The 71,745-nt window shown below is 42.7% G+C and overlaps 1 protein-coding gene across 4 annotated transcripts; it reads left to right on the top strand.

The window, feature by feature from the left end:
• Positions 1-27,865: 27,865 nt before the first annotated feature.
• On the top strand, positions 27,866-53,516 carry MFSD1 (major facilitator superfamily domain containing 1). 4 transcript variants are annotated; one of them, XM_065943409.1, is made up of 16 exons: positions 27,866-28,135; positions 30,482-30,534; positions 31,439-31,551; positions 33,131-33,173; positions 33,484-33,551; positions 35,785-35,893; positions 40,176-40,278; positions 42,322-42,420; positions 42,939-43,050; positions 44,386-44,442; positions 44,774-44,930; positions 46,128-46,225; positions 46,875-46,987; positions 49,351-49,398; positions 50,351-50,408; positions 52,801-53,516. In XM_065943409.1, exons 1-16 carry the CDS (start codon positions 27,964-27,966, stop codon positions 52,802-52,804), a joined length of 1,407 nt encoding a protein of 468 aa, XP_065799481.1. In that variant the 5' UTR covers positions 27,866-27,963; the 3' UTR covers positions 52,805-53,516. The 4 variants fall into 4 exon arrangements, with proteins under 4 accessions (XP_065799481.1, XP_065799483.1, XP_065799482.1 ...); XM_065943411.1 differs by lacking the exon at positions 46,875-46,987; XM_065943410.1 differs by lacking the exon at positions 52,801-53,516 and having other exon boundaries at positions 50,351-50,412.
• The last annotated feature ends 18,229 nt before the right edge of the window (positions 53,517-71,745 follow it).

The following is a 71,745-nucleotide window of genomic DNA, read 5'->3' as shown; positions in this document are numbered from 1 at the left end:
CACATGGAGCATGGCTGGAACAGGGCTTCTGAGGACTTTCTTCCCACGGCTTCTAAGGTGACTTCCCACGCTTTCTGCCGACACAGATTTTCCTCCACCACAAGCCACGCCAGAGAGCCTGTGTGGTTCATGAACAATGGCAGCTGGAACCCTCCCTCCTAGAGCTGGCCTCACAAAGGAGATTATTTGAAAAGAGCCAGAAGAGAGGACTTTTTCCCTGCACTTGAGACATGGAACCACTAGATTAATCAGGATACATGAGCTCCCAGGCCATCCTGAAACAAAATAGATAGAGTCTATGCAAGCTCATGGGATGGATAAGTGGATTTGAACAGAATACAAAATAGAACTCTCTGACACTCTCTCTTGTGGCAGGATCCACTTACGGCCATCAGATACTAGGTTTTTAAATTTTTCATTCATTTAAAAATCTTCATGGAGGGGCTTCGCTATGCCAGGCTCTGTTCTGGACATACATGGTTAGAACTGAACACTCCAACACATACGTACATGGAACCAGATTCCTAGAAGTGACCACCCCAGAGAGTTCAAGAGCCTTTTTAAGATTATACTGCCTGTTGTAGTTGTCTTATTTCCCAAAGTCAGGGATTTTAAATGTCAACGGCATGTCTTTTGCTAAAAAGAAATATTTACAAAACTTAAGGGTAATGCTCCTCCAGATATTTTTCCAGGAGTAAAGTACCTGGAATTAAAGAAATAATGACACTATACCTAGAAGTCTCAACAAGTGGAATGTGAGACCAAGAATTCTCCTTCACTGGGATATTCCTCCTAGAATGAGGACGCGGCTGTTCCGATGTGAACTGGTATGTCTGGCATTGGACCTGGTTTATTCCTGAGGACACAAGAGTGGAGACACAGAATTCCAGAATTAGAAAACACCAAAAGAAGGGGCCTAGACTAGTGAAAGTTCTCTTCGCTACTCCTGGATGATGATTTGATCCTTGTTCCAGTGGGAAGAAATGGGGGGAAGTCCAGATGGGGGAAATCAATGAACCTCTTAAGACAAGGAGTGAGCAGAACAGGCAGTCAGCTTGTAATCTCCCCACTGCCGTCCTGGCAGGAAGGAAAGACTGCAGAGATTTCAGCACCAGAGAAACTGTTATTTCTCTGCCTGAGTGAAAACCTTAAGGTAAACACGAGGATGCTTGTGGGAAGCCGACCAAATTTGCACTGTGTTGACTTTTGTCTTCCTTTCTCTCCATCCTCAGTGTGAACAAATACCTGGGAAAGACTAGGGATCCTGCAGCCGGTGTCGGGAAAGCCCCGCCTCCCTCTGCCACGCCCTCCCTCAGTTTATGGGTTCAAGTCCCACTGCGACTTCTTCCTTTGCACCCACTGCTCAACTGTCTGAGGCCGTAAGTTTCAATGTTCCTCTGTTCACATGTTGCCTCTCCAAACAGCTAGTATTATATTTGAAGGCAGGAGTGTCCCTTGCATATTAGAGATGCCCACTTCATTTATTGTCAGAACACACAATAGGCCATTAAACTGCTGAGTGAGTCAAAGAAGCCCTAGAGCAACAGTGTTGGTTCTAACATTTGTTAAGTGTTTATGATGTATGGAAAATAGTGGGGTTTTCTTTCATTGTTCGTTCATTCATTCTTCCATTCATTCAAACGTGTGCTGAGTGCCTGTATGCCGGGTGACTAGTGAAGACACTCCCGGGTCTCCATGTGAACCAGAGACACAGATGCGAGAGGCTCGGGGAACAGAACCTCTGAGCAGACGCGCCCACCTGCGTGCGGCCCTGGCACCTTCCCTCTTTGTTATGATGCTCTTGGCTTAGAAAAAGAGAGATAAAACCAAGTTCAAATGAAGTTCATTGAGTGTGTTTGTTTGCTTACTTAAGAGTTTACACTTGGCAATCCTCTGGAGGACTTTGGCTGAACCCAGGGAATCAGTGGGGAAAGAATCACAAAGTTTGGGACTTGCTGACCAGAAAATTTCCTGTGGTCTGACAGATCACCGTTTCCCACACAGCCCTCTTCATCAGAGAGATGACCGTCTCACTTTCAACGGGCTCTGCTGCTTCTCCTGGATTTTTCTTCCCTGTGCTTAAATCAGAGGCTTCTGTATTTATTTACTGATTTTTCAGATTTAGCTATAACCTCTTGACTTCCTGCTGTCAAAGATAAGGATGTGGCACTCTTGCTCTGCCCATTCTGCCGATGGAACTGTATCGTAATTTTTTATTAATTCAATAGTCAAGGTAAACACTGTGGTGATTATGGGAAATATTTTTCCCAGCTCAGGCAAACTGATAATGTTTCCTTTGTAATGCAACTTTTCTCCCTGGAGTCCAAAATTATCTTAAGATTTATAACTGTTCCTAATGTTCTTTCAACTCTTTGCCAGAATTGTTAATCTCCACTTAATAGTCAAATGTGTCAGGTAATCCTTTGATTTTTTTTAAATTGGTTTATTTATTAATTTATTTTGGCTGTGTAGCACGTGAGACCTTAGTTCCCTGACCAGGTATTGAACCCGTGCCCCTTGCATTGGAAGCATGGAGTCTTAGCCACTGGACCATCAGGAAAGTCCCTTGATTTTTTTCTTTTAATGTAGCCCATCTGGAGCCTTCTGGCCTCCTGCTCTGATGTGTCATCCAACTCTCCTGGGTTGAATCCATGTCTTGATTCATCTATCTCTTCTCTTTCCCTGGTTTATTCCCGCATTTTGGTGAAGTACATCCTCTAGTAGCTTCCCAATAAGGTCTGCTTCAATTTTACTAAATTTTTGAATATTTTCCCATTTTTTATAGGAACTGATAACTCATTTTATTCTGTAAGTAGCATTTTTTCATTGGTGCAAATCCCTCTGAAGATATTAGTTAAGATTTTCCTGAAAGTTTATGCTGTTCATTGTGCTGCCTTAATTTCCTCTAAATTTTATGTCTGATTAGGATTCCCAACAATCATTGTGGATACGTCTTTTCTTTGAGTTCAGTGACCCTAAAGAGGAACATTCTAGCCTGCTGCCTCAGATGTACAAGCTGGGCCACCAGGATTCGCAGAGGCAGTGGAGAAACAGTCGCTGGTGGTTCTCCCCATTCTTTCAGCATCCTGAGCTGCCCTTAATCTCCTCCAGGGTGTTTTCTGTCAAAGTCGATGCCTGGCGGGTGGGGCAGAGAAGTGATCTAGGGGTCCCCCTGCTTTTAGTAAAGCCTCTTAACTCTCACCCCACCCCCTGAGAGGTCCCTGGTGGCCCCCAGTCCTGTGCCTTTCAGGGGGCTGCCCTGTGGGGCCAATCTGTTCCTGCCTCGCCTCTGCAGCTCACGCCTGGCCTCTAAGTCACTCCTTACTTGCTACCTGCTTTCCAGTTTCCAAAATTGTGCTCACATCTCTCCATCCTTGTTGCCTCTTTCTTTTTAGCTTTGTCCTTGAAGAGTCTGTTGCCTTGAACAAAATCTTTTTACTGTAATGAGGTTTTGAGATGGGACGAAGGCAAAAGAGGGTGTTTAATACACCACGTTGACTTGGATGGTTGCTCCATCTTTCAATGGGGAAAAATTGCTTAAAATATTCTTTGAAAATCCCACCAAGTTTGAGAAAGATGTGAAATCATCACATCTGTAGGTCCAATTCACAACCCTTATTGAGCTGTCTGCCGTGTAGAAGGTAAGGAGTTCCTGCCGGTTGACTATCTGAATGAATAAATGAATCAGGTGTCCACTGGTAGTACTATGGACTCTTTTGGAAGTTAAAGGACTCTGGAAACCCAGAAGGGAGGAGAGCACAGTAGGTTCAAGTGACTTCAGGAATACTGGTTCCACCTGGGAAGCTTCTAGAGTGATAGATCTCTGAAGATTGTTTCAGAACTAACTGAATCCTGTTCTTGGAAACTTGGTCCTGGGGAATCTGCCTTTTAATGAAGAACTGCCCACCTCCAGCCTTCTTGTTACAAGAGAAAAAGAAACCTCTGCTGTCTAAGGCACTGCAAAGCATTTTCTTTTTTGTTGTTTGCAACTGAAAGCATTCCTAACAGATATGTGGGGATTGTGAGAGTCCTGAAACGTGGAAGTGGAAAGGGTGTCCAATCAGGGGAGTGTGGAAAGAGTTCAGCAAACATCTCCAGGGATGTGTAGCTACCAAAAGCCTCCCAGGAGGAAGGGTGCTGATGGGGAGCCCTCTCAGGTGCTCCCCAGGTTCTCAGTGCTGACTCGCTCCTCCTTGCTTCTCCCCTCGCCCCACCAGCAGACCTACTCTGGTCTCCCTGGGAGGCACTGGGCTGCGGTTGTCTGGCCAGTCCTCGAGTCTCTCTCTTGTTTTATGTTTCTGCATGTGTTTCGTGCTCTAAGCCAAAAGCTGTTTTGGAGTCACCAATCTCAACACTGACTATTTTTGGCTGTTTTCAATCACTTTCTATCAACTTTATTCTTCCACGAGATCACTTGGCCACTGTACAAGGAAGCAGGGAAAGAAAAATCCACAGAGTAATATCTCAAGGTAACATCCTGCCATGTTTGTTGATAACAACCTACCCATTGTTGCATTCACCTCCCCAGCCCTACCCTCGGCAAGAGAGGCTGGAGTTACTTCCTGAACCGCTGGAGGCAGATTCTGTGGGAGCCTGCAGAGATGGCAGGGATACAGGGAGTTCTGGGAGGAGGTCAGTGGCTGGAAACCCAGGGAGTTCTCCCAGAACTAAAGAAGAATGAAGGGGGTCCTTTTTCCTGGAGGAAGAGGAAGTGGGTGAACTCCAAGGCCAAAGCCCTATGTCAGGGAGGCAATGAGACAGGTGACACTTCAGAGGAAGGTACACATTCTTTGATGGTTAAATGTAGCAGAGGAATATTCCATTCCTAGAGAAAGGAATTCTACTACAGAGATTGCTACCTCTGACCTGAGATTCTGCCCTAAGTAGACACTGTATGTTATGGTGGCAGGCACCAGGTGACTCTGCAGATCCAGCAGAGAGTTAAATGATCCTCATGAAACAAAAGGTCTCAGGTCAGAAATTAGTGATGATGTGGGGAACTAAACGATGAGCTCCTTGCTGGGGAGGAAACCAGCATTTTAAAATTCTCTCCATGTTTACAATCCTTCAGACCATATTCCTGGAGCACTTCACTGCTCTAAGTGTCTGAGAAGGACTCCTGAGGGACCAGGTACCAAGATGCAGCTGCAGATTATGTTTAGCCTTTGACAACAAGATTAGGAGCTAGAGGATCCCAAGGCAGGCCAGAGTCCTGGTGATCTGCTGACACTGGTTAGAATTCATTTAGAAAAGCACAGATGGAATGCAACAGTCTCACTTGATGATGTAATAAACACATAGTGTTTTACTTGAAGTGCCTGGAGATGTTTTCGAGAGGGCTCACTAAGCAAGTGGCAAGGATGGGGCTCACTCTCCAGCGGTTGCCCCTTCCTGACTGTCCCTACGGCAACTTCAAGGCCAGTCAGTGCTCAGGAAAGTCGGGTGCTTTGCAATAATGAGTTCACAATTGGAAGTGACTTGTTTTTCAGATCAGTTTTCAACTTGATTAGTGACTTTTATCAGTGGATTTCAGAGCTGTAAATTTTTCACCTTTTATACTTTGAAGCTAAGGCTAAGTTACTGTGTGTGTAAGCATTTGAGACTGTGCTGTTTTTCTGTTTGACTGACCCTCTGGTCATTATAAAGTGTCCTGTTTTCTGTTGGGTGGTGCTTCCTGCCTCACGACTTACTGTCTGGTATTAGGACGGCTCCCCCAGCTCCGTGTGGTGGACATCTGCATGATGACTCGTCCTCTCAATTTCAACCTTTCTGTGTTCCTATTTTTAAAGTGATAAGAACAGATACTACACTTGATCTTGGCCAAAGTTCGAGAAGCGATGTGTGTTCCTGTATTTAAAATCTGTTTTTCAAAATCCAGTATTATGGTTGTAGCTTTTTACCTGGATTAGTTAGCCTGCTTGATACAGTTTATATTTCTATTACTTCTTGATATAGTTGGGTTTTCAGTGACTATCTTACTGTTTTCTAATTAACCCACCTGCTTTATGTTCCATTTAAAAATTTTCCCTTCCTTCTTTTGAAAACTAAAACATTTTTTATCATTCCATTTTACCTCTTTATTGCCTTGTCACAGATTTCTTTAGTGTTTTTATGTCTTGAGAAGGTCTTCTCTTGTGGCTCAGATGGTAAAGAATCTGCCTGCAATGCAGGAGACCCAAGTTCAAACCCTGAAACCGGGGTTTCCTGCATTTCAGGCGGATTCTTTACCAGCTAAGCTACCAGGGAAGTCAATATCCAACTGCTATTGGAAATTCATACTTGGTGACCCATGAGTATCTTAAATTCAGTGCATCCTCCTTCAGTGCCCTGGCTCCCTTCTCTGTACTCTATCTCAGCAATAGTGCCACCTCCTACCAGGCTGCCAAGCCTAGAACCTGGGCATCCAGTAAACCATCCAGAAACCCCTTGACTTCCCCCTCTTTCTCATCTCTTTTTATCACCGACTCTGACTGCCTCTACATCCTAAAGGTCCCTCACATCCATTCACATCTCTCTACACTTTTTACCTGGTCTTTTCTATCGCTCAGCTACAGAACACCGCCTAATGACTCAATCTGCTACATGAATGCTCATAGAGGCAAACAGTTTATGACAAACAACACCTAACCTTTTGCCATATCTATCAGCCTCTTTTCAGACAGTAAAGAGCCCACAAAGGGTTGAGGGGGAGGGGGAGACCTGATAGAGCAGGAAGTACTCCTAACAAAGAGCATTACAAAGGATCTGAAGATTTCACTCCCAGTGAGTCCCGTACTAGCCAGTAAGTGCTCTGTCTTCACATTAGGAAACAGAAACGCTCTCCTTGGAGGTCACAGCAACCTAAGTGAGTAAAACTCTGAAAGCCAGTTTTCAATTCCCAAGTGTACTGACTATCTGGAATTTTCAGGGGACTTGATGGATCAGAGTAATGCAAAAAAGCAAGACCTCCAGCCCCAGGGTTTTATGGCATCTATAAAACATGTTTTACAGTTTCTGCTCAATTTTATGCTGTTAAGCTAAACATTTGATATCATATGGCACTTTAAGCACATTGATTTATGGTAAGTCAGCAATTGCATCTGTAATAAAAAACCCAAAGTATGGGTTTTAAAAGTAATCTACTGTATTTATTATTGACATAAACGGTTACCTGCAGTCCATTTGAACATCATCTTAGATTTAACTCGTGCATTAAAGATATTATGTTTCCCACTCAGCAAGGTCATTGCCAAGGTGAAAACTATATATGGTTGGAAATGAAAAAGATCAAATGCGTAATGATAAATATTTTTCAAATAAATGATATATAGGATTTCATCTTTCTACATTCCTGATTAATAATCACATTCTGTTTATTTTTTACACTCACCTCTTTCCCCCAGCCCCCAAGTCCAGCAGCCACTAATCTTTTCTTCATCTCTATAGTTTTTTTATTTCAAGAATGCTGTGTAAAGGAAATCAGGCAGTTTGTAAACTTTTGAGACTGGCTTTTTTCCCCATTCAATATAATTCCCTTGAGGTCTGTTTAGTTTTATGTGGGTTGTCTTGTGCTTATTTTGGCAGCATGGATACAACTAGGGTGGCATAATTCAATTAATTTGAAAACTACTTCAATACAAACCAAAGTAAGAGTGTCTAAGTTCAAAGTAATTTCATAACAGGGAAATAATTTAGTCCATTTTAATGAAGGAAAAATGTTAATTTCTAGACAGTGTTAGAGCAAGTTTGGGCAAAAATGCATTTAGTTTATTTAAGAGGTGGCTGGCAGCATATTAAAAACAAACAAACAAACCTGATAGCCCTAAGGCTAATTTAAGAGCTGTTTTAAACATCACATTGTATACCTGAAATAAATACAATTTCAATTTGTCAGTCATATCACAATGAAGCTGGGGAGAAAAACAAGGAAATTGGACCACAAGGAGGTGAAGTTGACCTTTCCAAGGTGACAGAGAAGTCTGTGGCAGTGTTAGCTGCTCAGTCATGTCCAACTCGGCGACCCCATGGACTGTAGCCCGTCAGGCTCCTCTGTCCCGGGGATTCTCCAGGCAAGTACACTGGAGTGGGTAGCCATTCCCTCCTCCAGGGGGTCTTTCCAACCCGGGTCTCCTTCATTGCAGGCAGATTCTTTTACCATCTGGGCGACCAGGAAAACCCACGTCAGTGGTGGGATTAGGCTAGAAACAGCTTCATCTGTGAGCCAAGCAGGAGTGTCTGACAAGATCCAGCAGGCCCGGGAGTCACAGCTCTTTTGGAGGAAACGATGAATGAGCTGGCTTTCTCCTTATCTCTGTTTATCCTGTGTCATCTTGCCCTGGTAGCCTCTTGAGTATGTTCTTCTTTCTCAAGAGAACTGGGCTGCCATAGCTTGCCTCATCTGGAGAGGGATTGGGGGCTGTGCCCGGCCCCTTCTCTGGGAGGTGACTTGACTTTACACGGGACATTGCTGGTTAGACATCGGCCAGGATTTCAACTGCTCGAAACCATTAGTGCATTATTAGGCATTATTTTACTCCTTTCCAGGTTAGTTGACTGGAATTGAGAAGAACTAAACTTAGCCAGGAGCATCAGTAGTAATAATCCCTTATGTTTTCACAAGGCTTCCCCAGCTATTAAGGTATATTCCTCCGCATAGTATCAACCGGTTATTGCTTAAAACCACTAAATTTGGGGTAATTTATATAACCAGAAAAAAAATAGATAAAACTATTAATTCTGTCCAATAATAAAAAGACAATCCAATTAAAAATGAGCAAAGGATCTTTCTCTAGAGAAGATTTACAAAGTCTAATCAGCACAGGAGAAGATTTCCAATATCATCAGCCATCGGAAAACACAGAGCAAAGAAATGTGACTTCACACACACCCACTAGGATGGCTATCATAAAAAAGACAAGAGACAATAACAAGTATTGGCAAGGATGTGGAGAATGAAATCCCTAGTGAGAACTGAAAACATACGTCCACAAGAACTTGTATAAGAATATTCATAGCAGCTTCATTCATAATCACCAAGAAGTGGAAACAACTCCAGTGTCCATCAAGTGATGAAGAGATTTAAAAAAAAAGTACATTCACACAATGGACTATTGTTTGACATTTACAAGGAATGAAATACTGATACATGCTACAACATAGATGAAACTTGAAAACATTTTATAAAACGGAAGGAGCTAATAATAATATACCACATGTGCAATTCCTTTTAAATGAAATGTTCCAAATAGGCAAATCTACAGAGAAAAATCTTGGGAAAGATTGAAAGCAAAAAGAGAAGGGGGTGACAGAGGATAAGATTGTCAGATAGCATCACTGACTCAATGGACATGAATCTCAGCAAACTCTGGGAGATAATGAAGGACAGGGAAGCCTGGCATGCAACAGTCCATGGGGTCTCAAAGAGTTGGACATGACTAAGTGACTGAACAATAACAAGAGGCTGAAAACATATTAGTGGTTTTTAAGGCTGGGTGGATGGGGGACACGAAGGGGAAATGAAAAGTGAAAGGTGATGGGTATAGGGTTTCCTTCTGGAGTGTGGAAATGTGCTAAAATTAGATGGTGGTGATAGTCACACAACTCTATGAATATACTGGGGTGGCCAAAAAGTCTGGGCTTTTCTGAAAAGCCCTGATGTTACAGAAAAACCTGAACTTTTTGGCCAACCCAATACTGAAATGCATTGAATTTTACATATTAAATGGTTGAATTGATGGCATATGAGTGGTATCTCAATAAAGAAATTACAAATGAAAGCCACAGACTGGGAAACATTGTTTACAAAATATAATCTGATTAAAAATGCAACAATTCGAATATATATTACAACTAAATACTGGGAACACAAACACCTCTATTAAAAAAAAATAGGGCAAAGATCTGAATAGACAGTTCACCAAAGAAGATACATGAATGCTAAATAAACATAAAAAGTTGTTCAATGAACATCATTAGTCATCAGGGAAATGTAGAGTGAAACTAGCCAGAGCTATTACTACATATCCATTAGAATGGCTAAAATCAAACAAAAAAAAATCTGACAATATATAGTGTCCATGAGCATGTGGTAATACTGGATCTTTCATACATTTCTTAAGTATATACTTAAGAAACTTAAGTATATACTTACCATTCTACTGACCAAGCCTACACATAGGTGTTCACTCAAGAGAAATAAACAATTTGTGTTTTTACGAAGATGTATGCATGATTGTCCTTAGCAATTTTATTCATAGTAGCTCAAACTGGAAGGAGCTCAACAAGGTTTCATCAACAAGCAACTGCACAGACAAACCATTCTATATCCCTTCAATGCAAGAAAAGGAATAAACTACCAGTGCGTACAATATGGATGCAGTGCAGATGGTTTATGTTACGTGAAAGAAGAGAGACCATGATGACTATATATTCTCTGATTCCACTTATATAAAAATCTAGAGAAGGCAAACTGTAATGGAAGGAATCAGATCAGGGGATGTCTAGGGATAAGTGTAGAGGAAAGGATGAACTGTAATGGACCAAGAAGGAATTTTTTGGGGTGATGTCTATTTTATGTTTTGATTTGGGTGGTGGTTACATAATATATACATTTCTCATGAATTACTGACTTGTACAATGACAAAGTACACATTTTACTGAATATAAATCATACCTCTATAAAAGTGATTAAATTTTTTAGACAAAAATCAAAGAAATGTGTGGTTTATGCAAGTAGGGAATTACTACAGGCTGAAAAGTTTGTTTTCCCCCTCAAATTCAAGGTTAAAACCTAATCCCCGATGTGATTATTAGAAGGTGGCACCTTTGGGAGGTAGAATTAGTGCCCGTAGAAGCCAGAGAGCTCCCTTACCCCTTCTGCCACCTATGATGCAGGAAGAAGAAAAACACCAGGTACAACCCCAGCTGGCGCCCAGATCCTGGACTGGTCAGCCTCCAGAACTGCGAGAAATACATTTCTGTCACTTATAAACTACTCGGGCTATGGCGCTCCGTTTTAGCAGTCTGGATGGACTAACACAGGAATAACAAGGGATTATTGTTGATAACAAACTGAAATCCACCATGCGAGTCAGTCCTTACGTGAGGCGCTTACAGACAGAAGTCGGGGTTCCTAGTTCCCAGAACAGGGATCGAGCCACTCCACCATGTGCTCAGTTCTCTTTAGTTTGTATAATATCACCCGACATGAACCCAGAGCACTGTGAAAATGAGAGAAACATGAAGGAGTTTTAAAACCAAGTATGCTGACTTTGTGACACAGTTCCTGGATGGCGCCCTCAGAGGAGGGGCATGTTCCAGGATTAGATCGGGTTAAGTGAACCTGAGGCAAGGATCTTGGGGGTGGGGAAAAGCATTAACATGAGGGTCTGAGACTGCTATCCTGGGGCCCTTGGCTGGCATCTGAGAACCTGGATTTGGAGAAGGATCCTAAAACTCTTATGAGAATGCCTCACTGTGCCTAAATTGCAAATAATGTGGGATGTGCTTCCCTTCTGCAATTAGGCCACAGGCCAGGGAAAGAGTATCTCTGTGACCACCTCTCAGGAGAGACACTGGTGAGACTTTCCTGGTGGTTCAGAGGCTAAGACTCTGCACTCCCAATGCAGGGAGCCCAGGCTTGATCCCTGGCTAAGGAACTAGATCCCACATGCCACAACTAAGAGCTAGAATGCCACAACGAAGATCAAAGATCCTGTGTGCTGCAATTAAGACCCAGTGCAACAAAAAGAGAGAGAGAGAGATTGAGAGAGAGAGAGAGAGAGAGAGTCACTGAGCACTGAGTTTCTCAAGAGCTCCCCTGGAAAATGGCATTTCTTACACGCTTTAACAATTTGTTGCTGGGGGAAGGAACAATATCCCGTTTGACTCACTGGGAAAGAATTCTTAGGAGCGTGTTCATGGTTCTCTGGACTTCATCTGACACGCCTCTTCCCTTTGCTGAGTTGGCTGTGTCCTCTAGCTATCATCAGTCATGACCACAGGTACAACTATATGCTGAGTTGGCTGTGTCCTCTAGCTATCATCAGTCATGACCACAGGTACAACTATATGCTGAGTTGTGTGAGTCCTTCTACAGAATCATTGAACCTGGGGGTGATCCTGGAGGCCTCAACACAAGAGGTGATCCCAGGAGATACAAAGAAGGGCAGAAATGATGGCCTTAAAGGCATATACTGTCAAATAAGTTACCTAAGTGCGCAAATGGGGCAAAATTCTTCTGGGGAACTTGGAACAAGTGTAGAACAAGCACGTATGTGGCAAGGGGGATGTGATATTTATCCACCAACTCCTGAGTTGGTATTAATTGTCTGCAACTTCCAGCCTACCCTGTGCATGGGCCCAGTGGGCATTAGGGGGTGGTGCACAGCCAGCCCTGAAGGCAAGAACCGAAGCTGGAAGCCGGGCTTACACGTGCAGAAACGCCATGTGCCTGCAGAGAGTAAGGTGGGCCGCGTCTGCCACAGCCCTTGAAAGGCATTAAATGGAACATGAAACAGGACTATTGCCCAGCCTTTCCCAAGCTGCTCGTCGCCTTCCCTAGGAACACAGGGAAGAGGGATCACTTGTGGCTCATTCCCACCAGGGAGCCCCTGCCTCCTGGGAGAGGCCGCCCCCGGGCACCGTGTGCAGAGGTGTCTTATCTGTTGAAGACAGAGGTGTGGGCCTTGTTCCCTCTCTGCCCTCAAGTCCTGGGCGCAGGAAGCCGTGCTCTGGTTTACTGTTTCATATTTCACCTCTTTACTCCGTCTGATGAATAGGCCAGCAAGAGGCCTCCCCACCCACAGCAGGGGCAGCTCCTCCATCAGGCCACACTGACCGCTTCTCTCTCTGTCTGGGTATTGTGTGCATCCACTGGGGCTGATCCACTCTGCTTGCCCTTGGTGGAGTTGCCACACTCCCCAGAACTCTCTGGCTTACTTAACAGTCTTCACATTCTGTCTTTTTCTACTTAGGCGGCTAGAAATTCATCATCCATAACATGGGGATATTAAGAGTACCTACCTCAGAGAGCTGCTATGAGTATTATGTCAGATATCACAAGTAAAGTGCTTCAAACAGCGCCTGGTACACGGCAAGCACACAGGAGTTCACTATTATTATTAGGTATTTATAACCAGGGGCTTCCAGGTGGTAAAGAACCCGCCTGCCAGTGCAGGAGACCTAAGAGATGCTGGTTCGATCCCTGGGTCAGGAAGATCCTCTGGAGGAGGGCATGGCAGCCCACTCCAGTCTTCTTGCCTGGAGAATCCCACAGACAGAGGAGCCTGGAGGGCTCTAATCCAGAGGGTTGCAAACAGTCGGAAGCGACTGCAGCGACTAAGCACACACATCTATAACTAATTGGCAGATGCATATTTATTGGAAGAAATAAATTTATATTTATTTATAAATAAATCAAATCCAGATTGCCTCAACCTGCTGATTCCAATGCATCAGCAGACTAGCATGATGATGGATTCTTCAGGAGCTCTCAGCCAATTTTCAATTTCAGCTTTCGCATAACTGTCAGAAGTTCTAGGTAAAACACCATTCCTCTCAAACAGCAGTGAGTGATTGACATGCTCAGCCCCTAAAATCAAGGTTGCCAGGCAGACTGAGTGAAACTCCCGCTCAAGGAATGGAAGGTAATACGGTGGGAACTCTCCTAAGTTCACCGTCACCTTCTACCATCCACACAGTTTAATCTTTCCTTAAAAAAAAAAAAAAGTCCAATATTTACAGAACTGATTTGAAAACTCTTTCCATAACCATTTATGGGAAGAACAGAGAGGCCATGGCCAGAAAAGTTAGAATGCTCCAATGAGAAACAAAAGCCACAGGGCCTCACGAGCAGAATGAGACAGACAGCCCCGTGGTCACACGTGATGAACAGCGAACGCTTAGCAAGCACAGTGGAAGGAAGAGGGCGATTCTGAGAACTCCCTCATGAAGACTGCACTTCTGGTGACCTTGGAACAAGAGTGTAAGCAAGAACCCCAGATGGCCCGGCAACTGGAACAAAGGCCCAAGCAGGACGAAGCCAGCAGGTGACAGCGTGTGGCAGGACGTCCCCCGTGCGGAGGGAGAGATTCAGAAGGGGGGAGACCTGTTGGCCACGCCTGGCTAAGGTCTGTCATCCTGAGGGATCTAACTACGGATGCCGGAACTCAGGGTGCATCATCTGTTGTAGTTTTATTAACCGTGATTATGTTTGCTGAATACTGAACTTATACCAGAATGAACAGTTGGGCTGACCCAATGAGCGTTTGTGGTCTTTAAGATTCTCAGAACCTTTAGTGAGGTATCCTAATTTGTGTATGCTACCATTTTTCTGCTGGGATTCTCCTGATAAAATGTCTATTTAAAAATAACAAGTACAGTTAATTAATTTTGATAACAAATATGCCTGATTGATGACGATTAACACAGCTCTAATCTCCGAAGTTAACTTTTTCTTTCTCTTGGATTTGAAAATTACCTGGTTTTCTGAAGTAAACAATGATGAATATTAATGAAATGAAGAATGATAATGAATATTAAAGAGTGACAATAATTAATATTAAAATGCCACAGGCTAGATAAGATTTTTCTTTCCGTTTAATGCAAAAAGTAACCAGTTCAAGGATTTCCCAGTTCTTAAGATAAATCTTAAGTTCAGTCAGTCAGTTCAGTCGCTCAGTCATGTCGGACTCTTTTCGACCCCATGGACTGCAGCACGCCAGGCTTCCCTGTCCATCACCAGCTCCTGAAGTTTGTTTAAACTCATCCATCGAGTTGGTAATGCCATCCAACCATCTTATCATCTGTTGTTCCCTTCTCCTCCTGCCTTCAATCTTTCCCATCATCAGGGTCTTTTCCAATGAGTCAGTTCTTCACATCAGGTGGCCAAAGTATTGGAGCTTCAGCATCAGCATCAGTCCTTTCAATGAACACCCAGGACTGATCTCCTTTAGGATGGATTCACTGGATCTCCTTGCAGTCCAAGGGACTCTCAAGAGTCTTCTCTAACACCACAGTTCAAAAGCATCAATTCTTCAGTGCTCAACTTTCTTAATGGTCCAACTCTCACAACACATATACATGAATACTGGAAAAACCATAGCTTTGTCTAGACGGACCTTTGTTGGCAAAATAATGTCTCTGCTTTTTAATATGCTGTCTAGGTTTGTCATAGCTTTTCTCTCAAGAAGCAAGTGTCTTTTATTTTCATGGCTGCAGTCACCATCTGCAGTGATTTTGGAACCCAAGAAAATAAAATCTGTCACTGTTTCCACTGTTTCCCCATCTGTTTGCCATGAACTGATGAGACCGGATGCCATGATCCTAGTTTTTTGAATGTTGAGTTTTAAGCCAGCTTTTTCACTCTCCTCTTTCACCTTTATCAAGAGGCTCTTTAGTTCCTCTTTGCTTTCTGCCATAAGGGTGGTGTCATCTGTGTATCTGAGGTTATTGATACTTCCCCTGGAAATCTTGATTCCAGCTTGTGCTTTATCCAATCTGGCATTTCGCATGATGTACTCTGCATAGAAGTTAAATAAGCAGGGTGACAATACACTGCCTTGACATACTCCTTTCCCAAATTGGAACCAGTCTATTGTTCCATGTCCAATTCTAAGTGGTGATTCTTGACCTGCATACAGGTTTCCCAGGAGGCAGATAAGGTGGTCTGGTATTCCCATCTCTTGAAGAATTTTCCACAGTTTGTTGCGATCCACACAGTCAAAGGCTTTAGCATAATCAATGAAGCAGAAGTAGATGTTTTTCTGGAATTCTCTTGTTTTTCATATGATCCAGTGGATATTGGCAATTTGATCTCTGGTTCCTCTGCCTTTTCTAAATACAGCTTGAACATCTGGAATTTCTCGGTTCACGAACTTTTAAAGCCTAGGTTGGAGAATTTTGAGCATTACTTTGCTAGCATGTGATATGAGTGCAACTGTACGGTAGTTTGAACATTCTTTGGCATTGCCTTTCTTTGAGATTGGAATGAAAATTGATCTTGCCGATTAAAAAATGCATAAATGCTTTAGGAATTAATTTAAAGAAGGATTTTATGAAAGTAGTGTTAGGAGAGAGACTGCAAGAGTTAAGAGATTTTCATTTGATGTTTGGAGACTGTCCATTGCCCTGGACTGGAGAGGGGTCTGTAAAAGTGCAGATAAACACCCTCCTTCTAGTTCTCTGATCCCACACAGGACATTTCACCAAGGACAAAAATGCCAAACTGTGAATGTTTACATACACAAAAAGCCGTATGATCAAGGTTTAGTTCTCACTGCTCATTAATTTTATTCTTAATTTGGCTGATTCTAGGTATCAGCTCACACCTATCATATAGGTTAAATCAGAACATGATGATTTTAGCCCTTCAAAAAGTTCCCTCCCAATAAGCATGTTAGTCTTAGGCTTTTCAAAAATGACTTGTACCTTGGAAACTCTTGCATAGTTTATCTAATGAACACATGGGGTGGATTTTTAAAGAGAGCTATTGTCCTAAAATATATGAACTGAGAGGATTGTACCGGAATCTATTCCTTAAAGTAGTACAATGGTGACATCCACTGGCCAAATAGCTTTAGTGACAAGTGACAAAGAGAACACGCCAAAACAGATACTCTACATAGTTGAATGTTGTTCAGTTGCTAAGTCACGTCGACTCTTCTGCGAGACCATGGACTGTAGCCCTCCAGTCTCCTCTGTACTTGGGATTTTCCAGGCAAGAATACTGGAGTGGGTTGCCATTGCCTTCTCCAGAAGATCTTCCCTACCCAGGGATTGAACCCACATCTCCTGTATTGGCAGGCGGTTTCTTTACTACTGAGCCACATAGGTGAATACATCCATCCAAAAGCAAATGTATTCAAATTTAAAAAATTATATCCACTATTGTATACACTTCTTAACATTATTACAAATCTATGCTGCATATGCCAATCTACACTGGCAAAAATTCAAAAGTTTAACAATATACTCTCTTGGTCAGGCTGTGGGAAAACAGGTATTTTCATGACACAAAATGTTACAAACCCTTTAAAGGGAAACTGGGCAACATCCAACAGAAGCACGCATGCATTTATCTGTTGACCCAGCAATCCCACTTCAGACTGAGACACTTCTGACAATATAAAATACATATGCATGAAATTATTTATTGTGACATGATTTATAATTGCAAAATATTGAATACTTAATAAATGCCCCAATATAGGAGAGTGGCTGAATAAATGATGGTACATACATACGACACAGTGCTATGCAGGTAAGAGAAAGGAAAGAAAGAGCAAAATCTATATGAACTGATAGGAGAGTTTTTCAGGATAGATCATTAGGCAGAGAGAAACCACTCAATGACTGACACAGGTAACAATGCCGTTGCTTTTTTTTTTTAACCTAAGCCAGGAGATAATAAAAAATTTTATTGTACCATAAATGTATGGTGAATCAGGCATGGTAGAGATGGATGAGAAAGGCATTTCAAGGCAGATATGATACCTGTGATACTCGTCTTTGTCTTTCATGGCCCAGCCTCCTGATACACACACTGGTACAATCGATCAGGGGCAGTCATTTCTACAGATAGTTACAGATGTACATATATCTACATGTATAGGTAGAGATATATACACACATACATATGTAGGTGGATAGATATTGGAAACAGATAATTAAAACGTGTGGGTTTACATGTATGAATTGAATCATATATTGATTCTGCAGTATTTACAGAAAAATCACGCTTGAACAGATGACAACAGGTGAACCAGAATCTAGTAAGTCTGTTTACTTCAAGATTTTACACTGATCTGTTTGACATGGGTGTGTGCTGACTTAAATTTCAAGATTAGAGTAGGGAAGTATTACTGCTTCCCAGGTTGTAAAAGCTGCCGTTGCTTCTGTAGAGATATGCTCATATTTCTCTTGCTATCATTGCTCTTCCAGCAAGCTGGTCACTGAAATTTAATTTAATTTGATCTAATCTAATTTTGTCTCATCCTTTTCTCTTTCCTCATCTCAGTTTGAATTTCAGAGGCAGTTTTATTGTATGGCTTTGAAATAGTACTCATTTTATAGTATTCTATTTCTTTCTTCTATTAAAATTGTAGTTTTCTTAACATTTTTCCTTAAAAATAGAAAAACAACAAGCAACCACGTGTACTGCAGGAACTGCGAGCTGGAGTGCCTGGGCACTCACAGGAAACTCTGGATGGAGCAGAGGAGGACTGGAGGGGGAAACCCTTTCCGTCTGAGATGTCTCTCCTTTGCCATCTACTGACAAAACTTAACCGGGGCCACTTGGCAAAGGAAGCATATTTAAATGATCACAGAAGAGGGCAAAAGGATGAGCTGGAGGTCAGACAGTAAATCTATAACGGGCATAAGGAGTGTCCACACAGACATCCTATGGCTGTGCCTCTAACAGCTTAATTCTTTCTTAATATATTTACCCATCCTTTGTCTTTCTCTTTCACAACGTGTAATTCATAAGTATGTGAACATATATCATTGTTTATATTCATATATACACACATACATGTATATGTGCATGTATATATATTTAACCAAGAGAGGGAGAGTTCCTTTATATTTTTCCAATTAGAAGATGTAATATTACTTATTCTGTCACCCTTATTAAGGAGGAAAAATATGATGAATTTATTTTTGCAATTAGACAGTAAAACAGACTTCCACAACTATAGTAGACAAACAGGCAGATAAATATATAGGCATCGGATGAATGAATATAGACACATAAAGAGAAAAACAGAAATGAGTTGAAAGAAGAACGCATACAGAGATAACACACAGTGAGAGGGAGATGCGTGTGCTTAGTCGCCCAGCTGTGTCCAGCTCTTCGCAACCTTTTGAACTACAGTCCACCAGGCTCCTGTGTCCATGGGATTTTTCAGGCAAGAATACTGGAGTGGGTTGCCATTTCCTTCTCCAGGGGATCTTCCCAACCCAGGGATTGAATCTCCATCTCCTGTGTCTCCTGCATTGCAGGCAGATTCTAACTTTATTAAAAATTGAAGTCTGTAGGGCATAAATGCAATCATTGGTGTTAGAAATTTGGGGCGACTGTGGATGGCATCTCATAAAGGCATTGTACGTATCTTTGTTCCCCATAAGCCAGCCTTGTCTCTTTTTCATCCTGACAAATTCACCAGTTGAGTATCTTTGGGTCAGGTCCCATCTCTTGAACTGGTTTTCGAAACAGATACTAACGTGTCAGTCTGGGGGTCTGTGTGTGAAAGGAAACACACGCATTTACTCTCACACTTTACACTCATGTACTTACAGCCCTAACAGTCATGCTGGGATCTGAGAGCCAGAGGCTCTGGGTCCTAAGGTGTAAGAACTTCCCCCTTCGCACTTTTCACTCTTCCCACTGGGGAGTGCTTCTGTACTGGGGCACTCAGGTTTACTTTCTAAGGCAGCCTGTCCAAGGGGCTGGTTTTGGTGTTGTCTTACTTGTTTGTTTTTATCTTTTCTTCCTCATTTCTAAAGTCTGTATTATGTATCTTTTAAGTTTTGCTTGGTCATATTGCCTCATATATTTTTATACTTTCATAGATTTTTGCATATTAAAAACAATTTTTAAAAAAATTTTGGGCTGTGCCGCAAGGCATGTGGGATCTTAATTTCCCAACCAAGGGTTGAACCTGTGCCCCCTGCAGTGGAAGCTCAGAGTTTTAATTACCGGACCGTCAGGGAAGTCCTGATTTTTGCATTTTTAATGAATTTTTTCATTCGGGGGAATAGTCATATATATAAATAATGTAATATCTTTCACAATCCCTTTCAGACCCAGGTTCAATCCCTGGGGTGGGAAGATCTCCTAGAGAAGGAAATGGCAACCCACTTCATTATTCTTGCCTAGAAAATCCCATGGACGGAGGAGCCTGGTAGGCTACAGTCCATGGGGTCACAAAGTCGAACACAACAGAACAACTTCATTTTCACTTTCTTTTCCTTCTTTAAGCCAGAGGTTTGAAGTAAGTTATACAATACTTTACTGTTTAATCTTTGTTCACTCACTAATTTGTATTGCAACAAACTCTGCTCCTTCAAGACTCAAGTTTGCCGTAAACAAATGAGGAAAACAATAAAATTATTCCATTGGAATTGTGTAAAATAGATTGTGTAAAAATCTAAATAGTTCTTGTGTATTTTGCTATACAATTAAAAGCATCATTTATTGAGCATGCAAACATTCATTCAGACCTTTAAAAAAAGTTTGGCTGCAGAGGGTCTGACCCATAAAGACTGCTCTTTGGCTTTAATTATTTTAGATTCAAGGTTTTGTTCCCAAAAGATATTAAGACTACTATTTTTTGTTCATATTTTTTTTCCATATGAGGACATGGACATGCTTAAAAATTCCACCATTACTTTGATATCCCGATAAAGCATGCAAGTCACAAACATGATTTTTACTGAAGGAAAGTTCAGTTCAGTCGCTCAGTCGTGTCCGACTCTTTGCAACCCCATGAACCACAGCACACCAGGCCTCCCTGTCCATCACCAGCTCCTGGAGTTTATCCAGATTCATGTCCATTGAGTTGGTGATGCCATCCAGCCATCTCATCCTCTGTCATCCCCTTCTCCTCCCACCTTCAATCTTTCCCAGAATCAGGGTCTTTTCCAATGAGCCAGCTCTTCGAATCAGGTGGCCAAGTATTAGAGTTTCAGCTTCAACATCAGTCCTTCCAGTGAAGACCCAGGACTGATCTCCTTTAGGATGGACTGGTTGGATCTCCTTGCAGTCCAAGGGACTCTCAAGAGTCTTCTCCAACACCACAGTCCAAAAGCATCAATTCTTTGGCACTCCGCTTTCTTTATAGTCCAACTCTCACATCTATACATGACTACTGGAAAAACCACAGCCTTGACTAGACAGACCTTTGTTGGCAAAGTAATGTCTCTGCTTTTTAATATGCTGTCTAGGTTGGTCATAACTTTCCTTCCAAGGAGTAAGCATCTTTTAATTAACTGATGGGAAAATTATGGCGCTAAAATCTGAAATAAGACTAAAACATATAGGCTTATGATTATAGTCATATAGTATGACTATAGTCATACGGTATCTTTTCTTATTGCAAAAGCACTTGTGTTTCAAGAGACTTTTAAAAATTATGCTTTATGAGGACATCATTTCAAGCTTATGCCATTCTATTGTTCCTTATAAATGAGTGAATTTTATATTTTGGGTAGAGGAAGTAGATATTCAGAGTGAACTTCCTTGCAAATATATTGCTGAGAGAAATGTTAACAAATGAACAGGAACATTACCTGAGTCCCAGAGCTGAGAGGTGAAGAGCTTAGTCCACACCAGTGACAGTCAAAGGCAAGGTACCAGGCAAAATGTGTGAAAGACACATTCTCAGGTCATGGATGCTAATGCCAAAAGAAAAGGTAAAGGAAAAGAAAGCAGTTAAAGAATGATTAGTAGGTGAACTGGCCAGGGCTACCCAGACCTTCTAGTGGATGCCTTTTCATGATCTGGCCTATGAGCTTTGTCAATTAAATACCAAAATGTAAGGGTAGTCTTATCTTATACTACTATACTACTTCCTAGGAGATGCAGGTTCCATCCTTGGTTCAGGAAGATCCCCTTGAGTAGGAATAACAGCCTACTCCAGTATTCTTGCCTGGGAAATCCCATGGACAGAGGAGTCTGGCGGGCTATAGTCCATGGGGCTACAAAGAGTTGGACACGACTGAGAATGCACACACACACACACACACACACACACACACACACACACACACACACTATTAAAGCACATATTTTTCCTTTTAAAATTGGTACCTCATTAAAATAAGAATCTACAGAATTTTCATTCTGATTATATAAACCTGACCAGAGACTATAAAATATCCATTGTGAGCTGATAAATGGGAAAATCAGACTTAAATTCTAGCTCCAAGATTTAAATCAATTTAAAAATTGTTTTTGCCAGACACCCAACACTTTCCTTCTTGCGTGTTCAATTTTGAATCTCTAAGTCTTTGCATACGATGTTGTTTCTGCCTGAAAAACCTTCACTCTCCTCCTCCTCAACCTTCTCCATTCTCTGAGCTCAAGCTCACTTATCACTGCTTCTGGATTCCCAAGTAGAACCCAACATTTCTCTCTCTTGCCCCACGTTAGAAGCTCACCCTGCTGATGGAGAGGTGGGGCTGGGGCAGATCCCAGCGGGAAGACACTGAAGAGGACCAAGTGGTTTCCAGCTTGGCTTCTGAGTAGGAGGGAGACAGTGAAAAGTTCTGACCCACACAGCCCTCAGGATGAGTGGTAGGAAGTAAAAGTAGGTGAAGGCTGAATCTAGAACTTTGATTTTTGAGAGAACCCTACTCTCTTCTCTGCCTACAGGGCTAACTTTGCTCCAGAGGCTGCAGCCATCGCCACACCAATGAAACCAGCTAGTCAACCCAATAGCCTCTGATCCCAGCCAGATGACAAAATCTACAACTATACCCTCATTCCTATTTTTCTGTAACTTGGTAATTATAAGTGACTAGCTTGACTCATAAGAGGTCAAGGAAGATAGAATGAGCATGTTTATTGTGTAGGCAGGAATGGGTTTTTCCAAGTCCATATGCTTTCCTTGTTACACCTTGAGCTGGAGCAACACTCCTTGGGTTTAATGATGTCATCCCTCCACTTTAGTGTTTTTTCAAGCTGGGTCCTGCACAAGGCGTTTTACATACCAGAACACACAAGGCACTTAGGGCAGGTCAATGTCTGGTAGACATCATTGCAGACTTCCATGAAAGTAATACTAGTTCACAGAATTCCCATATATCCTAGACCCAGATCCCCTAAATGTTAATATTTTTAACATTTGATTTCTTTTCCTCCCTCTGCACGCATGCATACATACATACATATATACACATGTGTAAGCATGCACACATACACATTTTTTGGAACCATTTGAAAGTAAGTTGCAGGTTAAGTTGGTACTAAATATTTCAATGTGTTTTCTAAAATGAAATATTTTTTCCCAATTCTTTCATAACCACAGTGTGATAGTCAAGATGAAGCAAGTGACACTGATAGGGTATAAATTACCTAATCATAGGCCTTATGTGGATTTTGCCAACTGATCCGATAATGCTCCTTACAACTGAAGAAATTCTGGATCACATGTTGTAGTCAATGATCATGTCCCTTTGGTCTCCCTTAATCAGGAACAGATCCTTAGTCTTTCAAGACATTGACTTTTTGAAGGTGTACAGGGTAGTTATTTTGTAAAATGTCTCTTGATTTGGGTTTGTCTGGCATTTCATGATTAGACCTAGGCATGAGCTTTGGCAGGGCTACTACAGAGGACTGTGTCCATTTCAGTGCATATCAGCAGGCACATGATGTCAGTTTATCTCAGTACTGGTAATAATAACTTTGATCACTTGGTTAAAGTGGTGTGTGCCTACCTATACACCTACCCACACAGCTTTCCCTTACAAAGAGTACACAACAACTCCAGCCTTGTCTTTTTTAGTTTACATATTGGATGGTTGTCTCATTTTCTTTTGACAGACCAAAGCTCAAAACTAACCAACGAGATCACTCTGACTTGCTGTGTGGCCAACATATCATAGAAATGTAACAGTGAAAGTAGGAAGCCCAGTTAAGGCTGTCGAAATCTTGTGAGAAGCAAATCCCGAGTGGTGAAAAAAATTTTTTTACACTAAAAAACTATATGAATAAATACACCATAAACATAGTCAAAGGAAATTATCTCACAAACAGCCAATTTCATCAGTGATAGAAAGCAAAGGACTCATCTGAAAATATAAACAAAGGATATGAAGAGCATTCTTAGAAAATGTAAGTGACTATTAATCACATAAAGAGGTTGGACCTGCAACTCGAACATTTCTGTTCGAGACAGAAATTTGAGACAACACTATGAGAGCTGTTTTTCACTTATTATTTGCAAACATCAAAATTCTGATCACATGGTTGATTAGGGGTAGTGCTGGTGGAGTGCAAACTGGTATGACTTTAATCAGAACAATTTGACACTATGTAGCAGAAGAAGAACTAAAGAGCCTCTTAATGAAAGTGAAAGAGGAGAGTGAAAAAGTTGGCTTAAAGCTCAACATTCAGAAAACTAAGATCATGGCATCTGGTCCCATCACTTCATGGCAAACAGATGGGGAAACAGTGGGAACAGTGGCTGACTTTTCTTTTTGGGCTCCAAAATCACTGCAGATAGTAATTGCAGCCATGAAATCAAGACACTTACTCCTTGGAAGGAAAGTTATGACCAACCTAGACAGCATTATTAAAAAGCGGACATTACTTTGCCAACAAAGGTCCGTCTAGTCAAGGCTATGGTTTTTCCAGTGGTCATGTATGGATGTGAGAGTTGGACTATAAAGAAAGCTGAGTGCTGAAGAATTGATGCTTTTGAACTGTGGTATTGGAGAAGACTCTTGAGAGTCCCTTGGACTGCAAGAAGATCCAATCAGTCCATCCTAAAGGAGATCAGTCCTGGGTGTTTATTGGTAGGACTGATATTGAAGCTGAAACTCCAATACTTTGGCCACCTGATGCAAAGAGCTGGCTCATTGGAAAAGACCCTGATTCTGGGAAAGATTGAGGGCAGGAGGAGAAGGGGATGACAGAGAATGAGATGGTTGGATGGCATCACTGACTGGATGGACATGGGTTTGGGTAGACTCCGGGAGTTGGTGATGGACAGGGAGGCCTGGCGTGCTGCGGTTCATGGGGTTGCAGAGTTGGACACAACTGAGTGACTGAATTGAACTGAGCATTTTAAAAGTATACCCCTTTGATCCAGCAATCTACTTTCAAGAATTTCTCCTACAGGAAAACGTGAAATGAGCATCGTCCAGGCAATTCACAGCAGGACTGGGTACAGTAGTTTGGAAACAACTTAAGTGTCCCTCAATAGAGGGCTTTTAAGTATAACATATTTATAGGACAGAATCCTTTGCATCTGTTACACAGAATCAAGCCATTCTCTTTGTTATATTGTTCTGTTGAAAGAAAAAAAAAAAACTGTGGAATATCTCTGGAAAGATACAAAGGAATCTAGAAAAGGTGATTGCTTCCCAGGAGAACTGGGGAGAGGGAGGCGGAAAAATCTTGCCTTGAGCTCAATTCTCTTCGGTACTATCTGAATGTCATACTAGGTATGTTTCTCATGAAAAATAAGCAAAAATTTAAAAGGAATTTAAATGTCTGTTGCAGTACACCGTTGCAAGCATCAGTCTTTTAAGAACAGCAGTGGTGGAGCTCATGCATGGATTCAGAGTATATTTTGGAGGAAAGCTGACAATGCCAAAGGTGGGGAGTAGATATTGGCGCTGAGGTAAGTAAGCCGTCAGGATGAATGTCAGGCTCGTGGCTGGTGACAGGTGGAGAGATGAGCCATTTACTTTGCTGGGGAGCAGCTAGGGAGGAACAGGTAGAACGTGTGACAGAACTCAAGGATTCTGCTTTGGATAGGTAAGATTTGAAATGCCTATTAGTCATCCATTCAGAGATGTTATATAGGCAGTTGAAATAGGAGTCATTGTTTAAGAAAGGAGTCTGGAATGGAGGTTATTTAGAAGGCATCAGCATATAAATCAGCACCAATAAATAGAAATATGTAAGCCACACACATAATTTAAAATTTTCTAGCTGTCAGATTAAAAAGTCAAAGCAGGTGAAATTAACTTTAACATTCTATTTGACCCAATATGCATAAATATTATTAATTCAATGTGTAATCAGTATGAAAATTAATGAGATCTTCTTTTTGGTTGCATCTTGAGGCATGTAGGATCTTAGTTCCCCAACCAAGGATCGAACCTGTGTTCCCTGCAGTGGAAGTGTGGAGTCCTAACCACTGGACCGCCAAGGAATTTCCAGAGATATATATTTTTTCATAGTGTTTTGAAATCTGGTGTGTATTTTACACTTATAGCACACCTCAAATAGGACTAGCCACATTTCAAGTGTTAACTTGTCACATGTGGTGATGACTACCTTTTGGACAGTATAGAACAGTGATGATATTTAAAGCTATGTAACTGGAGGAGTGGAGCAGAGTCCAGGACTGGATTCGGGAGCACTTGAACATTTAGAGTTCAGGTAGAAGAGGAGGAGCGGACAAATGAGATAGCAAAGGAGAGACCACTAAACCAGCAGGGAAACAAGGCAAGAGTACGTCAAGGGAGCCATGAAGAAGGGGCTGTCAACTGCATCAACTGATGTTGAGAAGTGGAGTAAGATAGGGAGAGAAGTGACCACTGAGATTGGGAAGACAGCATTGTTAATAATCTTGGCAAGACAGCTTTATTAGGCTGCGGGCTCCTCCTTCGGAGCTGGAGAATGGGAGGTGGAAGGTGGAGTCATCTTGTGCAGACATCTCAAAGGCAACATGTTCCAATCTGATCTCTCTTCTCTGGCATCCTCCCTCATTCTCCTCTCCCTGTATTCTGATCTGTACTGGGGAGAACACGCTAGAAACCTGGGAGAGGTTCTCAAGTCCAGCCTTTCTCTCAGACCTCATAAGCTATTATTCACAAAGTCATCCATTTCACCTGTGAAACACTTCATCTGTTTTCCTTGCCTGCAGACAAGTTGCTTCAGTCCTGTCTGACGCTTTTCGACTCTATGGACTGCAGCCCACCTGCTGCCTCTATCCATGGAATTCTCCAGGGAAGAATATTTAATGGAGTGGTTTGCCAAGCACTCCGCCAGGGGATCTTCCCAACCCAGGGATCGATTTCACGTCCCTTCTGTTTCCTGCAGTGGCAGGCCGGTGCTTTACCACTAGCGCCACCTGGGAAGCCCGTTTCCCTTGCTCCATCCCTATTTCCCCAGGATAAGCCCTCATCACCTCTAATCTTCCTAATATCTAGTAATCCTCATTGTTATTCAACCTCTAGCTTTGTCACCCTCAAGAGTTCTGTCATGAAGCTTGGCACCACCACAGGTCTGGCGTCCTTGCTGCTCTGCTAGAAATTTCTACCTTGCATGACTCCTCATGAAACAAGCTTCTATGTTTCTACTCTGGAGTTCCCTCTCTCGTTCCCAGATCAATTCACTCACACACACACACACACACACACACACACACACACACACACACACTCAGTTGTTTCATACTTGCATCTTTATTATCCATAACGCTCCCCTCACCTCTATTACCCACCCCTTCATAAAGAACCAAGACTGACTCATTCTTAATTCTAGTTCAGGTATGAACTTCAAGGATCTTTAGTACTACTCCACATCTCCTCCGCCGTCACTTTCCCCTACAGCTGGTTAAACGGTACTCTCCGTTTCCCAAACGCCTTTCCCAGGCATTGCGCTAGAATTCAGGGCTCATTCATTCACCACACTGTTCTCTAAGGTATCAGTCAGTCGCTCTCTCCAACTAAACTGTGAACTCTCTGAGGTCCGAGAGCTTGTCACATCCCACTTAGCTTTCCCAGTGCCTGAGACGTAACTTGACACATCATAAGGTGCTCAACCAACTGTGTGTTATTTATTTTTTTTAACTGTGTGTTATTAAGAGCAGCCAAAAAGGCTGCGGAGAGCAACGCTGCGAGGGCGCTGCGCGCGTTCTCGCCTCCTCCGCGCAGGTGGGATCGCGCAGGAGGAGCCTGGCGTCGGGCCGGAGCGGAGGCCCGCACTTTCTCCGGAGGAGCGGCGCGGAGTCGGCAGCCGGAGCAAGGCAGGAAACGAGAGGACAGCGCGGTCGGCAGAGGAAGGGTAGAGGCGCCCCGCCTAGAAACTTCCGGGTGAAAACCTCAGGCAGCCGTTACCCGCGGCGGCCCGCCGGCCCGGCCCACCGAGTGGCCACGCCCACTCACATGAGCGTAGCCCCGCGCGACCTGCCGCGGCGTCACGTGAGCGGCTGCCGTCACGTGAGCACGGCTTGCCCTGGGCTCCGGCAGCGGCTTCCTCCTGGAGTTGCACTAGCTGTCATCTCTCGGTCTCCCGCGGGCTCGATGGAGGAAGAGGAGGAGGAAGCGAGGGCGCTGCTGCCAGGCGGCTCGGACGAGGCGGGCAGAGACAGCCGGGCCACCCCTGCTGCCTCCGGGGCGCTGCAGGCCCTCTGCGACCCCAGTCGCCTAGCGCACCGGCTTGTGGTACTATTCCTGATGTGCTTACTTGGCTTCGGTGAGCCGGCCGGCCTGGTGGGGTGGGACTGGAAATCAAGGAATTCCAGACTGTCTCGGAGTTGCGTTGAGCTCCAAGGTCCTCCCGCCCCCTTTTTCCCCCACCTTCACGACCCCCATTCAGCCCTGTTGCAGGCTATTCAGTGTCCCGAAGGTGGGGGGTCAGGGGACTGAGCTGAGTGACTTTTGTCCCACTCATTTGCTCTTGCAAGAAGTTCCAAAAGCTAGCAATTTGCCTTCTTGGGCTTTAGATATGAGAGAATCCCTAGATGTCAAGGTTCCTCTCATGACACTTTGTTTAGAGGGAATTGAGAAAGATGTAATCCCCTCCTCCAAAGAAGCCTCCAAATATACTTTAAAGTATTTAAAGAATATTTAAATTTTTTTGATTGAGGTATTCGTTGGCAGTCGTTTATGTTTCTCTTCCTCTTTGGTAAAACGTATGAGTGTGTCTTGTTGATTGCTTCAGTGGGTAGATGTATTCTTGTACTCCTCCGCTCTGCTAATGTGAAGCAATCATACTGGACTGGACTTGTGCTGTTTGGTTTCTGTTACGAAATTTGGTGACTGAAAGCAGTTTCTGGAGATAATTTTTTAAAAATATCTGCTTATTATGTCCCAGCAACTAATTTTTTCCAGTAACATTCTATGTCAGTATCAGCTTGGTGTGAAAGTAATAATGTATTTTTCGCGGACTCGCTGGATTGGTGTAATCAACAGGTTTATGGTGGATACCTTTATCTACTGCTGGAATATATAAGTAGGCATGGAGGCTGCTTTGGGCTTTAGTTTCTTTGCATCTCTTTTTGTTCCCTCTCTTCTCACTTTGTGGAAAGATGGTGCCCATTCATTAACTTTGAAGCCTGACATTGATATTCCTTACAGCCATTAAAGCAGGATTCATAAAGTTCTGAGTTTAGGAACAAAAAATCAAGAACAACACAAGACACTTAAAATTGCCCCTACTTTAACAATTTATTTTTAGTGATTTTTATGTTTACCTTTAGTGGGTTTCAGAAGCCAGAGTCATAACTTTTCTAATGACAATTTTATTTCTTTTGAACTGGTGGCTTCTCATGTATACTTCTAGACAGAGTTAGTGGAGAAACAGAGGCAACATTATCTCGTGGCCTATCAAAACTCTGTCGATTTTATTACTGTAAAAAGTCTGACCTCTCTCCACTTCTTTCTTTCTGACCCTCCAGAAGATGTTACTATGTTTTAATTTAACCTTTTAGAACTCTATTTTATTTTTCTTCATTCCTGGCTGTGTATTTCCTGAGTTATTTGATCTTGGATATACTGTTTGTGGAATTAGAATTCTTATTTTGAAAACAGATCTAGTCAGAGTAGTTAAACTCCATTCCTGTGTGCTCAAGTGGTGGCTTTAGGTAACATTACTAGGAAACTGCTGAGGATGTTTTTGACATTTTTCATGTGTGTGTGTGTGTGTGTGTGTGTCGGTAGCTTTAAGGAAAATATAGCTGTTTCATGAAGATGCTAATAAAACAATAGACATAGGAAACAGGATGAAAGTAAGGTGGAAAACAACTTCCCTAGGGCTCATCTGGTAAAGAATCCGCCTGCAATGTGGGAGACCTGGGTTTGATCCCTGGGTTGGGAAGATCCGCTGTAGAAGGGAATGGCAACCCACTCCCAACATTCTGGCCTGGAGAACTCCATGGGCTGTGTAGTCCATGGGGTGGCAAAGAGTCAGACACAGCTGAGCGACTTTCATTTTCAAGGTGGAAAAACAGTTGTTGATTAACTTCTTAATCCAGGTTCCCAGTATTTGCTGTGTTTGCTGGCTGCTACTGAGGCTAAGTCACTTCAGTCGTGTCCGACTGTGTGCGACCCCATAGACGGCAGCCCGTCGGGCTTCCCCGTCCCTGGGATTCTCCAGGCGAGAACACTGGAGTGGGTTGCCATTTCCTTCTCCAATGCATGAAAGTGAAAAGTGAAAGTGAAGTTGCTCAGTCATGTCCGACTCTTAGTGACCCCGTGGACCGCAGCCTACCAGGCTCCTCGGTCCATGGGATTTTCCAGGCAAGAGTACTGGAGTGGGGTGCCATTGCCTCCTCTGGTATGCAGGTTAATAATTTGTAAATAACTTGGTATGTTTTCTCTGGGTTATTTGGCTGCAACTTAGAAAGTCTTAATGGACAAGAAAGCAGTCCAAAAGAGTTTCCAGTGTCTGTCTTTTTTTTTTTTTTTTTTTTTTTTGAGTTTCCAGTTTCCTTTAGTCCCTAGTATAAGCATTGCAAATCACCATTGGAGTAGTAATTGCAACTTGAAACTTTTATATGGAAAGTATTACTAAAAAGAAATTTGCTTTTCCATTTTCTAGGCAGCTACTTTTGCTATGATAATCCTGCTGCCCTTCAGATTCAAGTTAAACGGGTAAGTTGACTTTTCAACTGTGTTTCTTTTGTTGGCTCTGGAGCAGATACATTGCTGAAGCATCAACTCTCAGATTGCATGGTCCGAAACATTGTCTAATGAATCCATTTGAACATCTGTTGTCACCAAATCTGTGAGGGCAAGGAGTATTCTTGACTTGGAATGAGTGGCCACAGAGAATTCATTTATGGCACTTATGACTTGATATTGTTTCATACCTTAGATAAATAACTACTATTTCCACAGTGCAACCCAGAAGGTATTGTGAATTTTTGTTGGCATTTCTCTCTCCCACTGTGTAATCATCAGAATGACAGATGATTTGGTAGGAGAGTATTTTGCTTTCTTAAATATGTTAATTGTTATTTCATTTTTAAAATGTGGATACTGATGGCAGAGGATTGTCCATGTCAGTATTTTTGATATTTACAGTTTCCTATGTATTTAGATTTTTTTTTTCCCTTTGTAAGTTTTTTTTTTTTTTTTTATCTTTGGATAGGAGGAAATACACAGATTGGCCCTTCACATTCTAAAATGAATGAGAAAGACCAAGAATAAGTGAGGTAGGAGGAAAGGACATGCTAAAGATTGTCCTTTTTCATGTGGGTGAAGCCCCACGCAGGTAATACACAGGGAATGGAAGTGCAGAAGACACAGGCAGAGGTAGGCAGAAGTGATCCCCCTAGTGCAAGAGCTGATGGATGCTGAACTCCATGAAGCCTCGGAAATGGCTGCAGACTCAAGAAGTTCCCAGGTGTGACCATTTTTCTGGAGGTAGAGGCCAAAGCTGATAGTGACAGTAAATGATTAAGAAATGCCTCCACTACCAGAAAGAATGTTTTGATTGTCAGTTGCTACACTTTAACTGCTTTGAAAAAAATCGTCTTGTTTTCTTCCCATGTAGGATATGCAGGTGAATACCACGAGGTTCATGCTGCTGTATGCCTGGTATTCTTGGCCCAACGTAGTTCTGTGTTTCTTTGGTGGCTTTTTGATAGACCGAGTATTTGGAATACGGTAAGCTTGGGGAAAATCTCACTTACTGGTAAATATGATTATTAAGAAAGCACAAGACTAGATTAAGTATTTCTAGAAAGAACTGAGTAAACTTGTGTATTGAGTGTGTTAACCTGCATTTGTGTGTGTGTGTGATTTTGGTTTTTGAAACTTGGTTGGTATTTCAGTTAAATGCTGGTAATGGTGTATGGAAACTCAGTTATCTAAAGGTAAATTATGCCCTCACTTGGAATCAGCAAGCCAGGTTCTGATTTCTGTTGCTGCCACTTTCTCAGCTTCTTAGTTCTTCTGATCTGTTCCTAGCTTCCTGAGCCTCAGTTTCCTCACTGGTAAAATATGGATAGTATTTCCTGCCTTGCACGGTGGTTATAAGGATTGAGGGAGGTGGATGCACAGTATTTGGCATGTATTTACTGTTTACCTCTCCCAGCCCCAGTGAGATTTTCTCTTCTGCCTTTCTTTAGGCATTAAACTTTCTGTGACCACTCCAGTTAGATGCTGAGGAAGGCCTCACATTATTAGCTCTGTCAGTTTTCATCCTGAGGATGATGTGCTGTTCATGGAGACTTTAGGATGGATGTAGTCTGGAGCATTTTCAGAAGGCAGAGGGCAAAATAAAATGGCCATGTGCTTTCCAGCCATGTGTGCTGAAAAAGAATTGAAGAAACTATATGTGTTTAAGCTTGGGGACTAACTTAAACACTTTGATGAGTGTATAAGGAGGACTTTCATTTGGTTGGTCTAAAGGGGTAGAATTCACTTGAACTTGAAGGAAACAGATGCCATTTATATGTGATGAAGATTTTGCTTGATCATGAGTTGTTTTGGGAAAACTTTCAGTAGACTGTGGTATGACCATTGCACAAGGATTTTTGGAGGGACTGGGATTTCAGAAGGATGGTTTACTCATATAATCTTTAATGACTCTCCTAATACTGGTATTTTATTACTCTTGGGAAACATTAATGAGCTATTCAGAGTGTGGAATGTTAGAGTAAGCAGATTTATATCATTTCTCATGGTCCCTGTTTTTCCTTTTAAAAATAGCTTTTGGTTATACAGAATTAGCTGAGAAGGCAATGGCAACCCACTTCAGTACTCTTGCCTGGAAAATCCCATAGACGATGGAGCCTGGTGGGCTGCCGTCTATGGGGTCGCACAGAGTCGGACACGACTGAAGCGACTTAGCAGCAGCAGCATACAGAATTAAGACCACTTAAAATTATTTAATAGAATTCCTTGGAATCAACCCTAAACTCAATAAAAATTTGTGAGGAATGTCCATTTTTAAATGGGAACCCTGGGAACTTCTTGAAGATTATTTAACAAGTTTTGTTGAAGAGATGATAATGGCTTAAACAGACATGCCCTTACCAAAGCCTCTGGAATCCCTTTGGGATTAGAGACCTCTATGGATTAGCATTCAGCCTTGGAAAGCTGCTGATTTCAGAGGCCAACCAGAACCTCATTTTTCTTCCTTTGGAGGGAATGCAGAGGAGTCCAAGAAATCCAAAGTGAATTATTACTGAAGGATTTGGTGATAAACTCTTAATTCACTTTCTTTCTCTTTTTCTAACAGATGGGGCACCATTATTTTTAGTTGTTTTGTTTGCATTGGGCAGGTAAGACAAATTGTTCCCTGATTCACTGTGGACGCTGTCTCTTGAATACTTGTCTACTTCCATCAGCACGGATGTATTTGGTGAAAGCCTAACTTAATTAAGCAGAGTTCACAAATGCCCATGTGACATAATGCACAGTCCATTTTAAGCTTCAAGACAGATGAACACTGATACTTAAATTTCACAGATTTACTAAGAGGAAACACTAAAATCATTGTAGAAGTTGTGTTTCATCATATGTTACTTATTTTGGATTCCTTGAATTTTAATTTTCTTTTTCATTGATCCTACATTATATTCCATGTTATAGGTGGTTTTTGCCCTGGGTGGAATATTTAATGCTTTTTGGCTGATGGAATTGGGAAGGTTTGTGTTTGGGTAAGTTATGCATAATTTCATTTGTCTTAACATATTACTGTTTGGGGGGCTTCCCAGGGGGCTCAGTGGTAAAGAAAGAATCTACCTGCAGTGTAGGAGAATTGCAGGAGATATGGGTTTGGTCCCTGGGTGGGGATGATCCTCTGGAGGAGGAAATGGCAACCCACTCCAGTATTCTTGCCTGGAAAATTGCATGGGCAGAGGAGCCTGGTGGGTTGTAGTCCATGGAGCAAAGTGTTGGACACAACTGAGCGACTTAGCACATGCACACGTTGCTGTTTTAGTGTTCATTTATCAATTTATTAAAGATTTGCCAAAATATGTTATTGTGTCTTCTGGAGAATTACTTCAAATTCTTGAAATCTATCTCTCTCTTTTTCTCTCTCTCTTTCTATATGTGTGTGTGTCTGTGTGTCTGTGTGTGTATATACACACACAACTGCTCAATTGTTGTCTTAATTTTCCTTTACAGTAAGCAAGAATTTTGAGTGGTGACAGTTAACTCTGTATAGGCTTTGAATATTAAATAGTTTTCCAGAGATGATGTTTTTCTTAGGTGTTTTGCTTTTCTGTTGTGTTGAAGACTGTGATTTAAACATCATGTGGAAAAGTGTAGACCATCAATTTCTAGCTTGGTGATTAATGTACATTTTGCTGTTTCTTGATGGATAATGTGTAGGTCCTTTTGAATCATGTTGAAAAGACTTTAATGAGCAGATTACTAAAAGACCAATAGCTCTTAATGAATTTCAGTGTCTGTTCTGTAAGCTCATTCTCAATTCAGCCTTGGGCTTCCTGCCTGGAGGGATGCAGACAACCTAACTTATGCTTTTTACAGGTACCAGGGACCTGTAGCCATAGGTGACACATTCCCAAAAGTGGTCTAAGTGAGGGAGAAGGGAAAAACGGTTTATTAAAATGTGAAAGGGACTCAGAGGTAGATGTGTGATCAGAAATGGCCATCCATATAGGATTTGGATTCGTAGAAGCGGGGAAATATTTTTAGATGAGGACAGTGGTGAGGAGGACTCAGTGTTTGAATGCAGAGAAGAGGAATCTCTTACCTGAAGGTCAATATTTAGAACCTGCAGAAGGAAAATTAAAATCTGGAAAGTAGGAGAATGTCAAATATGGAAGATACTGGCCTAAAAAGTGTGAATCTGTGTGTTTTCACAAAGTATGGACCACTCTTCCCGGATGAGCACTTTATACAGCGTAGATGGTGATGTGGTAGCTCAAACTCCTTTTATTGCCAGGCAGGGTTGTCATCGCAGTATGTTAAATTACCTGTACTAAGCAGTGTAAAACTATGAATGCAGGTTTGTGTGCCTGATGCCCAGTGAGGTACAGTGAAATGTAGGCGTTTAGAGCAGAGAAAGGTATACTGCAGGGCTATGCAAGGAGACGAGGTGGCTCATGCCCTCAAAAGCTTCATGCTCCTGGAAGGGTTTTGGCAAAGCATTTTGAAAGACAGACGAAGCGGGGATGTCTCAGGGTACCTGATCAGCTCGTGTGCAATGCTGTTACTGGCTGATGATGGGCGGTGATGACGGGAGGCAGTAGGGTGGTGTCACAGGGGTTAGCTGTGTCAGTCCTTCGGCTCCCGGACTTAAGCTCCCGGGCTGTGTGCTCCTGGTCATCGCGTACTTCCTTTTGGTGGGAGCAGTTTTCACATCTGCAACACAACTCAGGAAATTCGTACCAAATACTATTATCTGTGTCCTTCAGAGAGGAGCTGCAGCAGAGGATACGGGCACAGGCCTGTCCCAGGAAGGCCCCATAGATCTACTTGGTTACAAAACAACCCGTCCAGGGTGGACTTCGTGGGTAGAAGTCTGGACTGCGTACAGTGTGGACGGTGTGTCTGCACCTGATGTCTGGACCTGGCCTGGGGTGACCCGAGGGCTGGCTCTGCCGACTGGAGGACCTGCTGTGGCCCTCTGTGTGGCTTGGCTTTCTCATAGTGTGGGGGGCTCAGGGTAGCTGGACGCCTTACACAGTGGCTCAGGGTTCTAAGTGTGAGCGTTTGAGTGAAAAGGCAGATACCCCCTTTTATATCCCAGCCCCACCTCCACCACCTTCTACTCGTTGAAGCAATCACAAGCCCATCTAGATTCAGAGGAGGGGCGTAAACACTACCTCTTGATGGGAGGAGTGTCAAAATTTTACACCTGCTGCCTTGCTAACTATGACATTTCTTTTAAAAACTGTGACTTTTCTTTCCTTATTTTAGGATTGGTGGGGAGTCCTTAGCAGTTGCCCAGAATACATATGCTGTAAGCTGGTTTAAAGGCAAAGAGTTAAACTTGGTGTTTGGACTCCAACTTAGCATGGCAAGAATTGTAAGTATGACAGATAACAAAGCCAAATACGAGGCAAAAGATTGACTCTTGTAACTGTGTCTTAAAGATTACAGGATGAAATATATTTGTGTACAAGTTGTTTTGGTTTTTCATATATTTTTCTAGACCGTAATGTACCATTTACCTTTAAGTGAAGGCATTTCTAATCTTATTTCACCCAAGAGGAAGCAGTTTCAAATGCTAATTGAGCATTCGATAGTTTAGAGGTTCTGAGCATTGGGACAGATGGATCACAGAGGTTTTATTCTCTAACTTCTTTACCCATTTTCAGCATTACTGCGGTGAAAGTCTTTATGTATGGTCATCCAGGCTCTGCTTGCACATTTCTAGTGATAAGAAGGTCTCATTCATCTACTACAGTTAACTTTTTGTTTTTTAAACAAATTCTCAAAGTCATGTCACTTTATAAAAAGCATCCAAATACATTATTTTATTATTATTTGTTTATTTGGCTGCTCTGGGTCTTAGTTGTGGCCCATGGGTTCTTTACTTGCAGCACGTGAACTCTAAGTTGCAGCACGTGGATCTTAGTTCCCCAGCCAGGGATTGAACCTGGGTCCCCTGCATTGGGAGCATGGAATCTTAGCCACTGGACTACCAGGGAAGTCCCAACTGCAATTAACTTAGTGAAGCTCAGTCTCCCATAGAGACAAGATCTGCCTGCACAAGTAGCTTTTACTGATTGTTGGACTTTTGCCTTCTAGTGAGTGTTTATTTTCTCTGTCAGGCACTAGCATTTTGCCTACATAGACAGATCTGAAGGTCTTGGTCAGACATACTCATTTCCTGTGCTTGTCTAAACCATGTGGCCTGGGTTTCAGTTCCATGACTGTGGTGCTCCTGCCTCTCTGGACTTCACTGTGGGTGGTCATGCTCCTTCCAGCATTTGGAACCTGGAAATGATCACGGTGTTTCATGATAGGCGGTCTGGTAGAAGGGTACCCAGGAGAGCTACATTATGTTGTTATAAACTCAACCTGGAAGGTGTTTTGGCCATCCCAAATCCTGTTAGGTTTTTTTCTCATGAACTCTTTATGAATGGAGGTTTTTAAAAAGATTCTTGCCATTAAAAGTCAAGATTTAAAAAAAAAAAAAAAGTCAAGATTTTAAAGACTGTAAAATGGCATGAAAATCCTTGGAACATAGTCTTAGGGAAGAAATCCAGTACAAAAAAATGCAGTACAAATGAAATATTTTTAATGTAATGCTTCATCTTATGAAATATATTACACATATGTGTGTTGTATATATATAAAACATTTCTAATTTTTGTACACGTGAGCTTTTTCTAGTTTTGCAGTATTATAAATATAGCTGTTGTGCAGTGACACTCCAAAACTTGTCTGTATCTCTGATTGTTTCCTGAGGCTAGATTGCTCGGAATGGAATTATTACTGAGTCAGAGGGTTTGTTTGGGTTTCTTAGAACTGTTGAGACATATTTCCACCTTATCTTTTCAGAGATGTTTCTATCTCTGTCTTTGGGATATGGGAGGATCCTTCTTACTGTAGCTTTGATAGTGCAGGCTATTATTTTTTAAAAGTCATTTTGTCAGTTGGATAGGAAACAGCCAAGTAGTACTTTAATTTTTTACCTTTGATAACTAGTGTCGTTTTCCACGTTCTCTAAATTTTATCCACAGAGACATTCTGGCTGCTTCATAATGTATCTTGTGCAAATCAAGACTTGTCTATAGCAGTTGGTGGATCTCATCATCCAGTAACTCCTAGAAGAAGGGAATAGGAGCAGTTGAGCAAGGCTCATTCTCAGTGATGCCACTGTGGTTACTAGTGATCTTCAGGTTCTTTTCTTTGTGGTCACAAACTAGTTAATAATCCATTCACCTTCATCTAGAGGAGCCCTGAGTTTCTCAAAAGGTGTCTCAGGGGCCTCTGTGATGCAGGGCTTATCGGATGGTAAGGGGCCTGAGCTGGACGTGGAGTGAAGCAGATCTCAGGCAGCCTCCTCTGCAGTAGCCAGGGTGGCTTGGCTCTAGTCCGGATGGTGTATTTAGGGTCCCTGTGAGACGCGTGAGACCAGCGGAGCCCATCAGAGCTGCTGGGGTAGATGGAGGTTCAGTCTCTTTTTGTGTTTTTTATGTCTCTGCACTTACTCAGAAGGATCGTGGAGGTTCCGGCTTTACCTCATCATGATTTTTCTGTTGGCTGAGTTGGGAGCTTGTCTGATTTTACATACTTGGGCTATTACCATTACCCTTCAGGCAGTGGACTTCTCACTTCTGCTGTTTTTCATGCCTTGCCTGGGGGTTGCAAGTCCAGCAGCCTTTTGGTTCTTCTTTGTTACTTTTAAAATTTCCTTATTTCGAGAAATATTTATTGAGTACTTGCTAAGCCAGGTCACGTTAGGCATTTTTAGATTTAAAGGGTTATTAAGACAACATGTCTTTGAGAGGCTTGTGTTTTCGATGATATTGAGGGAAGTTTCTGGTAGCTCTTCATTTATACCTTAATGCTCATCTGAGTAGTGCTGGCTACTGTTTTGTGAGAAATGGCCATTTGTGCCCTTTACCGTGAGAATCTGGTTGAGGACCCATTCGTTTCTTAGTCTCCAGTGTCTGATCTCAGCAGTAGTGTTTAGAACACTTCCTTGATTTCTTCTCTTGGCTTCAAGGACCCTACAGCCTCATCGTTTTCTTCTTGCTTCCTCTTCTGCTATGTCCATCTCAGTCTTCTCAACCTGTAATGTGGGCTGGGTCATTGGACACCTTCTCATTTCTTTTGACACTCACTTCCTTGGTAATCTTATCTGGTTTTGAAGTTTTAAATAGCACACCTTTGCTCCTGAAGTTGTATTGTCCAGGCCTCTCCTTTGAATTCCATCCCTCATGTGTAGCTTTCTCACTGACATTTCCATGTGGATGTCTCGTAGGCATATCAAACTCAACACAGCCAGAGCCCAGCTCTTGCTGTTCCACCTCCCATCACCCAAACCAGCTCATGCTAAAGGTTTCTCCTTTTCAGTTGTGAGCAGTTCTTTTCTTCCAGTTTCTCAGGAAAAAACTGATGTCACTGGGAACCACTCCCTACCACTCGCTCAACTCTCCGCCTGTTTTCCAGTAGCGAATCCCGTCAGTTTTACCATCAGAGGGTATCTGCAATCTGATCGCTTCTCACTGTGTCCTCTCCCAGTCTCCCCAGTCCAAGACCGTCATCTCTCTTCTTCATTATGGCAGCAGCCCCCAGCCAACGTCCTGGCTCCTGTGTCATCCTCACTTGTAGGGGGTTTTGAGTATAGCCGCCAGAGTGAGTTTGCTAAAATGTAGGGATTGTACCAGTTCTCTACTTAGGATCCCAGTGGCTTCCGGTCTCATACAGGAAAAGCCAGAAGTTCTTGGATTACCAGTAGCCTGCCTTCCCCCCAGTTCCTCCCTGAGGACCTCATCTCTTCCTGTCTCTCCTTCGCCGACACTGCTCTAGACTCTGTGCCCCTGGCCTTGAGCACGCCGGGTGGCCTCCCTCTCGGGGCCACGGCACTGACTGTCTCCGATCTGGAGTGCTGCGCTTTCCCCGGGGCGGCCCCACGGCTTCCTTCAAGTTCTCAATCCACAGTCACATTCTCAGCAAGGCGTCCACCCCTTTCTACTCTCCTTCCATGCTTTATTTTTTCCTTATTTTTGAAGGAAACATGTATTGCTATTTGATATGGGCTTCCCAGGTAGCTCGGTGGTAAAGAATCAGTCGGCGTTGCAAGAGACTTGTAGGAGACTCGGGTTCAATCCCTGGGCCGGGAAGATCCGCTGGCAAAGGAAATGGCAGCCCACTGCAGTAAGCTTGCCTGGGAAATCCCATGGACGGAGGAGCCTGGCAGGCTGCAGTCCCTGGGGCCACAGAGACTCAGACACGACAGCTCGCCACGCCAAGGACAATCAGAGGATGAATTTTTTCCCAGATGTCACTATCAGAAAAAGCTGTGCTTTTTCTGAGCCAGAGTTTGTTATTGTCTTGGGTACCCTGTAAATTCTGTAACTTGTGTTTTATTTTTGTTTGGGCTACTAGGAAGTTCTAGATGTACGGTGCTGTTCTGAATACTAGCATTTTCTATAAATTGCCAGTTTTGTGTAGTAATCTTAGCTGTGGCTTTATCTTAGGTTGTTATTTTTCCTTGTAGTGTTTTTTTTTTAAATTATCTGTTGTTTAATGATCCCTATTATACCTATTTCTCTAAGCTACTCACATCTTTTTTTTTTTTTTTCAAGCAGGACAGATACAAATGAAAATGATGATGGTTTTTTGTCTTCCAGGGAAGCACAGTAAACATGAACCTCATGGGATGGCTGTATTCTAAGGTTGAAGCTTCACTGGGTTCTGCTGGTCACACAACCCTTGGGGTCACACTTATGATCGGTTAGTCAATCCTGAAGTCCCGTTTTTGGTCTCTTCTGAAAGCTGCTTACGCAAAGTGGTGTGACAGAGAGGGGAACCCCGGTTAGACCACTTGGTTATAGTTGTGCCTGCACAATTCACGAGTTCTTGGACCTAATTAGACACAGTGAACACAGTAGCATCGTTCATCCCACTTGTGTTTTTATTTCCACTTTCTTAAAATCAGGATCTTGTCCCATGGGTGCTTCAGTGTTGTTGCAATGAGCAAATGAGAGTATATGTGAGATCTGAAAATAGTCGGGGGGTTTATACCTCCCTGTAAGGTGGTCATTAATAGTCTGTAGCAAAAGGGAGAATTGTTCCCTTCAATCAAAGTCAGTCTGCTTATGAAACTTCGATTTTGTAGATGTCAGAGGTGATAGGATGTGATTAGAAACCTAGCAGGTTGGGAGCCCAGAGTCTGGATTCTGGTCCTGACTCATCTTGGACAAGGAAGTTAACCTCCACGTCTTAGTTTTCTGTAAAAGTGTGGCTGTGTGACTCAGCCACATAGATCACTTCTGGCCCCAAGTGCTGGTGGCTAAGGCTCGGTCGTGCTGGCTGCCAGCTGGTCAGTGAGAAGCGGATGAGACGCTCTTGACTCATCAGCTGTGCTTCTCTGTGCGGTAAATTTGTCTAACTGAGCCCCGTGGGGTGTGGAGGACTGCTTGCAGAGCCCTGGGGAGACTTGTGGGTGGCGAGCTGCAGGCTCTGTGCCATCTTTTATTCCATACAGTTCCTTGGTACAGGATGGTGAAGGGACTGCTGTGTCCACAGACTCTTTGCAACCCACGGACTGTAGCCCCCGCCAGGCTCCTCTGTCCATGGGGATTCTCCAGGCAAGAATGCTGGAATGGGTTGCTCTATCCTCCTCCAGGGGATCTTCCTGACCCAGGGATTGAATCCAGCTCTCCCTCATTGCAGGCAGATTCTTTATGACCTGAGCCACCAGGGAAGCCCAAGAATACTGGAGTGGTCAGCCTATCCCTTTTCCAGGGGATCTTCCCAACCCAGGAACTGGGGTATAGTGAGAGGTAATGCTAGACAGGCAGCTTGTTTCTAGAGACCGCTCCTCTCTTCACCTCCCTCTCAAATTCTTTGCCTCTCAAAAGCTTTTTCTTACTTCCAAATGCTCTTCAGTATTCTTTCTAGTTCCCTCCATGATGGAGAATTCGAGAATAAATTTGAAAGAATTTTAGAGCCAGGAAAGATCTGTGCCATCAAGTCAAAGCTGCTTATTTTACAGATGGGAAAATTGAAGCCCAGAGAGGTTAAATTCCTTGCCCAAGATCAATCAGCTGGTTAGTGCCAGAAGCAGAACCCACGTCTCCTGACTCTGCAGTCTTTCGTATTATGTCGTATTGCATCAGCAAATTAAAGATTCATTAGCTTTACTAAACTTCTTTTTATTAAAATCTTGAGGAGCGTAAACTCTCTTCACTCTCTGTTCTGATTCACTTTAATGATATGAGTCAGCCTCGGTGAGTAATGCTAACTGCACGGAGGAGAGAGTGAGAGGGCTGTGCTGTGGGAGGGCTGGTGCCCTTGGCCTGCCAAGGGGCGGGGGTTAGACTTGGGAAGGAGTCAGAAGGAACAGGAGCTGATCACAGGTCAGACTTTGCTTTTGCAAATCTATCCTATTCCCCTGCCCCGGTATCCATCCATAATGGGAGCTTAGGCTGAATTAAGAAATTCGGACTAATTTGCTAGCTGGTCATCGGCTTTCTTTAATCTGTATTCTGATTATAAGACTAGACTAGTGTGTTTTAGCCTTTTCCTTCTAGTCTCCAACCTTCTACTGGGAAATAATTAATATACAGTAATAGCAACTGTTATGTGTTGAGTGCTTCCCATTTGCACTTCCTTTCCTTCTGTCCTGGTTTAGTAATTGTAGTTTTTTTCATATATGCATCCAGATGCCATCCCTTTCCATGGCTAAGTTTTCTGCTGTTAATATAAAGTGCTGCCTTTTAGGAACCTTCAGCTTGGTTCTCTAAAAAAATCTCTCTCTCTCTTACATTATAGGGGGTATAACATGTATTCTTTCACTTGTCTGTGCCTTGGCTCTTGCTTACTTGGATCAGAGAGCAGAACGAATCCTTCATAAAGAACAAGGAAAAACAGGTTAGTCTGAATGCAAGAAAACTTAGGCTTTTGGGAATTATGGCCTTTTTGAGATAATTTACAATGAGGTAAGTTCTTAATAGTAATGTTGTAAACCCAGTGAGGCTTAATAATACATGTTTATTAAATCTTTTTCTTCCACTTACACTTTTTAAAAAGTTATATCAATGTATAGTCGATTTAAATCTTTTATTTCCAAATCTATTTCCACTTGTCTAAAGTTTTGGATACATTTTTTTCCCCTGTAAGTGGTTTTGGCAGAATTTACCTTCTTGATTGTACTTTGTATATTTGCAAAATGATAAGTGTTCCTGGAGGAGAGGAAGAAGATAGATACTAATCTAGATTTTACATTTTTCTATTGTCTTTTAAAATTATCCCCAAAGCTGTATTCTAGTAATTTACTGAGAAAAGTTTTTTTTTTTTAACTGAATTGCAAAAGTTAATCAGGTGATAAAAAGAATCCTGACTTAGAAATGCAGAGTTGCACTGACAGCATTACTCCTTTCTCCTCTCAGGTGAAGTGATCAAGTTAACTGACGTGAAGGACTTCTCCTTGCCCCTGTGGCTTATATTTATCATCTGTGTCTGCTATTATGTTGCTATTTTCCCTTTCATTGGACTTGGAAAGTGAGTAATTTCTAGCCTTCCATTTTTGTTGGCTAAATTATAATGAGAATTTAATCATATAAGTGTAAATTTTTAAGCTGTAAATTTTGCTTCTCTGGTTGTTAGTATGTTCATAGAAATTGTTTTACCTCCTGGGATATGACTGTTTTTCTTAGCTTGAGGTTTGTTTGCTCAGTCACTCACCTGTGTCTGACTCTTGCGACCCCATGGACTGTAGTCTGCCAGGCTCCTCTGACAGTGGGATTCTCCAGGCAAGAATCCTGGAGTGGGTTGCCATGCCCTCCTCCAGGGGATCGTCCTGACCCAGGGATAAAACCCACTTTTCTTGCATCTCCTGCATTGACAGGCAGATTCTTTACTACTGAGCCACCCAGGAAGCTGTAGCTTAAGATTTAGTATTGGTTTAATACTTGGATCAGGTTTTTGAGGAAATACCTAATTACAGTTTTTGATTCATAATACTGATTTATTTCAGTGCTTGATTTTGGATTTGGATTCTTTGTTTCCTGTTTATTGTTTTGTTAGGAAGTCTCTTACTGAGAAAGGAGACAGTGTGTTAGCTCATAGTGACAAGGCCCATCTCCATTTGTTAGGACTGCAGTTCTAGCAGACTCAAATTCAGGGTTTAAATCAAATTCTTCGCTTTATCTCCTGCCTCCTTTGTGTTTTTGTAGGCACCTACTTAAACAGAGTGGGCTTCCCTTGTGGCTCAGTTGGTAAAGAATCTGCCTGCAATCCAGGAGACCTGGGTTCAATCCCTGGGTTGGGAAGATCCCCTGGAGAAGGGAAAGGCTACCCACTCCAGTATTCTGGCCTGGAGAGTTCCGTGGACTGTATAGTCCCTGGGGTTGCAAAGAGTCAGACACGACTGAGCGACTTTCACTGTCACTTAAACAGAGCAGTGTGTGTGTTTGTGGAGGAGCATCTTTGTAATTACAACCCTTAAATTCAGTCTTTCATTCTACGGTTTGAGAGAGGAGCCTTTTACATTATTTATCAAAGGACTCATCAAGTATTGCTTTTAAGGAAAAGAAGCCATCTTGATTTCATATAGTAATACATTTGGGTTTCTGAAAATTTGTGTGTATTGTTTTCTATATACATAAAAGAGGAAAAATTAGGCATCAGTGTATTTTATTTAGTTGCTGAAGTACTTACATAAATACTAAAGCTTTAGCCAGTTGCTCGAAGATGAATATCAAATAAGATGGGAAAACAGTTTAGAAAGAAGGAGAAGTTGACTATTTTATTCAGTATTATTTTGCTTTTATTTTTACAAAAACAGAATAGTTCTAAATGGTTTATATTTTTTTCCCCTCTCTCTCTTTATTTTAGAGTTTTCTTTACAGAGAAATTTGGATTTTCCTCCCAGGCAGCCAGTGCTATTAACAGGTATTCCATTAATTCTGTAAATGCTTACTGTATGCTCAATGTGGGTCTTTCATTATAACCCTGTGTTAGAGCCAGAAAAGACTTAGTGAGCTAACGTCTACAGTGTGAAACCAAGTCTGTCTTGGGTCTTGATCCTGAACATGGCCATCTTTGCATTAATGGAAAACCAGCGAAGTCTTGGATCACTTTTATCTCTTTATATTTCTATTTACTGATGACCATTTTAGAAGAATGTTAAATGAGCTAGGAATTTTAGAATTAAGGACTTTGGGATTTTTTTTTTTTTTGCTGTGATGTCTTTGATTAAGTATCTTTTGTATTTTCTGGGCAGTATCGTATATGTAATATCAGCTCCCATGTCCCCAGTATTTGGGCTTCTGGTGGATAAAACAGGAAAGAACATCATCTGGGTTTTGTGCGCAGTGGTGACCACGCTTGCTTCCCACATCATGCTGGCCTTCACGCTGTGGAACCCCTGGATTGCTATGGTAATGTGGCTGCTGACGCTGAGGGGCCCGGGGGGCTCTGCAGCCTGTGCCAGGAGCCGCGCTCGGCTCTTCTGATCGCACTGCCGCTGATAGTGGGGAAAACGGTGACTTGAGTTCAGTTTCCACAGGATAACTATTTTTAAAGTATATAAATAATAGTCATTAATACATAAAGTCTTTTTGATTTCATTTGGCTGCGTAATACTCTCAATGCTAATGGAGAGTTTGAAATAAAATAGTCATATAAAAGCCAAAATGCCTATTAGTTCCCTGTATTTTTCATTAAGAGAAGTCATTCCGTCATCTAGCCCAGTATCCGTGATTTTACACTTTGTGTCTCTGACTCTTAATAGGTCAAAGAGTCATGATGAATTCATCAGGTTTTTGTTACTGTTCATCAGAAATGTCATTTTTTAAGGCCACAGGCTGAAGTGCTGTATTTCTTACCTGTTAATAAAAGAATATTGTGAATATATATATATTTGTGCCCTTGGTGAGAAGTCTGTGGGATGGATTCCTAGAAGTAGAAGTGCCAGAGCAGAGGTTTTGCACACCGGACATCTTGATGGGTGCTGTGAAACCTCTCCTGTAATGACTTTCTACCCGTTTAGAGCTTTACCAGTAATATATGAATGTGTTTGTTTTTTTTATTAATAGCGTCCTTGCTATGTTGGACACTGGCATTGTTTTAATTGTTGCCAATTTGATAGGGATTAATGATGAGTGATCTTATTTTAGCTTAAATCATAAAGTTTCTCCTTTAATTGGAGAAAAAGTTAGCAGTAGGTGATGTTTAACGAGCAGTGGTGGTTATTGGTTCTGTGCCCGGCTCTCTAGATGGGTGGTGATGACCCAGAGGTAAGATAATAGGCTACTGGCATGATGTTACCATGATTGCTTAATTTGTAATTCCTAATGAATACTGGGACATTAGCTTGCCTAAGACATTGGTAATGACTTTTTGCAAATTAGCTTTATTTTCTTACTTGGTGCATTTTGTCACTGGAGGAATACTGTTAGTGAGGGGCCAGGACCTTTCTGTATTGAATGTGAATTTTTAGCATAATTACTTTGTAATGCAATTTGTGTGGATATGCATGTGTTAGTTATTATGTCACTCTTGCTAATCTGCATCAAAGGAAAATCACCTTTTGGTAAATGTGAGTTTTTTGCTTTTTTCTGCGTTGCTTCCTATAGTGTCTCCTGGGACTCTCCTACTCACTGCTTGCCTGTGCCTTGTGGCCAATGGTGGCGTTTGTGGTTCCTGAACATCAGCTGGGAACTGCATATGGCTTGTAAGTGCACATGGGTCATATAATGTCTCTCCCTGCTGTGTCGATTTAATTATCTTATACAAGTCCAGGTCTCTTGCATCTAGTCATCTTCAGGCTTTTGGGACAGCTCTGAACCTGGAAATAACCAGAAAAGTCCATTAATCTATTTGTGTTATTATTGTGGCAAAAAAATGCCCCAAGCCCCTAACAGGAGAACAGGCGATAAGACACCCCGTAAGAGGGCATTGCTTGCTGACCATCCTACTGCCTGTTTATCTGTAGACTTCTCAGTGAGACGCTGGGTTCCTGTCATCTCTGGTGCAAAAGGCCAAAGCGGGGAACCACATCTGTAGTTGGCATTCACTTAGCCCTTTGTCTCATTCCGCAGGAAGGTGTCACGTTCATCCTGCCCGTGCTGAGGCAGATTCCCTTACCTGTGAGCCTAAAGTTAAGTAGTAGAAACAGTCATGGGGAAAAAAAAAATCTAATCAGATCATTTCTGATTGAAAACATCTCTTAGCATTGATAATATGTGGTTTATTCATATGATTATTTATTTATTTTTTTAAATTTTTTTATTTTTTCATATGATTATTTATAGTGACTTGCTATTTTGTGTATGCTGACTTTAGAATTGATATGTATATTTTTTTACTTTCTTAAATTGTAGCATGCAGTCCATTCAGAATCTTGGGTTGGCGGTCATTTCCATCATTGCTGGAATGATCTTGGATACTCGGGGATACTTGTTTTTAGAAGTTTTCTTCATTGCCTGTGTTTCCTGTAAGTGCGCCACCTGGCAACATTTAGCTTCTTCTAATATGTGGCAGAATGTCCTTGTTTATTGGAGAAGGAGATGGCAACCTGCTCCAGTATTCTTGCCTGGAGAATCCCATGGACAGAAGAACCTGAAGGGGCCTGGCGGGCTACAGTCCATTCAGTTGCAGAGTCACATGACTGAAGTGACTTAGCATGCACATGTCCTCATTTATACTTCTAGGTTTTTATTGTTCTCTTTCCCCCTTTTAAAAACCAAATTCCTAAAGTGTTGCATTCACATTTGCTTAATTCTTAGGTTGTGCATCTGTTTCCCAGCTAGTGATTTTTTTTTTGGTATTATTATTTTTTGATCTCTCCGTTTTTAAAATTATTTTTAACTGGAGATAACTGTCTTACAGTGTTTTGTTGGTTTCTCCCGTGCAGCTGCGTGAAGCAGTCATAAGTATACACAGGCCTGCTCCCTCTTGAACCTCCTTCCCCCAAACCCACAGAGCACGGGGCTGAGCTCCCGTGTTATACGGTAACTTCCTATTCCAGCTAGTGACTTCTTAGTTCTGTGAAGATTCATTGGCACTTTTCAGAAGATTCCTATCCATAAAGGTAGCAATAGAATCTACTTTCTATTCTGTTCTAAATATTTGTTTTTTTCATGGTGAATGTTATGTTATATATTTTTAATTGCAGTGCAAAGAAGAATGTAGTACAGATACATGTTATAGCATGAATGAACATTAAAAACATTCTCCGTGAAAAAAGTTACCCAGAATAAGTCATCCAGATCCCATACTCATCTTGTCTGTTTCATAAATACTTAATGTTTTGTTTTTAAAAAGCAAAACACTTTCCCCTTTAGAGTGGAAACATTTGAAGGGTCCTGAGTATGTCCCTGGTGTGAAGGTGTGGACATTAGTGTGGCTTAGGGCTGAGCACTCATGGTTTATTCATTAGTCTGTTTTAAATTGTTTTTATTGTTAGTCCTGTTATTTAATTTTACCAATAAAACATTTATTTAATGATACATTGGTTAAAAATAGGAAGCATTAGGAAACTGCTGAAAACTGCAAACATAAATCAGTATTTTTCCACTAATGTGTTCATCTTACACATAAATTGTGTTCATCTGAAGAAAATGTCACATAACATACCAAGATGTCTTTTATACTTCAGTAAGCTGTATTTAAAACGATATACTCCATAGTGTTCATCGCAGCACTGTTTATAATAGCCAGGACATGGAAGCAACTTAGATGCCCATCAGCAGACGAATGAATAAGGAAGCTGTGGTACATATGCACCATGGAATATTACTCAGCCGTTAAAAAGAATTCATTTGAATCAGTTCTAATGAGATGGATGAAACTGGAGCCCATTATACAGAGTGAAGTAAGCCAGAAAGATAAAGAACATTACAGCATACTAACACATATATATGGAATTTAGAAAGATGGTAATGATAACCCTATATGCAAAACAGAAAAAGAGACACAGAAGTACAGAACAGACTTGAACTCTGTGGGAGAAGGTGAGGGTGGGATGTTTCGAAAGAACAGCATGTATACTATCTATGGTGAAACAGGTCACCAGCCCAGATTGCATGCATGAGTCAAGTGCTCGGGCCTGGTGCACTGGGAAGACCCAGAGGAATCGGGTGGAGAGGGAGGTGGGAGGGGCGATCGGGATGGGGAATACATGTAACTCCATGGCTGATTCATGTCAATGTATGGCAAAAACCACTACAATATTGGAAAGTAATTAGCCTCCAACTAATAAAAATAAATGGAAAAATAAATAAATAAAATGATATACTCCACTGATAATTTTATCTGACTTCATTTATAGGAATAAAGACTGTACTTAAAGTGTGGCATTTGCAGATGATTGCTATGATTAGCCTGAATGCATTTTGTTATCTCAAAATTAGCACATCACATTTTAAAAATACATTATTTCTTCTTAAATAGTGGGCTGTATATGAATTAATGGACTTCCCTGGTCTGGTGGCTCAGATGGTAAAGAATCCACCCATCTTCCAGATCCCTGGGTCGGGAAGATCTCATGGAGGAGAAAGTGGCAACCCATTCCAGCATTCTTGCCTGGGAAATCCCATGGACAGATGAGCCAGGAGGGCTACATACAGTCCGCTGCTGCTGCTGCTAAGTCGCTTCAGTTGTGTCCGACTCCGTGCGACCCCATAGATGGCAGCCCACCAGGCTCCCCCGTCCCTGGGATTCTCCGGGCAAGAACACTGGAGTGGGTTGCCATTGCCTTCTCTGACATACAGTCCATGGGGTTGCAATTATGATTACATAGGAACCATTGGGGAAAAGTACATGTTTTTAAGGACCCTATGTTTTTTTCACTTCCAGTGTCACTTTTAGCTGTCGTCTTACTCTACGTGGTGAATCATGCCCAAGGTAAGAGAAGTTGAGGTATTTTAAAAAATTAATTTATTTTTTAATTGAAGGATAATTGCTTTACAGAATTTTATTGTTTTCTGCCAAATATCAGCCACAGCGGACAATTGTTTGGGGCCCTTGGATTGTCTCCATGCCCCTATAGAGGCCAGTGCTTTAGTTCATGTAATGACATTCTGTTTATAGTGTTAAAACACATTTTCCTTCATAGCATATAATTACGTATTCTGGACCTTCACGTTTATTTATTAAAATTGTTGTTCTGTTCTTGCTGGTCATTTCAGTTTAAGTTTCATGTTAGATGTTATTTTTATATTATCATAAAGAAGTATGACTTTAAAAAAAGTAACCTGAAGTCTTTCCTGTATACTTACTTTAAAGTATAACTGTGAGGACGTTTCAGCTTGTGTCTTATATTTTTAAAAAATGAGAAGTAAACACATTTATGGCTGAAGTTTGCATTTTAAGGTTGAAAGTGTTTGATAACAGAATGAGAAACTCAGATTTTTTTCATTTGCTTTTATTTTTTGTCCTTAATAAAATTTTTGTATTACCTTTAAGTTTTCTAGACTGACTTGCCCCTAAAGGTTGTCATGTATTTAGAAGGATGACTATATATGATGCTTAAATAATTTTAGGTCATTTCTTTTAATGTCTCTTAATTTTTACTGCTTATTAATAGTACAGTGTCCCAAAACCTTGAGCAATATACATAAGTCCAAATTTCTTAAAAAATGCTAACAGTAAGGAGTGATTATTTGTATCATATAAGGATTCTTAAAAAACATTTTCCCCCCCTTAGGAAGTTTTCAGGAGATAAACTATTTCTCACCTTTCAAAGCTTTTTTGTTACTTTAAGATGTATATGTACATGTGCACATTGGCACATGCATGTTTGAATTTTACTGCTGATAGTTACATTGAAAAAATTCCAAACTTGTATGTATTTTAGGTGGGAACCTAAATTATTCTGCAAAAAAAAGGGAAGAAATGAAACTTTCTCATGAAGAGTAAGTATTGAAAGAGAAAAGTCTTTATTTTGAAAATCTTGAAGCATTAGCAGTTTATTTCAAGATTGGGTTTAGACTTTTAAGAAATTAGTCTCTTGAGTTTTGAGAGCTAGCAATTATCTTTGGGACTGCTGTAACATAATTCTTGTTTGTCTTAGAAATTTTTAAGGGTGAATATCAAAGATTAAAATAAAATGAAGGGAATGAAAAGCAAGTTGGGCTTTAACTTCTGAGAGAAGAGAGAGAGAGGCCTGCAGTATTTGTAATTTAGTGGAGGAGAGAGCTTTGTCCTCACTTCCTGTGCTAGGCTTACCCTTTCATTCTTTCTCGTCTTTTCTTTTTCTTAACTAATTGTTGTTGTTCAGTTGCGCAGTGCTGTCCGACTCTTTGTGACGGTTGAGATAATCTTTTATTATCTAGTTGAGATAAACTAGTTAAGATAATCTTTTATTTCCTCCTGGTACTAACATGCTATTCTGTATTCTCTTACTTGAAACAGATTAAAGTATATAGTGTGGAATTTAGGTTCAATCAGTTTTTTCCATGAGTGTGTGCTGAACCATAGTAGTGATTCTATATTTTTTTTGAACTTTTTATTTTATCCTGGGATGTAGCCAATTAGCGATGTCGTGATAGTTTCGGGTGAACCGTGAAGGGACTCAGCCATAAATACACAAGCGTCCGTTCTCCGTTAAACCCCCTCATCCAGGCTGCCACATAACCCTGAGCAGAGTTTGAGGTGGCATACAGTAGCTCCTTGTTGGTTATCCATCCTAAACAGCGGTGTGAACCTGTCCATCCCAAACCCCCTAACTGTCCCCACCCACCCCAGCGGCCATGTGTGTTATTCTAAGTCTGTGAGTTTCTCTGTGTCCTGTACGCTCATTTGCATCATTTCTTTTTAGATTCCACATTTAAGGGATGTCATACAGTGCTTCTCTTTCTGTCTGACCTGCTTCACTCAGCGTGACACACTCTAGTTCCATCCTTGTTGCTGCAGATGGCATTATTTCATTCCTTGTAATGACTGAGTAATATTCCATCATGTGTATGTACCACATCTTCATCCATCCCTCTGTCAGTGGACATCTAGGTGGCTTCCGTGCCTTGGCTGTTGTAAACAGTGCTGCAGGGCTCATTGGGATGCATGTATCCTTTGGGATCCTGTTTTCCTCGGGATGTATGCCCAGGAGTGGGATTGCAGGGTCCTATGGTAGCTCTGTTTTTAGTTTTTTAAGGTGTCTCCATATTGATCTCCATAGTGGCTACACCAATTTACGTTCTCACCAGTAGTATAGGAGGTTCCCTTCTCTCCACACCCTCCCCAGTATTTATTGTTTGTGGGTTTTTTGATGATAGCCATTCTGGTCAGTGTGAGGTGATGTCTCATTGTATTTTTGATTTGCATTTCTCTCATAATTATCGCTATTGATAATTATCGCTATTGAATATCTTTTCATGTACCTAATGGCCGTCTGTATGTCTTCTTTGGAGAAATGTCTGTTTAGGTCTTCTGCCCATTTTTTGATTGGGTTTGTTTTGATGCTGTTGAGCATGATGAGCTGTTTGTAAATTATGCAGACTAATCCCTTATCAGTCATATTATTTGCAGATACTTTCTTTTGATGATTCTTTTTCTTGTTATTTCTAGTTTTTTAGATACTGAATTTTTTATGATTTAAAAAATTTACTTGTAAATATATACCATATAAGTTTTATGAATTTTGAGTAGGCTGAAATAGGATAGAACAAGGCTGTGTTTTCTGGAGATTGATTCTTGGTTGTCTCAAATTCCTTTTTTTTCTGGCCACACCTTGAGGCTTGTGGGATCTTAGTTCCCCACCCAGGGATTGAACCTAAGGCCTCAACAGTGAAAGTGTGGAGTTTTAACCAATGGACTGCCAGGGAACTCCCTCAAATTCCCTTTTAACATAGTAATTCTACTTCTGTAAATAGTTGATAAAATCATGTTTTAGAAGGATTTTTAAAGTCAGAGATACTCTATAAGTAAACAAAAGGTAAAAATGCAAATATATCCTAATTTTATTCAGGAAAAAGTATGCAGGCATATGTATTTCTTAAATCCATTACTTGTATATAGTGGGAAAAAGGCTGAAAGAAAAATCCCCAAATATTACCAATTCCATTTGAATGGTAGGATTAGAAGAGTTTATTTTTTTTCTTCGCTTTTCTATATTTTCTGAATTTTCTACATTGATCCTGTGTTGCTTTTATGGTCAAGAGGAGTGAAAAGATTATCCAGCAAAATGTGTAACTTAATACTTGACACTGCATGTTTTTTATAGTGGTTATGGTTTTGATTTTGTAATGATGGGGTTTTGTGGGGTTTTCCCCTCCCTTTTTTGATAATGTATTATATTGTGTTTTTCAGATGAGAAGTTTAAATGGCTGTATCATGAGAATGGGCTGCATACATCATTGGTTTGAAAACCTCCATTTTTTTTTTTTTTAATTTAGAGTTTAGTCATTAGGAAAAATAATAGTCTGGAGAGATTTTATATTTATATTTTGAATATAACTATTTTAAAGCATAACTGTGGGGACTGTGTCTTCTGTATTGCTGAAAAATTCTCCTTTGGAATAGGCTTATCTGTGGTGAAGTTTACAAAATTGCACCTGGTACATGCAGGTGATTTTGAGTAAGGACAGTAAATAATGGAAATCTTTGAATATTGTATTGACATAATTTTCACAAAATGTACCTTAAGGATATGGCTTTTTTTTTTAAATCGTAAAGCAAAAAAGCTTTTGAAGTAATAGAAAGGATGTTTTATATGGAATAAATAATGGCATTTTAGTAGGCATTCCCTTTTGTAATAGGGGATATTTGAAAGATAGTTTTATGAAGTCTCATTTCCACATACAGCAGATTTTGTTCTCCTCTCTTTAGTTATGAGAGGTTGCTGACCTTTTTGAGCTTCTCTATTTCTCTGTTACTGAGAACCCTAATCCCTTATGGACATGATTTTGTGGTGCAAACTTTCTGTATGATTTTTCCTATAGTCCAGTTAATTACTAAAAGTTATGTAACTGTAAATTATGGTAATTGTATATCTACCCAAATAAATAAAAGCACTGCAAAAGAAATACTTGATGTCTTTAAATTTTGACTTAAAAAGCATTAAAACACTGATTGTAACTCTTATTTATGGGGAAAATTATTTCTATAAAAAGAAAATCTAAGTTGGAATATGGAAAATTTGCCTAGTTACCGTCGAAAGATTATGGGAGTAGTTTTTCCTCCACAGAGTAGGACCTTACATAACATTTATGTCTTTTGCATTAAATAAAATATGGATATGAAATTTTTCTGGCAAACTGAAACACTCTTTAGCTTCCCTGGGGGTCAGACAGTTAAGAATCTGCCTGCGGTGCAGGAGACACAGGTTCGACCCTGGGGTCAGGAAGAATCCCTGGAGAAGGAGATGGCAGTCTACCCCAGTATACTTACCTGGACAGTCCCATGGACAGAGGAGCCTGGCGGGATACTCAGTCCATAGGAGTTGCAAAGAGTCAGACTCAACTGAGCGATTAACACTGGTCTGGTCATATTATATATTAAAGTCAAGGAATTTTTGTGTATTGCATTCTCTGGACATGCAGATATTTTAGACACCATTTAACATATTTAGCTGGTTATATTGTTTGACGTACATGGCATAACATCGTTAAGTTTAAAAGTCCTAGAACAGCTTGAAAGTGTATTACTTAGGGAAAGTTTATTTTTTCAGTACATCCGTTTTTCTGGTTTATTGTATCATTACTCAGTTGTTATTTCTTTAGGCTTTGACTGCCACGTGACTATTCTAGTCCATGGCCTCACCAGTTGGGAAAAGCTTCATTGGGGCTCAAGTTTCTGTTGTAAATTCTGTGAAACCAGGTTGTAGAGAATCTTGGATAAAATAGTCTTAAGAAAAGGGAGCAGCAAAAAAAAAAAAAGAAAAGAAAAGGGAGCAGCATGGATGGAGCCCCTGAGAAGGGATGTAACATGACCAATTAAAAAAAAGAACAAAAATGTAAGCCACTCACTGCAGCTGAGGCACAGAGGAAGTGTAAGGCGGGTGCCGGACCACAAGCGCCCTGCACCGCAGCAGACTTGCCTTCTTTGCAGAGTCTGGTTCAGTTTCCCAAGGAAAATCCGATTATTTCCAGGTTCTGTGTCTTACCGTGTCCAGGCAGTTTTTAACCGTTCAGAGCAGACCCTATCTGCTCTGAGTAAATATTAACAAATATTTAAATAGTAAATAATCAGGATGAAAGGAGAATTCCTCTCCCCCTTCTGCACCCCAGTAGAGCCCAGACTTTGTGGGGTACAGTGGACAAGAGTTGAGGGAGTGAAGTGGGAGGAGGGTGAGAGAGAAAAGATACCCAAGGTACCAGTTCAAGGTCACTGAACTGGCAGCAACAGGGCTGGGAGAGCAGGGATGAGGGATCGGCTGCAAGGGGAGCAGGGCTTATGTGAATGGCAGGAAGCCTGGCCTGAGATGTGGAGGTGTGGGGAGGTGGGCCCGGGCCATCTCCAGTTTCAGAGTCCTCGCTCAGGGGATGGAGTGAGAGTGTCAGAGAAATAAGTGTCCTTTTTGGGTTCTGATGGGTTTGTGGAGGTGCAATCCAGGCTTGGGGGAGAGGAGAGGGAAGGAATGGGCCATGTTTAATGGAGATTTTAAAATGTTTCCCATGACTTTAATTTTATTTTCTATGAATTTTAATGGATTACATGAATTTAATGGTTCTATGAATTTTAATGGATGCAGACTTGTGTTTGGCTACCACAATCAGACTTGCCAACAAAGGCCCGTCTAGTCAAGGCTATGGTTTTTCCAGTGGTCATGTATGGATGTGAGAGTTGGACTGTGAAGAAAGCTGAGCCCTGAAGAATTGATGCTTTTGGAGAAGACTCTTAAGAGTCCCTTGGACTGCAAGGAGATCCAACCAGTCCATCCTAAAGGAGATCAGTCCTGGGTGTTCATTGGAAGGACTGATGCTGAAGCTGAAACTCCAGTACTTTGGCCACCTCATGCAAAGAGTTGACTCACTGGAAAAGACCCTAATGCTGGGAGGGATTGGGGGCAGGAGGAGAAGGGGACGATAGAGGATGAGATGGCTGGATGGCATCATTGAGCCATCCAGTCGGCATCACCAACTCAATGGACATGAGTTTGAGTAAACTCTGGGAGTTGTTGATGGACAGGGAGGCCTGGCGTGCTGCAATTCATGGGGTTGCAAAGAGTCGGCCACGACTGAGCAACTGAACTGAACCACAATCAGAATACAGTTCTGATTAAAGAACAAACAGTTCTTTAATGAACATTTCAAAGGAAAAATGTAACATTTTAAGATAACGTGTGTTCTCTTCACTTAAAGAGTTATTTTAGAAAGTTTTGGGTTATTTTCCAGCACTTGGGTGTTTTTTTAATGTCTTTTTAGTCTGATGACTAAAAAGTTGTTATAATCATGTTACTTAAATTAATATGCTGTGTTCTGTAGACTGTAGTATTTCACCTCTTAACATCTCTGAAGTTGGGATGTGTCTTTGACAGCATCTTATGATGCAAAGAAATATACTAGTGAGGAAAACCAAGCGTAATACTGTAATAATAGATGATGCTTGATGATATGCACAGACTTCTGTATCATCATTCATTTCTGGGAGCACTGAACCTAAGGCTCTTTACTAGAGGTGGTGATTCAGAAATGTGAAAATTGTGGACCATCTTCCACACGTTGATGAGTGAGGGAAACAGACAAAAGGTCAGTGATTGTGAGACAGTGATATGGTGCAAAGGGCACTGTCATAGAGCAGTGACTAGTGGGGGTTAGGGACCCTAGAATACTTCTGAGATTCCCAGAGGAAGATGGTCTTTGAGCTGCATGACAAAGGATGAATCAGATGACTTGCCTAAGCAGTGGAGCAGTGAGGTATGAATGGGGAGGACAAGAGTTTCTGGAGCGAATCTCGGAACCTGCTGGTTGATGAAGATGGAGTGAAGGAGGCTAGTGTAGGGTTCAGGTTGGAAGTTTTTTTTTAGATTTTTTTTAATGTGGACCACTTTTAAAGTCTTTATTGAATTTGTTACAACATTGCATCTGTTTTACCTATTTTGGCTTTTTGGCCCAAAGGCATGTGAGATTTTACCTCCCCAAGCAGGGATTGAATTCACACCCCCTGCATTGGAAGGTGAAGTCCCAACCCCTGAATCACCAGGGAAGTCCCAGGTTGGAAGCTTTGATAGGAGATAAGATTGCTGAAGGACTGTTGTCGCATGTTCAGCATTTTGATCTTAAGCCTGAAGGCAGATGGGCGCTTTTGGAAGATACATATGTTGGGAATTAAGATTTACATCTTACAAAGATGACTGTAGAAGCAGAAGGAAGGGAATGAATTAGAGGTTGAGGAGAACAAATCTGGGGTCAGAGAATGACAGATTGGTCAGAGCAGTGAAGCCCACTAGAAGTGATGAAATTTGAACTAAGGCAGTGGCGGAGCAGATGAACAGGAGAAAACACGTTCCTGTGATGCTGTGATCCAGGGAGGCCGATCTGACCACATGATCATGACAGTTTGAAGTGTGGGAAGAGGCTGGAGTTAAGCACGACTCCCAGATCTCTGGCTTGGATGGATGGTGGTGCCATTGAGCTGAAAGCAGGTTTGGGAGGAAAACGATTTCAGTTTTGACTTTATGGAACTTGCCATGCCCGAGGAACTGTTGTATGGACAAGAGCATGGGTTTGGAATGCAAGAGGCTTTCCCTGGAGAGGGGTTTGCGGGTCATCACTGGGGCCTTCAGGGAGTCAGTGAGGTTGCTCAGGAGGAGAGTGGGGTCGAGCAGAAGAGTGCAGGGGCAGAACCCTGGGGCTCCCCACTCACACTTACAGGGTGGGAGCAGGAGAGGGTGCAGTGTGTGGAATCAGCTTAATGAGGAGGTGGGTGACAGTGACAAATGCCATGGAAGCCCAAGCAGGATAGGGCATGACCATTTGGTTTGTAACTGGAAACCACTGGTGTGTTGTAAAGAGCAGTTACAATGCAGTGGGCTGGTGAGATGGGCAGTAGCCAACTTGTGATGATTTGGCACTATGAATTCAAGGTAGAAATGGCAATAAAAAGCATAGCCTACTATTGCAAGAAATTAGGCTATAAAAGGAGAGACCATAAGGAGTGTTCAGCGACTGTGTCTTTGTTGGGTTAATGCTTTCTAAAGGTCTCATGGCTAATGTGTTTTTATACTTGTGGAGTGGAACTTTCTCAGACTCAACTATTCTTTAATTTGCTTGAAGTGGCACTTTTTGCTTTTTGTTCATGATTTAACACTATAAAAACACCCAGCTAGAGCTCGCTGCAGGAATATGAGTTCCATCTTGAGGCCATTACCTTTGAAGTTGTTTGGTACATTAACAAATAAACAGAAAACAACAAGACAAAAAGTTGAGAAATTGAAATACTAAGGAGATTGAGCTTGTTTACAAAAAAGTAAAAGACAATGAGAATACGCAACTTTATAAGCTTAGGTTATGCTTAATTGCAAACAACTTGATGAAAAATTTCCTTTCTTTATTGCCCTTGAAATATGGGCTAAAAAGTGAGAATGCTTGCAGGTATTGTGTGTCCTGGAATTGCTTTGAATTGCAGTTGGTGAGTGTGAGAACAAATAAATCCCAAACGATTTGTGATTTAGTTTTACAGGCACACACTCATAAACTGGATTCAGGCAGTAATTCCGGAAAGCATACACAGGAGAATTATTTGCTGTATGTTCATTTACTCCACAAAGATTTAGCGAGTGCCCATATGTTGAAATCTCTGCTAGATCCTGTAGGAGAGGAAATAAGGGGACTTAAATAATGCTGCTTATACTTTGTTGAAGGGAGATGTGGATGAGGGTCTAGAGAAGAGAGAAAGCCTTCTTTTTTTTTAAGTATTTATTTTTAGTATTTATTTATTTGACTGCACCAGGTCTTAGTTGCACATGTAGATCTAGTTTCCTAGCCAGGGATTGAACCAGGGCCCCCTGCCTTGGGAGTGCAAAGTCTTAGCCACTGGACCACTGGGGAAGTCCCGAGAAAAGGCCTTTTGATGGGTGATCAGGGGAGGCTTCTTGGAAGAGGTGGCATTTGAACTGTATGCTGAGACAACGGTTCATTCATTCTCTTTGGTGTGTCTGTTTCACATGATACCCTTGACTACTCTCTCTCTTGAAACTGCCCTGGTTTGATTTCCCCACACTATTATCCAGCACCACCTACTGCCTCTGTGTTCCCTGTCAACCTTTTTTATGGTTCCTGTATCTCCTAGGTTCTCTGTCCTTTTTCTTCCCTTCTTCCTCAGAGATGTAATTTCCATCTGCAGCTTGGAAGAGTTGCCTGAATAGATAACTCTAAACCCAGAGCTTGAGCCTAAACTTTCTCTGACCCTCCATCCTACATTTCCACCTTGAGGCCTCACCGGCAGCTTACATGTCTGAACTCTCCCTCACAATACACAGCCTTCTGCCTTCCCTCCTTTCCTTCCTTCCTTCCGCTTTCCCATTGAGCCACAATGGAGTGTCCACATGTGCTCAGTGCTAGTTGATCATGCTTTTGACTCCTCAGGCTTGGAGTCTCAGAGTCAGTTTTTTCTGTCCCCCTTACCACCTATGTCTCAATAATTTATTTCACTCTTCTTCATTCTTTCCAGTATGTTTTGAAATCTTTTTGGTTCTACTAAAAGATTGAGTTCTTCATGCCTGTTACCTGCCTGCTTGGATCATGGCAGTGGCCTCGGAAATGGTGACCTTCCTCTACCTCCTGTTCATTGTCAGCATCACCATTGCTTACTAAGTGTCCATCATGTTTGGAATGTTGCTCAGTTCAGTTCTGTTGCTCAGTCATGTCTGACTCTTTGCCACCCCATGGACTGTAGTACGCCAGGCTTCCCTGTCCATCATCAACTCCTGGAGCTTGCTCATACTCGTGTCCATTGAGTCAGTGATGCCATCCAACCATCTCATCCTCTGTCAAGCCCTTCTCCTCCTAGGAATGTTGCTAGGGTACCATAGTCTATATATTGAAAAATGGAGTAGAAGGAGAGACAAAACAGACCTGACTGATAAAGAAGTCCATCACCAACTCCAAGGCCATAGGCCCAGAAGCTGAGTCAGCAGTGCAGTGAGATCGGAGGAGGTGGACCCCAAGATCTGGGGAGATGCATATCTAGGCATGTGGAGAAGGTTTGGGGCAGGGTGTTGAGTGGTGGATGGTGGCCCTCTGGTGAACATGTGAGAGGTGGTGTGTATAAGACCTGTGAGTTGAAAAGTTCAGCTAGGCCTGGACTGTGATGGATCTAGTAGACCAGGATGAGATATCTGGTTTAGAAGTAAGTTTATAGGGAGAGAATGGACAGAAATGGGGAGAGTATGAAAAGTGTTCTTTAAGAAGTACCTGGAGGCAGTGTGTTAGGCTGACTTTGAAGTCAGTTAGGAGATTTCACAGAAGTCTTCTGTAACATTTGTTTCTTATCTCTAAACACAAGACTGCCAGATTAAGTTTCTCGGTCACAGTTTTGATCCTGTGACCCTCCTGCTCAGATGCCCTTGGTGGGTCCTATGCCTTGAGGAGCAGTTCTTTTGCTGACTTTGGGGTAACCTTTGTAATCACACTTCAGCCTATCCTTCCAGCATCGTCTCCACCTCCTACCCGTCAGTAACCAACCATTGGCCCCCACACAAATTTTCTATTCTCCCCAGTGCTTGAGAAACTCTGACTGCAGTTTCACCCAGCTTGCCGCATACACATGACACCCTTCATGGCCCCTGCAGCCCCTGCCCCTGACAAAGCTTCCCTCATACTTACACGGTGTTGTTTGCTTTTAATTAATCACCAACTCACACTACTTTTTTCTGTAGCTGCCGAAGTTGTTAATTAGTGCCCATACTGTTTGTCTGGGTTTGTTTTTCCAACCGTCTGTAACCTCCTCAAGAGCTGGCACCGCGCTTGCCCTTGTAGGTAGCTCCAGCCTTTATATTTGCACCCAGTACTGTCTCAGTGCTGGTACTTCGAACATGATGATATTTGCTGACCTTCGATTTTGTTTTAACCTGTCCGAGCAGCCAGGCGGATTACACAAGATGCTCAGAGCCCAGGGTGATAACACATTTGAGGACCCACGCTTTCACCAGGGTGGTGGGCGCTGAATGCGGAGACTGAGGAAGAGCTTCCATTCCTTTTAGTCTCCTCGTCCCCTTGTGTTGATGGGCGTTTGCTAACCAAAGGGGAGTCAGGAATACCCCCTTGACTTTTGCTGGGCAGTGGGTTCCCAGCTCCCCTTTCAATGGGGCCCTTTCTCTAAAGGGGAATAGTCTACTTTGATTCTTGTATCTTGAGATAACTACCCTTGAAAACTATGATATGATGACCACTAGGTGAAACTTTCTTGATCCCAGTGATAGAGAAGTAAGTTAAAAGTGGATGCTTATTCTTTGCTGTTAGATAGGTCAAAAGATTCTGCAGAAGCAAAATTAGCGTTATATGGATCAGAGAAATAATTGTAACCACATAAGTTAGCAAGGACTTAAGGCTGGAAAACTGGCCAGGGTTATAAAGCACTCGGGCTGCCCTGGTGGCTCAGATGGTGAAGAATCTGCCTGCAATGCAGGAGACCCAGGTTCAGTCCTTGGATTGGGAAGATCCCCTGGAGAAGGGAATGGCTACTCCAGTATTCTTGCCTTGAGAATTTCATGGACAAAGGAGCCTGGCTAGCTACAATCCATGGAATTGCAAAGAGTCGACGTGATTGGGTGACTAACACTTATTATTTACAAACTACTTGCTTTTTAGATAAAAGTGATGCATCCTGAAAATTCTAGATGTTTTCTTTCCATTTGCAGGGTTGGCAGGCTGGCGGGTGTTAGAAATAATGTCTAAGTGGGATGTAGGATGGCTTTAAGCCATCTGGGGAGCCAACTCTCCAGAAATGTTAAACCTTGCTCATCTGTAAGAGGTGATCGTTGAGACTATAGGCCAGCTGAGTGTTTCCTTTGTGTTTGTGAGAAGAAAGGTACAAAAAGTAATAATATAAGCAAGACAACAGAGAATATTCAAAAGAGCAGACAGTTTTAAGCTCTCTCAGCTATTACAGAAGCACTTATTTATATAGAAACAGCTGACCTGCTAATTAGAAAACATCCTTGCCTATTCATTAAACTAATTATCTGAAGGAATTCTGCTAGGCAACACTTAGTTTAGTTCTAATTATTGTGTGCCCTTGAATGCAATAAACGGCACTTTTAGAATAAAATTTTATAATTTAGACATGTACATGGTTTACTCAGACATTCCCTGTAAATAGAGTCGGGGTAGTAATGAGGGTTACACTTTAGCTTTTATGAAAAAGGATTATCTGTCTTTTCATAGAGAGATTATAATGAAGTATTAAATCATACATGTTTAGACCTGAGAGCTCCTTGGAGATCATTATTGTTTAAATATAAGAGGTTTCTTTAAAGGTCTTTTCTGTTTTTGTATTACTTTTTTTTTTTTAAGAAGATGAGCATCAACTTGTGATTTATGACAGTGGCAGAACTTTTCTGTCATAAACTGAGGCATTATGTTCACATATGAATAAGATGGGTCATCATTTCTGCAGCCACTTTACCCTGCAGAGCCTTTTCTGACCTTCACCAGAATACTGGTTAAGAAGCGCAGTAAAAGAGCACATACGGGGGTCCCCAGCCTCTAGGATCTAATGCCTGATGGTCTGAGGTAGAGCTGATGTAATAATCATAGAAATAAAGTGCACAGTAAATGCACTTGAATCACCCTGAAACCATCCCTGTCTACCCCTGCTCCATGGAAAGATTGTCTTCCATGAAACCAGTCCCTGGTGCCAAAAAGGCTGGGACTGCTACAGTTGTCTTCAGGTCACAGCAGTTATGGAAACAGGTGAGCTGGTACTGTCAACAAAAGCTCAGCCAGCTCTTGAGGAGTATTTGGACTGGGCCATCTGCTTCAGTCTTAGGGCTGTGTTCCTCAGAGCCAGTGTCTGGGTTTGAAGCTCCCGTCCAGTACTATGACTTGGGCGTTCTCCAGCTGGGTGACCTTGGATAAGCTACTTTAAGCTCTGTGCTTCAGTTTCCTGATCTGTCAGAGGGGCTAGCAATAGCTCCTGCCTCCAGGGACTGTTGGGAGGACTAAAGGAGTTATTTCTTATAAAGTGCTCTTACGTAGTAAGGGCTCCATCACTTCTTCACTCAGCGCCTATTATCCTCTCACTGTGTGCTGGATCCTGTTGTGGAGGCTGTTGCGGACAGCACTCAGGTGAGGTCCCTGTCCTATTGGAGCCTCCATCCTAGGGGGACGAGACCATGAATAAGGAAACGAACAAGTCCCGGTCCTCATAAGTGTTACAATAATGACAATAAATCGGGAAATATAATAGAGATTGATTGGTTTAGGGGGAGAGAGGTCAACGTTGGCTAGGGTGGCAGGAGTGGCTTTGGAGAAGGTGACGTGTGAGCTGAAATCTGAATGACGAGAGATAAATGTCAGCTTCACTAAGAAAGTCTTCCTTTGTGTTGGTAGCTCTTTCCATAGTCTTATTTTAAAACCACTTAGGATCAAAATTAAAGTCCTTTCAGGACCTCACTAGGAGACCTCGTGGGAGTCTCTCTCCCAAGAGCTCCTGACTCTGTTCAGACGAGTCATTGTGGACATCTTGGAGCTCTCCCCCTGAACTTCATCTCGGCAGGACCCAGACCTGCCCACCCCCAGGTCTCTGTCCCTCGGCTCCGGCTGGGGGCTCACCCACCTTGTCGCCCAGCCCCTGGAAGAGCCTGGCTCTGTTCCCACCCGCCAGGAAGTAGAGGACCGGGTTGAGGCAGCTGCTCAGGCTCACCAGAGGCCTCCAGATCTTGTAGGCCAGGCTGACCGCGGTCAGGAGCTGGCAGTCGTCCGAGGACAGGAAGCGGAGCGTGAGATAGAGGCAGCGGGAGACGTGGAAGGGCACGAAGCAGAGGGCAAAGAGGCCAGACACCAGCAGGATGGTCCGGATGGACTTGGCCCGCGCTGCGCCCCCCGCCCTCCGGAGGGTCTCCGCGGGCGCGGCCAGGCTCCGGACCATCAGGGAGTAGCACCCCAAGATGACCAGGGCGGGCAGGACGAAGCCGGACAGCGTCAGCACCATGCCGTAGACGAAGAACTGGTCGAAGCGGTCCGCGCTGGTCGTGTCGTGGCAGATGACCTGGCCGTCGATGCCGTCGGTGTGGGAGAAGACGAGGGTGGGCAGCACGTGGATGGCCACCAGCGCCCACGCGGCGGTGGCGCCCAGCAGGGCGTGCCGGCGGGTCCGGTAGGGCAGCGAGCGCAGCGGGTAGCGCACGGCCAGGAAGCGGTGCACGGAGATGCAGGCCAGCAGCAGCACGCTGCAGTAGAGGTTGGCGTAGAACAGGAAACGCACCAGCTTGCAGAGCAGCCCCCCGAAGGGCCAGGCGTCCCCCAGGGCGTAGGTGACGATGAGGAAGGGCAGCGTCGATATGTACAGCAGATCCGCCACCATCAGGTTCACCAGGTAGATGGTGGCGCAGCTCCAGCGCTTGGCTTGGCGCCAGGAGAGCCACAGGACGGCGCCGTTCAGGGGCAGCCCCAGCACAAAGATGATGCTGTAGGTCAGGGAGAGGTAGATCTGCTTGTATTCCTCCGAGCGGCGGCAGGATCTTCCTTCCGCTGAGATGTTGGTGTCTGGCTTCTCCATCTCCCCGGGGGAGCACCGCTCTTCCTGCTTCTCCTTCCCCTGGGAGGAAACAGAGTGGATAGCAGAGCATCACGGCCTCAGCTGAGGGTTAGTTTCTGCCTGGACTTGGCATTAACTCCTGAAGTCTGGTCAGAGCCCTTGTTTGAGAAAGAGGAGTGCTAGTTAAAAAAAAAAAAAAAAAAATAGAGCTAAGGCCAAGGGCAAAGCAGATTTTAAAGGAAGGCTTTTCAACTTACCAGGTCCGCAGGGCCTCCCTGACCCCGAGTTGTGTGCTCTTGGCTGGAGGCTGGGTTGATAGGAAGCTCGGATGCCCATGGTGGCAGGGAAAGGTGCTGCCGTCATTTAAGCGGGGCACACCACCTCCAGCGCTGCGGCTTCTTCTTTGGTTAGACTACTTTGCATAGACTTAGGAAACCTCCAAGGGGACCTCTTCCAGCTGAAGATGCTGGTGCATCCGTAGAGGGCAGCATTTCCTGCAACCTGGCCCTAACCCCACATACATGCCTTGGCGGCCGTGGAAAGTGATCCTTGGGGGTTAGGGAGGATTAGGAAAAGCATGGGTTTTGCCTACAGGCTCTGCGAGAGGATTTCGATTTGTATCTCTTTCAGGATTTATTAACTGCGTATTTGAATCCCGAGGCCGATTTGCCTGTTAAAAACCTCAGCATCCCGGACGTCCAAGAAAACGCATCTGGGCTGTGAGGCCAGGTGCAGCTTCTTTCTTACCCTCGTCCCCGCTGACAAAGCAGATCCAACAAGCAGAGCCACGGATCTGAGGCAGCTGTGTGTGCCTGATGCATCGGGAAATCAGCCAGCACCAGACCTTCAGGGGTGCCTAAGATGAAGCCTGAACTTTCCAAGAAGTTGGTTTCTAGGGGCTCATCTTCAGAAAGATGAGTTAATACAGGCAAAGAGGCAAAAGTGTACGTTGGGTAATTTGGGGGTTAACTGTAACATACAGATCTTTACTCACAGCAGAAAGAACAGAGACTTCATGCATTCTATCAGTCAACAAGCACTTATGGAGCACCTGTTGCTCAGGCACTATGGAGAAAAGATGGGCACAGCACGTGCTCTCCAGGCTCTCAGAATCTGGTGGGGAAGACAAGCAGATACAGCTGATTGCATTGCCGCGTGGGAAATGGTCCCCAAGTGCTGCAAAAACCAGCAGGATGCTGAGGGAGTCGAGGGGAGACTTGGGTTTGGTGCCACGGGAGCTGCTTGGGAGAACCAAGAGGGGCTTACTGGGAAAGAAGGGTGAAGGGCATTTGAGGGGTGGGCCTGGAGGCCTAGCACATGCAAGGAGACAGAGCTGCAGAGTCCTGGGATGGCGGGATGACCTGTGTGGGGGCTGAACTGCAAGGATGCGGTAAGGAGGATGGATGTGCTTAAGCAGGACCGTGACAGGTAAGGCAGTGTGGGAGGAAGGCCCAGAAGCGAACCTGGACCAGTTAGACTGTAAGGGGGCCCGGGCAGTGCCTGCGGGTGGGAGATGCTCGGGACCCCAGCGAGCCCATGTGGGTTGATGAGGAGAGAGGCCCTGATCCCAGAGGCACTTCTGAGGCAGAAACAATGGGACCCATTGAACATGGGGCGTGAGCCAGAGGAGGAGTTGAGGGTATACCTGAGGCTGGCGGTGGGGGGCGGGTGAGGCCAGTGCTGATCTGAAGCCTGAAGCTTGAAGGCCGGGACGGATGTTCTGAGGCAAGGGGCTTGTTGACCGACTCTAAGACCCGCCTGACTGGGAGATCAAAGCTTTTTGGCTGGGTGAGTATTCATAGGAAGAATGACATTTTCATTCATTTTGTCCCCTATCGTCTTCCACATGGAGGGCTGGCCAATGCTTAGTTATTTTCAGCAAAGCTGCCTTCCCAGCTCGCCGTGGGCTCTCAGGGGGATGCTGAGGAGCGGCACTGGCCTGGTTCCGTGCTGGCTCGGGCCTGCCAGCTGACACTGTGATCTCGTGTAGTCCTCTGAGCAACCTTGGGGATGAAGTCCTAGCTCTGTTTTACTGTGAGGAAGCCTCGAGTCAGAGGAGATACCCCTGCAGGGCTAGCTAGGCCCCCCAGGGTGGAGGGCTTGTTCCTGAGGTGGGCTGTGGGCTTCTGCCCCCTCACGACTGTGGTAAGAAGCCCCCCAATCCCAGCTCGGCAGGGACTGTGAGTATGGTGTGAAGGAGCAAGTCATCTTCTCTCTCCGAGCCACAGCCTCCTGGTGGGGTTGTTGGGAGAATCAGCTGGAAGAGAGGCGCGCAGGGTATCATAAGGGGGTGACCCAACAGGTTCTGGTTCTGTTCCCACCTTTCCTTTTCCTCCTCCTAGAGACTGCGGTGCTCTGACTAAGCTCTTTGGCTTATGTGGGAGGGTGAGCAGGTGAGTCGCATTTCCACTTGGTAACAGACAAGGTCACTTTTCTTCCTGCTGTGGTCTGAAATGTGTCACCTACAAAGTCATGTGTGTGTGCTCACTCACTTCTGTCTTTTTGACTCTTTGTGACCCTGTAGACTGTAGCCCACCCGGCTCCTCTGTTCATGGGGATTCTCCAGGCAAGAATACTGGAGTGGGTTGCCATGTCCTCCTCCAGGGGATCTTCCCAACCCAGGGACTGAACACATGTCTCTATGTCTACCTGCATTGGCAGGTGGGGTCTTCACCACTAGCACCACCTGGGAAACCCTTACTCAGTCTGGAGGGACAGCTGTCTAAGGGAGAGTTTGACCATCCTTAGCCAAGGCATCACGTAAGGGAACTACACCATGTTTGGACCAGTGCATTATTGAGGCTGCTATCATGGAGAAAGGAAGGAGCAAAATGCAGACTAAAATGGGTTAATTCACTCACCAGAATCTGGGACGATGTTGAGCACCTCCTTCTTGAGGCCGCTTTTCTAGCCTCTGCAATCCCCTGACTTTTCTCCTGTCTCTCTAGAACTGGCTTCCTCCATTCATTGGGAAGAAGCATTGGAGGGCTATGTAGCTGTTCACAGCAAAAGTGGAAAGACCTAGAATGGAAGAGAAGCAGGCTGGGGTTTTATAGGAGAAGAGAATTTGGGAGACAGTTTTCACGATGAATGAAATTCTCGGGAGAAGAGACATCCTCACTTCTAAAACGTGACTGTGTCATGCGTTTTCTCCTCTTTGTCGCCATTTCTTCAAGACCTTTCAAAAAGACTGATATGATTAGGGTTGGAATTTGTTTCACTGTTGGACTCAGTGGGGATAAGGGCCTTGAGGAAATAATGAAGTGATAATCCTGAATGGGTTAGATGGGTCCCAGGGATTCAGCCCAGAGTTCTTCCCATTGTGAGCCTCCAAGAGCCTGGGCCTGTTTCTGGCTCCCTGCTAAACAGGAGCCTTGGGTAATCATCCACGGAGCAATGACTTCTGAGTACCACGATGGGTATCTTTCCATGGGAATCAGTCAGTCAGTTCAGTTGCTCAGTCATGTCCGACTTTTTGCGATGCCATGAATCGCAGCACGCCAGGCCTCCCTGTCCATCACCAACTCCCGGAGTTTACTCAAACTCATGTCCATCGAGTCAGTGATTCCATCCAGCCATCTCATCCTCTGTCGTCCCCTTCTCCTCCTGCCCCCAATCCCTCCCAGCATCAGGGTCTTTTCCAATGAGTCAACTCTTCGCATGAGGTGGCCAGAGTACTGGAGTTTCAGCTTCAGCATCAGTCCTTCCAATGAACACCCAGGACTGATCTCCTTTAGGATGGACTGGTTGGATCTCCTTGCAGTCCAAGGGACTCTCAAGAGTCTTCTCCAACACCACAGGTCAAAAGCATCAATTCTTCAGTGCTCAGCTTTCTTTATAGTCCAACTCTGACATCCATACATGACCACTGGAAAAACCATAGCCTTGACCAGACAGATCTTTGTTGGCAAAGTAATGTCTCTGCTTTTTAATATGCTGTCTATGTTGGTCATAGCTTTTCTTCCAAGGAGTAAATGTCCTTTAATTTCATGGCTGCAGTCACCATCTGCAGTGATTTTTGGAGCCAAAAAATAAAGTCAGTCATTTTTTCCATTGTTTTCCCATCTATTTGCCAGGAAGTGATGGGACCCAATGCCATGATCTTAGTTTTCTGAATGTTGAATTTTAAGCCAACTTTTTCACTCTCCTGTTTCACTTTCATCAAAAGGCTCTTTAGTTGTTGTTCTTCCATGGGAACAGGAAAGTCTTTATCATTTTCATGGTTTGAAATAGTTACCGCTACCCAGAGAAATGACTCAGCCATGATGAAGAAAGGGCTCTTCTTTCTTCTTTAACAAGTATCTGTAAGATACGTACTTCAAGAGTTCAGAAAAGGGAAAAGTTACGAATAAATTTGAGTAACAATGAAATATTGCTGCTTTCAGTTGTAGAGGAGTGGTTATTGAAGTGAGAAAATAAGATCTCCCTTAGAAAAGATTTTGGGCCAAAGAAGTGGACATTTCTTATTTCCATTTTTGAATGCCACTCTTGTATTCTACATGTGTTTAATCTATAAATTTATTTTAATATTTTACCTATATCTAGAGACCTTTCTTGGAGAAATGGAGCTACTTAATGGAGTCTTATAAATGCTTTCAGACAGTAAATTTGTTTTTACAAGTTACTCTGAAAAAACTGTTGATAGATGCATTTCTTTAGGATTTTTATTTTTAATACAATTTTAAAAGGTTATACTCCATTAAGAGTTGTTACAAAATACTGACTGTGCTCCCCGTGTTGCAGAGTAAATCCTTGAGCCTGTCTTACACCCAGGAGTTTGTCCCTCCCACTCTCCACCTCTATGATGCCCCTCCCACAATGGTGTGCAAAACAGTATGGGGGTTTCTCAAAAAGCTGCTATAGGGAACATCCCTGGTGGTCCCATGGTTAAGACGCTGTGCTTCCACTGAAGGGGATGCTGGTTTGATCCCCAGTTGGGGAACTAAGATGCCACATGCTGCATGGTGCAACCAAAAAAAGCTAATGAAATGTATGCATTACTTAACTTATAAAGATTTCTTAATTTATAAGGGTGAATTATAAATTTATTTTTCATATTCGCAACATAAATTGTCTTTCAATAAGTTTTTTAAATGGGGCCCCAAGATATATTTAATTAGGTGGTGGATTACAGGAGTTAGTAGCTTGAATTACTTTTCCTGTGTTTCAAATCCACTAGATAGTTTGGTGTTATTTAGTCAATGAACCACTAGGTGGTGATGAAGACTGACAGTTTATAATTTTTTCCCCTCCAAATGAAAGCAAGAATTGGGATTGGTTTTAGGTCCAGGCCTAGTAGTTGTGAATGTATATAATTCATTGAGGACATACAGAAAATCCCACCAGCTAAACCAACTCCTACTGGTCTTTTATCTAAAGTTACTATGTTAGGTTCCCACAATAAAATGGTGCTGCAATCAGTTGAAAGCAGCCTTGCTGAGATTGAGTTATAAAAAGATCTCGTGAGATAGGCACGGCCAGAATTATTTCCCCCATTTTCAGTTTGGTTCAGTTCAGTCACTCAGTCATGTCCGACTCTTTGCGACCCCATGGACTGCAACACACCAGGCTTCCCTGTCCATCACCAACTCCCGGAGCTTGCTCAGACTCATGTCCATCAAGTCGGTGATGCCATCCAGCCATCTCACCCTCTGTCGTCCCCTTCTCCTCCTCCTCTTCAGTCTTTCCCAGCATCAGGGTCTTTTCCAGTGAGTCAGTTCTTCACCACCTGCAGTGATTTGGGAGTCCAAGAAAATAAAGTCTGTCACTGTTTCCATTGTTTCCCCATCTATTTGCCATGAAGTGATGCGACCGGATGCCATGATCTTAGTGTTTTGAGTGTTGAGTTTTCACCATTTTACAGCTGAGCAAACTGAGGTGCAGTGGAAGTCCTATCTGTGATGTTTTGGGGGAACCTGGGCTTCCTTTACAAAGCAGAGACAGCAAATTCCCAGGTTTCCAGAGGATTTCTAGTTTTTTTTTTTTAAGCTACCTTCCCCCATCTCACCCACCTAATCACATAACAAAGAAAGAAGGGAAATAGAAAAGCAGGTCATGCCTGAGGTCACTAGAGGTAGTGCCTTTTATAGAATGCAGAGTTTAAGTGTTACTCACTCAGTCGTGTCTGACTCTGTGCGACCCCATGGATTGTAGCCCACCAGGCTCCTCTGTCCATGGAATTCTCCAGGCAAGAATACTGGAATGGGTTGCCATTTCCTTCTCTAGGGGATCTTTCTGACCCAGGGATTGAACCCAGGTCTCCTGCATTGCAGAACCCTAGCTTGAAAAACATGATCTGGAGATAATGGTAAAGAGAGAGAAGACAGATCTGAGTTTTAAAAAACTGTCAAGGGACTTTCCTAGTAGTCCAGTGGTTAAGACTTCACCTTCCAATGTAGGGGGTTCAGGTTCGATCCCTGATCGGGGAGCTATGATCCTACATGCCTCATGGCCAAAAAATCAAAACTTTAAATGGAAATAATATTGTGACAAATTCAATAAAGACTTAAAAAAATGGTCATCAAAAAAGAAAAAAATATTGAAAAAAACTCAAGAATGAGACCTACATAGCAACCCAGTTTTAAACTATACCTTGAGTCTTAAGATGAAAGGTGGTGATTAGCCTTTTAATAATTTTGTATTATATTTTTGCAGTGTGGGCTTATGCCTGCTGTGTACCTAGATCTCTTTTCCATGTGTGAATTGTCCCCAAACATAAGAATGCAAGGGCTTTTTTTTTTTCCACAAGGAAAAGCAAATTGGATCCTTTAAATAATTTAGAAGAGTATCTAGAGACTGTGAGTACTTAATTTTAATAATTAATTTATATAGCAGCTTGCACATTTTTGTTTTCTGTTGACAAGGATCTGACAAAATTGGCAGCTTCAAATTAGTGTAAACACAGGGAGTGATTGGGAAGCATTGCTCTGACATTGTATTGTCACAACAGAGAAGGTGGCTGCTCTGAAACTGATGTTACTGTCTGGAAAAATAATCACTACTGAAGAAGTAATGTTTTTACTTTACCTATACAAATGTGTAATACCCCCACACCCTCAATGACTTTGAAATCAGATTTTTTTTTTTTGTTGTTGTTACATTAATGGTGCAGTAAAAATAGCTATAAAGTCCTGTGGCTCTGGAAGTCCATCATTTCCCCTGGAGTCATGACCCTGAAAGGAATTCTTTAGGAAACTTTTTCCTTTTCGTTTCATCTGGCATCAAAGATCTTTAAACACATCACAACTGAGTCTTTGCTTGTGTGCTGTGTGCAGAAATGTAGAAAGCTGCTTTGGTTTGGGGCAAGAGAGGAGATCAGTGGCAGAGCCTGGGGCTCAAGAACTAGCGGTAAAGTTGCCCCAGGCATCGGCAGAGTAGAGGGCTTGTATCTCAGACCCTGCCTTCACTCACTCTAACCCTCGGGCATCAGCCTCCTCTCACAGCTTCCCTAAAAGGCCGTTTACAGCACTAGAACGCTGACGGATGTGCGGTCCACTGCCAGAGCCTTTCCTGTTGCTAGGGTGTTGCTAGGGCGGGGTGGGCGGGGAGTGGAGGGAGGAATCCACAGTGGCTCTGGACTCTCAGCACGTGAAGGGAGGAGGAGGATGATGTGGT

The sequence above is a fragment of the Muntiacus reevesi genome, chromosome 8 (genome assembly GCF_963930625.1).
Source record: "Muntiacus reevesi chromosome 8, mMunRee1.1, whole genome shotgun sequence".
NCBI lineage: Eukaryota > Metazoa > Chordata > Mammalia > Artiodactyla > Cervidae > Muntiacus > Muntiacus reevesi.
Note: the sequence above shows the minus strand (reverse complement) of the source record. Positions and strands in the feature narration are given on the sequence as shown.

What these genes read in the sequence shown, in the direction of transcription:
- MFSD1 (XM_065943409.1), top strand. Translation starts at nt 27,964, where the DNA reads ATGGAGGAAGAGGAGGAGGAAGCGAGGGCGCTGCTGCCAGGCGGCTCG. An exon ending in GTTTTGTTTGCATTGGGCAG is followed by an intron (nt 33,174 to 33,483) that starts GTAAGACAAATT and finishes TCCATGTTATAG; the next exon opens with GTGGTTTTTGCCCTGGGTGG. An exon ending in TAAAGAACAAGGAAAAACAG is followed by an intron (nt 42,421 to 42,938) that starts GTTAGTCTGAAT and finishes TTCTCCTCTCAG; the next exon opens with GTGAAGTGATCAAGTTAACT.